General features: G+C 45.9%; 2 protein-coding genes across 2 annotated transcripts; one reads left to right on the forward strand and one right to left on the reverse strand.

The window, feature by feature from the left end:
• The first annotated feature begins 29,455 nt into the window (after positions 1-29,455).
• LOC147092683 (NACHT, LRR and PYD domains-containing protein 3-like) lies at positions 29,456-54,494 on the forward strand. Its single transcript, XM_085975664.1, has 3 exons — positions 29,456-29,519; positions 43,392-43,457; positions 52,625-54,494. Exons 1-3 carry the CDS (start codon positions 29,456-29,458, stop codon positions 54,046-54,048), a joined length of 1,554 nt encoding a protein of 517 aa, XP_085831790.1. The 3' UTR covers positions 54,049-54,494.
• Positions 54,495-61,796: 7,302 nt separating this feature from the next.
• On the reverse strand, positions 61,797-71,576 carry LOC147092684 (up-regulator of cell proliferation-like). Its single transcript, XM_085975985.1, has one exon. It carries the CDS (start codon positions 71,553-71,555, stop codon positions 66,609-66,611), a length of 4,947 nt encoding a protein of 1,648 aa, XP_085832111.1. The 5' UTR covers positions 71,556-71,576; the 3' UTR covers positions 61,797-66,608.
• Between the last annotated feature and the right edge of the window lie 513 nt (positions 71,577-72,089).

The following is a 72,089-nucleotide window of genomic DNA, read 5'->3' on the forward strand; positions in this document are numbered from 1 at the left end:
CTGAAGATTCATTTTTTTGATTAAAGTATCCCTGGGCAATGTGCTTTTAAATTTCCAGGGATAAAAATGGTAGTCGCACCACATGGCCGAATGATAAAAGAGGCTTGGGATGTAGCTTTCTGTGTCTGGAAGTAGGTTCAATGAAGACAAAGGACAATGCTTTGTTTACAAAGCAACTGAATGCTATTAGCATTTGTTTGTATATCGAGTGGATACAAAGGAAACTGCAGAAGAGACTTTTGCACCTTGAATGGGAATTGTTCAAGATTTGAAATGGGTTTTAAATCACCCAGCGCTGGACAATAGAGCAGCTGTATCTCCCTTTTGTTATTGGACCCTTTTTGGGTGGGGAATTTTGCACACAGCCCTTGCAAGGCAGAACGGCAGGGGAGCTCACCAGGTATAAAGATAGATGCTGAAGCCAGCTCGCTCTCTTGACTTCCTGGGACCATAGGTGAGCTCTCTCTCTCTATCTCTCTCTCTCTTCGCTGGAACACATGTGAGCAGAGTTTCTGACTCCTCAACAAGGCAACCTAGCAGGAGTTAAGGGGGGATGGTGATTTAAGGGAATTGCTAAGATTGTTTAAATAACATTGTAGCCATTGTATCCCTCGTTTTCGCTGTCTGCAACCCCCCCCGTTATATAGTTTTACAATTTCACTGTGTTCGTGTGGGATAGTTTGATATTGTGATTATAGTTTCTTTTAGTTAATAAAGCCTGAATTTTTTCTCTCATCCAAACCACTTGTTCCGTTTTAATATCATTAATTATAAGTTCCTCCACTCAGAACTAAAGGAGGGGTAGCGATTCGAAACCACTGTTTGCAAATTGGTTTAGAGTGCAGCAGCAAAAAGACTGCTGGCCAGGTAGATTACCTTAAACCAGTTTAAAAGAAGCCCCCGGAATCCTTACAGTGTGTCAGGTCCTTGGCAAGTTATCTGGGGTAGTGTGCACACTGGGAGAGGGACAGACTGTGAATGTACAGAAGTTCCACCGATAGTGTGTCAAGTCCTGGGCATGCATTATCTGCACATCTAATCAGCTAATCACAGCAAGAATGTTATTGCAATGAGGGAAACAGAGAGAAATAAGATGATCACATGTCAGGAATTAAGGCAGAGGAAAGGGTGCAGGCGTTGGATTTCTTTTGTTTGGAAGAAGAGACTTTAGAATACCAGACAGATCATCCGGCAGCGAACTCGGCCACAGTTTCTGACACGACAACGGACCTGGAAATAGATTGCCGTTCCTTCATCGTCGCTGGGTCAAATTCCTAGAACTCCCTACCAAACAGCACTATTGGAGTTCCTTCACCACACGGGCTGCTGCGGTTCAAGAAAGCTGCTCACCACCACCTTCTCAAGGACAATAAGTGATGGGCAATAAATGTTGGTCTTGCAGCAACGCTCACATCCCAGGAATGAAAAAAAAATCCTGCCAGGTGTGTATGGGGTTTCACAGTGTAGCAGGATCCTGCGAGGTGTGTATGCGAGTTCACAGTGTATCAGGGTCCTGCCAGGTGTCTATGGCGCTTCAGAGTGTATCGGGATCCTGCCAGGTGTGTATGGGGTTTCAGAGTGTATCGGGATCCTGCCAGGTGTGTATGGGGTTTCACAGTGTATCGGGACCTTGCCAGGTGTGTATGGGGTTTCACAGTGTATCGGGATCCTGCCAGGTGTGTATGGGGTTTCACAGTGTATCGTGATCCTGCCAGGTGTGTATGGGGTTTCACAATGTATCAGAATCCTGCCAGGTGTGTATGGGGTTTCACAGTGTATCAGGGTCCTGCCAGGTGTGTATGGGGTTTCACAGTGTATCAGGATCCTGCCAGGTGTATATGGGGTTTCACAGTTTATCAGGATCCTCCCAGTTGTCGATGGAGTTTCAGCACTGATAGCGAGCTGCACCTGGATTAACTGGAGTAACAAAAATCTGCAAATTTACAAATAATTCAGAAATCTGAGCAAATTGTAACTGCAATTTATGCAGAACATTTGAAGATTGACAAATCCAAATAAAATTTTATTCTGTTTTCCCAGCCTTTGAAATTCTGATTCCCAGATTCTGACAATCTCTAAACAAACGGCTACAGTCAAACATTCCGATTCTCAGGAGTGAAATAAATGGTTTGAAATCTCCATGTCATCACTTGCCTTTCAGGTGACTGGGTACATCGGATAAACCCCATGTGATGTTCATGTAATCAAATGGATCAGAACCTGTTTAAATCAATTAGCTTTCATTAAATCAGATCTGTGTAATATTATAATAAATTCTGAATTTGAATTCAGTGTGATTTTACCGTACCAAGTTCCTGCATTTCTTTCAGTCTTTTGTCCAGCTATGGCGCATTTTCACAAAGGATTCCCACATCACCCTTTGAGCCTTTCTCCATCACCACATTTAGGAGAATTTTGGAACTGACTGCCTGGTTTCCCTTCTCCGCGAGCTCAGTGACTTTCTGTAAAGAACAATAATGAATATATTGAGGAGCGGAGTGAAAGACAAGCAGTGCGAATGAGAAGGAAAGGATCTGCTCAGGGATGGGATCTCTCAGTTGTTTTGAGCACAGAAAGCAATCACTGGGCCGGGTAACGATCCTTTCTGAACAGGGGCTGAATATTCTGCAAAACATCTTGATTCACTATTAACGGCAAATAAATGACATGAAACTAAAATAGAAAATCAGAAATATTGTCTGGGAGAGCGAGGAATAACTAACAATCTGCAGTAGTTTTAATGAAATTTGTTTTCTCTGTCCTTCAGTGTCCAACATGACATCAGATTCCTGATTGACAATATGATACACTTGTTTCTCACACTTACTTCCTGCTGTCACACTTTGATTTGAAGAGAAATAAACACAGCTGCGAATCTGAACTGAAATGGCAGGTAAGGGATGATTCTTAAGTGAGGGAAAACTTCAACACGGCGATGAAAGTCAGCGACTTGAATTAACAGCAGCATTAATGGCATAAGAACATAAGAAATAGGAGCAGGAGTAGGCCAATCGGCCCCTCGAGCCTGCTCCACCATTTAATAAGATCATGGCTGATCTGATCCTAACCTCAAATCTTCTATCACTCACCATCCCACCCGAACCCATGTGATCTCCCGGGAGAGGCGAAAAACCAGATAAAAAACCCAATGGCCAATTTGGGAGAAAAAAATCTGGGAAATTCCTCTCCGACCCATCTAGGCGATCGAAACTCGTCCAGGAGATCACTCTGTCCCTATATTTTCTACAGTACTTACCTTCTGTAAAGGCGATCTCCACCCCAGCCAGGAACAGGAATAAAACCATCTCCTGAAATCTAACACAGAATTAGAACACAAGAAGTAGGAGCAGAACCAGGCTACACGGCCCCTGGGCCCGCTCCACTACCCACAGGGCCATGACCATTCCGAACCTAGATTCATGTCCAATTTCCTGCCCGCTCCCCATAACCCTTAATTCCCTTTACTTCTAGGAAACTATCTATTTCTGTTTTAAATTTATTTAATGATGTAGCTTCCACAGCTTTCTGGGGCAGCAAATTCCACAAACCTACCACCCTCTGAGTGAAGAAGTTTCTCCTCATCTCAGTTTTGAAAGAGCAGCCCCTTATTCTAAGATTATGCCCCCTAGTTCTAGTTTCACCCATCATTGGGAACATCCTCACCGCATCCACCCGATCAAGCCCCTTCACAATCTTATATGTTTCAATAAGATCGCCTCTCATTCTTCTGAACTCCAATGAGTAGAGTCCCAATCTACTCATCCTCTCCTCATATGACCACCCCCTCATCCCCAGGATTAACCGAGTGAACCTTCTTTGTACTGACTCGAGAGCAAGTATGTCTTTTCTTAAGTATGGACACCAAAACTGTCTGCAGTATTCCAGGTGCAGTCTCACCAATACCTTGTACAACTGAAGCAATACCTCCCTGTTTTTATATTCTATCCCCCTAGCAATAAAAGCCAACTTCCATTGGCCTTCTTGATCACTTGCTGCACCTGCATACTAACTTTTTGAGTTTTGTGCACCAAGACCCCCAGATCCCTTTGTACTACAGTACTTTCCAGTTTCTTGCCATTAAGATAATAACTTGCTCAATGATTTTTCCTGCCAAAGTGCATTACCTCACACTTTCCAGTATTGTATTCCATCTGCCAAATCTCTGCCCACTTACTTAGCCTGTCTATGTCACTTTGCAGGTTTTTTATGTCCTCCTCACTCACTACTTTCCCTCCCATCTTTGTATCATCTGCAAACATTGATATGTTACACTCGGTCCCCTCCTCCAAATCGTTAATATAGATTGTAAAGAGTTGGGGAACCAGCACTGACCCCTGCGGAACACCACTAGTTACTGACTGCCAGTCTGAGAATGAACCATTTATCCCAACTCTCTGCTTTCTGTTAGGGAGCCAATCCTCCACCCACGCCAGAATATTACCCCCAATCCCGTGATTTTTTATCTTGAGCAATAATCTTTTGTGTGGCACCTTGTCAAATGCCTTTTGAAAGTCTAAATACACTACGTCCACTGCTTCACCTTTATCCACCCTGTATGTTACTTCCTCAAAGAACACAAGCAAATTTGTCAAATGTGACTTCCCCTTCATGAAACCATGCTGAGTTTGTACTATTAAATTATGTTTATCCAAATGTCCTGTTACTGTCTCCTTAATAATGGACTCTAACATTTTACCAACCACAGATGTTAGGCTAACAGGTCTATAGTTTCCAGCCTTCTGCCTACTACCCTTTTTAAATAAGGGTGTTACATTAGCAGTTTTCCAATCTGCCAGGACCTTTGCTGAGTCCAGGGAGTTTTGGAAAATTATTACCAATGCATCCACAATCCCTACCGCCACTCCCCTCAAGACCCTTGGATGTAAGCCATCAGGTCCAGGGGATTTATCCGGCTTGAGTCCTATTATTTTACCAAGTACCACTTCCTTAGTGATTTTAATCGTATTTAGCTCCTCTCCCCCTAGAGCCCCCCGTTTTTCCAGTGTTGGGATATTCTTAGTGTCCTCTACCGTAAAGACTGATACAAAATATTTGTTCAGCGTTTTTGCCATCTCCATGTTTCCCACCATTAATTTCCCGGTCTCATCCTCTAAGGGACCAACATTTACTTTAGCCACCCTTTTGCTTTTTATATAACTATAGAAACTTTTGCTATCTGTTTTTATATTTTTTGCTAATTTACTTTCATAATCTATCTTCCCTTTCTTAATCAATATTTTAGTTATTTTTTGCTGTCTTTTAAAGACTTCCCAATCTTCTATCCTCCCACTAGATTTGGCTACCTTATATGCCCTTGTTTTTGGTCGGATACTATCCTTAATTACTTTACTTAGCCACGGATGGCTATCTTTTCTTTTGCACCCATTTTTCCTCAGTGGAATATAGATTTTTTGGAAGTTGTAAAATAACTCCTTAAATGTACACCACTGATCATGTACCGTCTTACCCTTTAATCTATTTTCCCAGTCCACTCTAATCAATTCCGCTCTCATACCTTCATAGTCTCCTTTATTCAAGCTCAGCACGCTTGTTTGAGATCCAAGCTTCTCACCCTCTAATTGAAAATGGAATTCAACCATGTTATGGTCACTCATTCCAAGGGGATCCTTTACTAGGACATTTTTAATTAATCCTGTCTCATTACACAGGACCAAATCTAAGGTTGCTTGCCCCCTGGTCGGTTCAGTTATATACTGCTCAAGAAACCCATCCCTAATACACTCAATGAACTCATCCTCAAGGCTGCTCTGCCCAATTCGATTTGTCCAGTTAATATGATAGTTAAAATCCCCCATAATTATAGCTGTTCCCTTATTACAAGCCTCAACTATTTCCTGATTAATACTCCGTCCAACAGAGTTGCAACTGTTCGGAGGCCTATAGACTACGCCCACTAGTGTTTTTTTCCCCTTATTATTCCTTATCTCCACCCAAATTGTTTCACTATCCTGCTCCTTTGACCCAATATCATTTCTCTATTATCGTGATTCCTTCCTTTATTAACATAGCCACCCCACTCCCCTCCCTTCCTGCCTGTCCTTCCTGATTGTTAAATAACCTGGTATGTTTAATTCCCAGTCATGGTCACCCTGCAGCCATGTTTCTGTAATGGTCACTAGATCATACCCATATGTAGTTAGTTGTGCCATTAACTCATTCATTTTGTTACGAATGCTACGTGCATTCAGATAAAGAACTTTCAAATATGTTTTGTGACACTTAGTTCCTGTTTTTCCCCCTTTTACTACTTTACCTTTTACTCCATATCTTCTGTCCCTTCCTGACACGTTCTGTTTTTTAATTTCCCCACTGCTACCTAAGTCTATGGCCTTCTCCGTTGTCATTTCTGTTATTTGCTCTCTAGAAACCTCCACCCACTAATTAGTTTAAAGCCCTCTCTACAGCCCTAGTTATATGATTCGCCAGGACTCTAGTCCCAGCACTGGCCAAGTGGAGTCTGTCCCAACGGAACAGCTCCCTCCTGTCCCAGTACTGGTGCCAGTGTCCCAAGAAGCAAAACCCATTTCTCCCACACCAGTCTTTGAGCCATGCATTTAACTCTCTAATTTTATTTGTCCTGGCCAAATTCGCTCGTGGCTCAGGTAATAATCCAGAGATTATTACCCTTGAGGTTCTGTTTTTTAATTTGACCCCTGGCTGCTCATACTCCTTTAACAGAACCTTCTTCCTTGTCCTATCTACGTCGTTTGTACCAACATGGACCACGACAACTGGATCCTCCCCCTCCCACTCCAAGTTTCTTTCCAGCCCAGAAGAGATGTCCTTAACCCTGGCACCGGGCAGGCAACACAGCCTTCGGGACTCCCGCTCTTGACTGCAGAGAACCCTATCTATCCCCCTAATGATACTATCCCCTACCACTACAACATTTCTATTTACTCCCTCCACTTGAATGGCCCCCTGTACCACGGTGCTGTGGCCAGGTTGCTCATCCTCCCTGCAGTCCCCGCTCCCGCCCTCACAGGGAGTAATAACCTCGATCCTGCTTGACAAGAGCAAGGGCTGCGGTTCCTTCAACACTACATCCTGGATCCCTGTACCTGCCTCACTCGTAGCCACACCGTCCTGTCCCTGACCACAGACTACATCTGCATTAATTAATTTCATAGGTGTGAACACCTCCTGAAACATAGAGTCCAGGAACTTCTCCCCCTCCCTGATGTGTCGCAGTGTCTGAAGCTCGGTTTCAAGCTCTTTAACATGGAGCTTGAGTTCCTCTAGCAGCAAACACTTATCGCAAATGTAATCACCATGAGCCTCAATGGAGCCCATCAGCTCCCACATTTCGCAACAGTGACACATCACCTGTTCACCCATATCTGTGTAATTAATTAAATTTCTTATTATTAGTTATGAAGACCCTCTGCCCCGATATAGATGATAATATTACACCACTATTTAATAGGACTTACCAACTTTAAAGGTATAGAAGAGAAGGAAGAGGACCTACCAACCAGCTGATCACCAACCTCCCTCGTGAATGCTGTCTGGGGACCTGACCGGTTGAATTGTCTCGCTGCTCCGCTTCCGCAGTGTTGGATTAGCCTGAAAGTGGGAAGCAAAACAGAGCAAAAAGCACCCCCTCACCTCCCACTTGCCCGAACTCTCCCACTTACCAAACTCTACTTACACTCAATGCGACCGCACTCAGCGCTACCGCACTAAGCCCGCCCCTTTTTATACCCGGATTCTACTGCCGGTTTAAACTCCCCAACAGCTTAATTTACTCTAAAAAATTAAACTTACTTCAAATAATTCACTTTTTTACTCACTAAAATTCAGTAAATGCACTTAAAAGACTTTTTCTGCCACTTACCAGTCTGCTTAAACTCAATGCGACTTGCGGATGAGAGAAATGGAGAAATAAACAGGGCCCTGAGCAACTTTACCCAACCGACCTCATCGCCATTAATCCTTTAGTGACAAAGCCAGCCCCCCTCGTTCCTCCTCGCCAACACTTTCACAAGTAGTCAGCGGTATCTCAAAGGATGTGGGTGCCCAGACTAGACCTATCTTTCAGTCAGAGAAGCACAGACCATGATTATAACGCTCCGAGTCTGATGTACGAGGAAAATGGTGATAACATCGCCAGCTGTTTTATTAATTCAGACTGAAGACATTGAAAGAGAGTGTCACACTGGGCCCGAATTATTACGGCCTTGCCACAGGCCCAGAGACTGGAAACTCTTTCTTCACCCTTCCTATTGCTGAAGTGTGTACAAATGGATTCTATCTTAACATAGCTCCCTGTAACATCATTGTGTTCTAAACCTTTCCACCTCTCTCCTCCTTAAAGACACACCTTAAAACCCACATCTTTGACTAAGCTTTTCGTCACCTTCCTGATATCGCCTTATACGGCTTTGTGTCAAATTTTGTTTGAGAACGGTCCTCTGAAGCATCTTGCGATGTTTTACTACTTTAAAGGCACTATATAAATGCAAGTTTATTGTGGTTCTAGCATTGTCATAGAACCCTTTAATTAATCCCACTCCCCTGCTCTTCCCCCATAGCCCTGTATTTCTTTCCATTAAGTATTTACCCAAGTACCTTTTGAATGTTATTATTGAATCTGTTTCCACCACTCTTTCAGGCAGTGCATTCCAGATTACATGTTCCCTCATGTTGCCTCTGGTAATTGTTCTACTTAAATAACACTCGATGCCAACTCCAATTTTTTGGAACATTGAACCGTTTTGTTTTTCTCTTAAACCAAGTGACCATCTCTCACTACTGCAATATCGCTTTCTTTTTTTCTGCTACAGGTAATAACGTTTCACTGTTTCATAAATCTTTTTAATTACGCTCTCATCTCAGATCCTGATATATTTCTCACCGTCCATTCATATCCGCTGATACATGTCAACTGCTCCATTCACCTTTTGTGTAAAACCATTGTTGTAGGTCGGTACAGATCGCAGCCGTCCCTTCCCTTCTCCCTGAACTCAAACCTACTGCCCCAAGAACGTGAACCCGTCCCTCCTGCTCCAGCCCTGCAGCCGCACATTGACCTGCCTCATAATTCCCTCTGTAGTGTATGTAACCGTCTACCTTTAAGAGACTATTGTATGTAACCGTTCACCTTTAAGAGAACTATTTTAGGTGTGGCACTACTTGTTTGGCTTCTGTATACGGTAATACCGACGGTGACCACACCGGTATATAAGTGCTGTGGCATGATTTATAGGGCAGATTCGCCCTGACCTTCGAATAGTAAAGTCCTGTTTGTTTGTTACTCCTGAAGTCTGTGTCGTTATTAACTGCACAACCCACAGACTTTACAGTGGCGACGAGTCCAATCGTACCCTGCGGCAAGACTACCAAAGCAACTAAAGAGCGTCGAAGAGAGGCAACCGCCCTCGTCGTTCTGCTGGGAGAAAACACGAGGCTGCAGCAATAGAAAGGAGGAAGACTTTAGCAACAAAAGCTTTGATCAGCAACAGGCACTGACTGTCCCTTCTGCCATGGTGCGGAGTGAGCCGATCAGCAGGAAGCAAGGCGGCCACGGAGACTGTGAGTAAGGGAAAGTGTAAAGAATATCCGGAGGATAAGGGCTGTGCACTCGACCACGGTCGAGGGGGAAAGGAGCCGGACGGAAAGTCGGGTCCAACGGCGTCGTGAGACAGCCAGACCGCGATCGGCGGGAAAGCCGGGCAGCGACCGAAGCCACGAAGCGCTGAGACCGGGAGCGTAGGCGCGGGAAGAGAGAAACTCAGCCGCAGCCGGGGAGGGAAGCACCGGACTGCGAGAGGGCTGGGAGGCGAATGGGAACCGAGCATGCGGGAGAAACAGAGCTGACCAAGGGAGACTGCGCGAGAGCCAGTCCAGCGGCTGAACTGTTCTCCGCCAACGGGAGTACACAGCGCCGGTAGAACCGAGCGGGCGGGAGAGAGAGAGACAGAGCTGAGCAAGGGGAGAGAGACTGCGCGAGAGCCAGTGCAGCGGCTGAACTGTTCTCCGTCAATGGGGTGTACCCAGAGCCGGTAGAGCCTTGCGAGTGGGAGAGAGAGACAGAGCCGAGTAAGGGGAACTGTGCGAGAGCCAGCCCAGCGGCTGAACCTGTCCGCTGTGGGGAAAGCGTACCCCTCCCACCAGGGAAGAAACGCGGGAAGCCGCCACTAGGCGGAGAAGATGACAGACGCGGGAAACCGCCAGTGAAGGGGCGGGGAGAGAAGGAAAGAGCGGGAAACCGCAATTTTAGCGGGAAAAGCCGCCATCTTAGGAAAAAAAAATAATAATAATTTAAAGAAATACTTGTGTTGTTCCCAAGGAAAGGAAGATGCCTGAGCATGGGGACATCAACGATTTTAATTCTGAGATAGAAGACTGGACCACGTACGTGGAACGTATTGAGATACATTGTAAGGCTAATAAAATAGCAAAGGATGAAAAAGCTTTAACCTTATTTAACATAATGGGTGCGAAAACATTCGGGTTGTTGAAGCATCTTCTCTCACCAGCTAAACCGGTGGATCAGACTTTTGATGATATTGTAGCAGTGCTGAAGGATCACTTGAACCCCGCACTGTTGATGTTGGCTGAACGATTCAAATTCTATGCAAGAACGCAATGGAAAGACGAAAGCAACGCGGAATACTTGGTCGAACTGCGTAGGCTAGCGAAACAGTGCCAGTTCGGAGGGAATCTGACAGAGGCACTGCGAGACAAGTTCGTATGCGGATTGTCCAAGGAAGGGACGCAAAAGCGACTACTCGAAGAGAACGATCTTCCACTGGATAAGGCTGTCCTTATCGCAGCATCAAACGAAGCCGCAGCGAAAGGAACTGCGGAAATGCAGCTAAAGGCAGCGGCACTCGGTGTGGACCAAATTACCTCGAGTATAACAAAATGCTATCTCTGTGGGAAGACAACACACGATCAGAACCAATGCTGGTTTAAGAACCAGGAATGTAGGAAATGTGGCAAACTGGGTCACATCGCTAAGGTATGCCGGTCAGGGAAGAAGACCAACAACCAAAGGAAGCCATCACAGGAAAAGTACAACAAGGTACACAAGGTGGCTGAGAAGAATTCAGACTCAGACCCAAACGGCCAGGAGCTGGGTAGTCTGAGAATTCATAATGTGAGTAAGGAAGCTGACCTACAACCTATCTGGGTCATGCTAAAAATAGCTGGAGTCCAAGTGAAAATGGAGTTGGACACTGGATCAGCTGTATCAGTCATAAATCGAAGGGATTACCACAGGCTATTCTCACATATACCCTTAAGAGATACCAAGTTCGTATTGCAGACATACACGGGGCATAAAGTATACCCCATGGGAAAGATAAGAGTCAAGGTGAGAGATAGGGGTAAAGAACACCCAAGAATGAACTTATACGTACTACCTGAGGGAGGTCCACCACTTCTAGGATGGGAGTGGATCAAGAAAATAGACATGGAATGGCACTACCTACAAGCAATGATGAGTGAGGACTCGGTGCAGACAAGCAGCTCAGACTCTGAACCGGAAGACGATAAGTCCAGCCCAAGTATGAAAAACAAGGTTAACATGAGCTCACTGACTAAGGTTGGAAAAACGATGGCGTGTATAAAGACAGAGAATTCTGAGTCTGTTCAAGTTACAGACGTATGCACTACGGAGGAACACCGGGCTCGAACTCAACGTTATCTCAAAGTACGACAACAATTAGAACAATTGAGTTACCGTCTCGTACAAGAGATGAAAACAATGAAAAAGTTCTATGACACCGAATGGGAGAGTCTGGAAAGACAACAGAACCTGCTGGCTCAAGCAGAGAGCGACCATAGAGCCATCATGACCAATTACCGATCACATCTCCCTTATGATGTTCAGGAGTTAGAATATTTGCATGATCTAGAGATACAGCATAAAGGCAAACCACGCTACACTGAGGATTTTGTCCTGCAATTGGAGACGGAGCTAGCGCAGGCAAGGTTAAGAGATGCTGAATCGCAATGTGCACTTAAAGAGATGCAGAAAAAAATCTTGGACATAGAAAAGAGAAACGCTTCTTTACCTGATGAGAATAATGTGGCCATGTTGCAAGAGGAGCTTATAGGGGCAAAACTGAAAGAAGCTAAGCAAAGGATGTTGGAACTTGAAACACAGAACCAAATCAGCAGTAACCAGCTATGTCGAGCAGAGAAGGAGTGCAATGGTCTACAGGAGAAGGTGCAATATCTCTCAGCCCAGAATAAGGGACTTCTCACTCAGTTAAATGAAAGTAAAGGGAAAATGGCTGAGATAGACTGCAAGAATAAAGAAGATTTGATGGCAGTGAGACTTCAAGAGGCAGATAGCATAGCAGCCTTGGCTGAACTCCAACAGAAAATTGCGAAAGAAGCAAATGAAGAGGAATCTTCAGGAAGCCAGGATTTGATTCCAGTTCTTCTCTACGACTCCTTACAAGCAGAGTGTGAGAAGTTGAAAGAACAGTATGAACAGGCCCAGGCTATAATTCTGGAGGGGGTTAACTCGGCAACCTCCAAAAAGCTAGTTTCAGTAGAAGCATATGAGCAACTAAAGGTTGAACATGAGCAAGAAGTCCAAAGGCTGCAGGAAATTCTTGATGAGCTCAAGGCCAAGACAGACTCATCGGTAGAAGTTCCATCCATAGATGAGAAATTAGAGGTGAAAGACATGGCAGAACATGAAAGACAAGATGTCCAAGAACTCAGAAAAATATTGAAGGAAACCCAAGACAAATATGAGGCGGCAATGACCGAGGTTCAACAACTTGAAGAACAGATTCAACTGGGAATCCTTTCAGTGGAAGAAAAGGAAACTGTAAGAAACACAGAGACTGTAAGAATGGCCCCTGAACATGAGTTAGAGAGCATCAAGGCGCAACTTCTCCGAGCGCTGAAAGCCAAAGTACAAGAGGAAAAGAAGGTGAAAGCATTGGAGGAAAAGGTGGATGAAATGGAGAAGACTCTGATCCACAGTGTTCCCGTGGAAGAGTTAATGGTCAGCCAACTCCTTCATATGCTGAGGGAAAAGACTCTGCAATGGGAACAATCTGAACACGAGCTTCAATCTTCAGAGGGAAGGAGTTCGGAGCTCTCAAAAGTTATGGAAATAGCTGAGTTTGCAACACAGATTTTACTGGGATGCCAAAAGTACGCTGAATCACGTCTATGTGAACAACAGAATGTTGAAACAGCTGCTCCAGTAGAAGGATTGAATAGCCCGATCAATCAATCCCCGATGGAAGGGGTAGTATTGGAATCACAAATGAGGTCCTTAGTGAAGGATTTGCAGGAAACCCAGGAAGAGCGGGATGACTATGAACGCATGAAGAAGTCCCTTCAGGAAAGATGTCTAGGGAGGGAACAACAGTCGGCTAACGTCCAGTTGGGTAAGGAAGAAGTAGCAGGCCCTCTCGCTAGACTAGCTCAGGATGACACCGAATATTACCATGACCTGTTGAGTGACACGGAATATTACGAGGACTTTGTCTGCCCAGCTTGTGATGAAAACTCCCCAAGTGCAGAAATCAGAATGAAGCACTTAAATCTAAGGAACATAGGGAGATGGTGGCGCTACAGCTGGCAGCTGAGAAGGGAGCCCCGAGAGTCTCCAAGAAGCAAAAAAAGGAAAAGACGAAGCCGAAGATGATAACCATCTAAATCATTATCACTTCTAATGGGAAAGTAGGGAAAAATTACTAAGGCAGTCCAGCTGTTTGTAAAAGTCAGCACTGCTGGTTCAGCAGGACGGAAATTCAAGCTGTTACGTCAAGGGAAAGGCTATTGGATGAGTCACGCTAGCAATGTGAACCGGCTACACCACAGAGATGTTGTTCGGACCGAGTCAAGACCAGAGACTGAATCTGTGAACTGTTCCCACAGAGACTGAACCTGTGAACTGTTTTCCGCAGAGACTATATCTGTAAATTGTTTTACATGAAGTTGAATATATGTTATGTTTAATGGGGAATACGTATGTTGTAAGCTAAAAAGGGAGGATTGTAGTGTATGTAACCGTCTACCTTTAAGAGACTATTGTATGTAACCGTTCACCTTTAAGAGAACTATTTTAGGTGTGGCACTACTTGTTTGGCTTCTGTATACGGTAATACCGACGGTGACCACACCTGTATATAAGTGCTGTGGCATGATTTATAGGGCAGATTCGCCCTGACCTTCGAATAGTAAAGTCCTGTTTGTTTGTTACTCCTGAAGTCTGTGTCGTTATTAACTGCACAACCCACAGACTTTACACCCTCCATAAGTGGGTCACTGCAAAGCAATCCAGAGATCACCACATTGAGGCCTTGTTTTTTGGTCTAGAGCCTTAGTCGTAATATTCCTTCTATAAACGTGTTTCAATCGCTGCTGCTGGTACAGACCCTGGCGATTTTCTGCTCTCCTTTCTTTACCATAGATGGTGCCACCTGTTCCTGGATGTTCTCTCTGGCACCAGGGATGCCTCTTACCATTCAGGACCTCCGCAGGGCTGCAGACGACTCTGTCCATTAAGCTGACTATAGAATCTCCCACGATTATCGGCCTCCTATTCCTGTGCCCCACCTGCTCTCACCCCCACCACACTCGGGTAGGCTATCTGGAGTCATACTGTTGCTCAGGAAGACCCTTCTCTGAGTCACTGTCTATCCACCTTTCAATAGTCTCCATCTATTGGACAGTTCCAGTACTCGGGGGCTCCCTCCACCTCTGACTGTGATGCCTCTCTAGGTAGTCACTCACTCCCCTCTTTCTACTCATTCCCTGTCCTGTCCCCTCGACCTCGACCTGTGAGAGCTGCAGGTTCTTGCACGAGATCTGGGCCCTTTGTCAGGACAAAAATTATATTTGAAAGTATTCTGTGAACCAACTTGTGTCCATTCTCATTCCTGTTGAAGATATTGTATCTTCTCCCGTTTGGACCTTCAGCCATGGTGGTGACAGGCGTTCCCAGATTCTGATGCTCTGTAGTAGATATAGGAGGGTTAGACAGAAATATTAAAATGAGTAAGAGAACGTTGCCTTGTTAAACATGATATCGAGTCCCTTCTCCCCCATCAGTACAACAGCTGTTAGCTCTGGGATCGAGCATTTCCCGAGTGTTACGATCAACTCTCCAATCAGGTGTGACACAGACAGCTGCCCAGTGAAATCCAGTGAGTCCCGCTGATCTCCACAACCCAGTTCCAGCAGCCATCCGTCACTCGGCCACTTTATTTTCTCTTCTATCGAATTTTACAGGATCATACGCGTCATCCGGGTGGCGGCAGCACCGAGCATGTGCACTGCGAAATAACAACAGAAAATGCTGGAAAAATTCAGCAGGTCAAGCAACATCCGTGGAGAGAAATTTGAGTTGACGTTTCGGGTTGGACCCTTCTTCAAAACGGCGGCTGGAGCGCGCGTTCGCTGCATAAATTAATGATTCTCCTGAGCACGCCCCTTCTATTGGCTGCACACACTAGATTGACATGTCTGCCGACCATTAGGAGTCCGAGGCGCCATAGAGCTCCGGCCACGGCGTTTGAACCGACCGGCAATTAAACCGGCACCGCGCGAGCCGGGCAGCGGTTCTGTGTGACGTCAGATCCCCGCCCACGTCGATTGTGACTGAAAACAGAAAATGCTGCAAATACTCAGCAGGTCAGAGAGCACCACTGGGGAGAGAGAGAGAGAGAGAGACACTCACTCTGTCTGTGAGTGAGTGAACCGTCCCCTCTCTCAGACTGAACCCTCCTCTCTCAGACCGATCCAACTCTCTCTCAGGCCGAACCAACCCTCTCTCAGACTGAACCCATCATCTCTCAGACTGAGCCACTCCCTCTCTCAGACTGAACCGCCCCTTCTCTCAGACTAAACCGCCCCCTCTCTCAGAATGAACCGCCCCCTCTCTCAGACTGAACTTATCCTTAGACTGTGAGCCCTGGTTCTGGACTCCCCGACCATCGGGAACATCCTTCCTGCATCTAGTCTGCCCAGTCCTGTCAGAATTTTATGTTTCAATGAGATCCCCTCTCATTCTTCTAAACTCCAGCGAGTATAAGCCCAATCGACCCAATCTCTCCTCATATGTCATTCCTGCCATCCCAGGTATCAGCCTGGTGAATCTTCGCTGAACTCCTTCCATGGCAAGAACATCCTTCCTCAGATAAGGCGACCAAAACTGCACACAACACTCAAGATGTGGTCTCACCAAGGCCCTGTACAACTGCAGCAAGACATCCTTGTTCCTGTACTCAAACCATCTCGCTACGAAGGCCAACATACCATTTGCCTTCTTAACTGCCTACTGCACTTGCATGCTTACCTTCAGCGACTGGTACACAAGGACACCCAGGTCTCATTACACTTCCCCTTCTCCCAATCTATTGCCATTCAGAAAATAATTTGCCTTCCTGTTTTTGCCACCAAAGTGGATAACCTCACATTTATCCACGTTATATTGCAACTGCCATGCTTCTGCTCAACCACCCAACCTGTCCAAATCATCCTGGGGATTCTCGGTATCCTCCTCACAGTCCACACACCCACCCAGCTTTGTGTCATCTGCAAATTTGGAGATATTACATCTAGTTCCCTTGTCTAGATCATTAATATATATTGTGAATAGCTGGGGTCCAAGGACCGATCCTGGCGGTATCCCACTAGTCACTGCCTGCCACTCAGAAAAAGACCTGTTTATTCCAACTCTTTGCTTTCTGTCTGCCAACCAGTTCTCTATCCAAGTCAATACCTTGCCCCCAATCCCATGTGCCTTAACTTTACACGCTAATCTCTTATGCGGGACCTTATTGAAAGCCTTCTGAAAGTCCAAATACACCACATCCACTGGTTCTCCCTTATCTATTTTACCAGTTACATCATCAAAAAATTCCAGTAGATTAGTCAAGCATGATTTACCTTTTGTAAATCCATGTTGACTTTGTCCGATCCTGTCACTGCTTTCCAAGTGCTCTGCTATTACATCTTTTATAATGGACTCTAGCATTTTCCCCACTACTGATGTCAGGCTTACCGGTCTGTAATTCTCCGTTTTCTCTCTACCACCTTTTTTGAATAGTGGGGTAACATTAGCTACCCTCCAATCCATGGGCACTGTTCCAGATTCCATCGAATGCTGGAAGATCATCAGCAATGCCTCCACTATTTCTAGGGCCACTTCCTTAAGTATCCTAGGATGTAGATTATAAGGCCCTGGGGATTTATCGGCCTTCAATCCCATCAATTTCCCTAACACCATTTCCCTACCAATACTGATTTCTTTCAGTTCCTCCCTTTCATCAGACCCTATGTTCCCCGACATCTCTGGGAGGTTATTTGTGTCCTCCTTTGTGAAGACAGAACCAAAAAATATATTTAATTGGTCTGCCATTTCTTTTTTCCCCATTATAAACTCCCCTGATTCTGACTGCAAGGGACCTATGCATGACTTCACCAATCTTTTTCTCTTCACACATCTATAAAAGCTTTTACAGTCAGTTTTTATGTTCTCAGCAAGCTTACTCTCATATTCTATTTTCCCCTTCTTAATTAATCCCTTTGTCCTCCTTTGTTGAATCCTAAACTGCCCCCAATCCTCAGGTTTACTGCTTTTTCTGGCCAATTTATATGTCCTCTCCTTGGATCTTATGCTGTCCCTAATTTCCCTTGTTAGCCACGGTTGAGCCACCTTTTTTGTTTTATTTTTATGCCAAACTGGGATGAACAAATTCTGTAGTTTGCCATTGCCTATCCACTGTCAACCCTTTGAGTGACATTCCCCAATCAATCCTACCCAACTCTCGCCTCATACCATCATAGTTTCCTTTATTTAAATTCTGGATGCTAGTCTCTGAGTCAAATACTTCGCTCTCCATCATAATGAAGAATTCTATCATATTATGATCGCTCCAATCCAAGGGGCCTCGTACAACAAGACTGATCCGCCCCCTCTCTCAGACTGAACCGTTGTCTCTCTCAGACTAAACCGGGCCCTCTCTCAGACTGAACCCCCTCTCTCAGACTGAACCCCCTCTCTCAGACTGAACCCCTCCTCAGACTGAACCTCCCCATCTCAGACTGAACCCCCCCTCTCTCAGACTGAACCCATCCTCTCTCAGACTGAACAGCCACTCTCTCAGACTGAACCACCCCTCTCTCAGACTGAACCACCCTCTGTCTGACTGAACCCCCCTCTCTCAGACTGAACCCCCATCTCTCAGACTGACATCCCGTCTCTCGGACTGAACCCCTCTCTCAGACTGAACCGCACCTCTCTCTGACTGAACCCACCCCCTCTCTCAGACTGGACCACTCTCTCTCAGTCTGAACTGCCCCCTCTCTCAGACTGAACTGCTCCTCTCTCAGTCTGAACTGCCCCCTCTCTCAGACTGAACACCCCTCTCTCAGACTGAACCGCCCCCTCACTGACTGAACCACCCCCTCTCTGACTGAACCGCTCCCTCTCTCAGACTGAACCTCCCCCTCGCTCAAACTGAAACTGCCCCCTCTCTCAGACTGAAGCATCCCCTCTCTCAGACTGAACCACCCTCTATCAGACTGAACCGCCCCCTCTCTCACACTGAACTGTCCACTCTCTCAGACTGAACCGCCCCCTCTCACAGACTGAACCGCCCCCTCCCTCAGACTGAACCGCCCCCTCTCTCAGACTGAACCGCCCCTCTCTCAGACTGAACCGCCCACTCTCACAGACTGAACCGCCCCCTCCCTCAGACTGAAACGCCCACTCTCTCAGACTGAACCACCTTCTCTCAGAATGAACCCCCCTCTCAGACTGAACCACCCTCCCTCAGACTGAACCGCCCGCTCTCTCAGACTGAACTGCTGCCTCTCTCAGACTAAATACCCCTCTCTCAGGCTGAACTGGCCCCTCTCTCAGACTGAGCCGCCCCCTCTAGGACTGAACCATTCTCTCTCTCAGACTGAACCGTCCCCTCTCTCAGATTGAGCCGCCCCTCTCGGACTGAACCGCCCCCTCAGACTGAACCGTCCCTTGTCTCGGACTGATCTGGCCCCTTTCTCTTCACTGACTCTGAACAACAAGACGATTTTCTGCAGCTCCTTTAACGAAGTAAAACTTCCGAGCTCCTTTACAGGAGCGTATTCTGAAAAATCATTGAGACCAAATCACCTATGGAGATATTAGGACAGGTGACATAAAGCTTGGTCAAATGTAAGAAATCACACAACACCAGGTTATAGTCCAACAGCTTTATTTGAAATCACAAGCTTTCGGAGCGCTGCTCCTTCTTCAGGTGAAGTGGAGAAATGCATAAAGACACAGCTTATATAGTCAGAGAATCATGTCGGATGTTTACAGGTAACCTTTCCAACTGCCATTTGTCACACCTCGGCAGAGAGATAATCACAGCAGTCAAAGGTGTGAATGGTGTCCAAACAGGTCAGTCAGGGAAACATTACATCAAAGAACAATGAGGTGGGGTCACAAGGGGTCAAATATTGCAGATGCTGGGGTCTGTATGAAAAACAAAAAAACAGACAAAAAACATTTTTTTTGGCTGGAAATCACAGCAGGTCCGGCCGCATCTGTGTAGAGAGAACAAGCCAATGTCGACTCGAGTCTGGATGACCCTGCATCAGGTGGGGTTACATGTAGCGTGACATGAATCCAAGATCTCGGTTAAGGCCGTCCTCATGGGTGCGGAACTTGGCTATCAGTTTCTGCTCGACGATTTTGCGTTGTCGTGTGTCTCGAAGGCCACCTTGGAGAATGCATACTCGAAGATCGGAGGCTGAATGTCCTTGACTGCTGAAGTGTTCCCCGACTGGGAGGGAACACTCCTGCCTGGTGATTGTTGCGCGGTGTCCTTTCATCCATTGTCGCAGTGTCTGCATGGTTTCGCCGATGTACCATGCTCCGGGGCATCCTTTCCTGCAACGTATGAGGTAGACAACGTTGGCCGAGTCACATGAGTATGTACCATGTACCTGGTGGGTGGTGTCCTCACGTGTGATGATGGTATCTGTGTTGATGATCTGGTATGTCTTGCAGAGGTTGCTGTGGCAGGGTTGTGTGGTGTCGTGGTCGCTGTTCTCCTGGAAGCTGGGTAATTTGCTGCGAACGATGGTCTGTTTGAGGTTAGGCGGCTGTTTGAAAGCGAGTAGTGGAGGCGTGGGGATGGCCTTAGCGAGGACACAGGATCTGCTCAGACGAGGAGGAACGCAATGGACACCTACAGACACTGAAAGACGCCCTTGTAAGAATGGGATATGACGCTCGACTCGTCGATCGACAGTTCGGACGGGCCACAGCGAAAAATCGCATAGACCTCCTCAGAAGACAAACACGGGACACAACCAACAGAGTACCCTTCATCGTCCAGTACTTCCCCGGAGCGGAGAAACTACGCCATGTTCTTCGCAGCCTTCAACATGTCATCGATGATGACGAACACCTCGCTAAGGCCATCCCCACGCCTCCACTACTCGCTTTCAAACAGCCGCCTAACCTCAAACAGACCATCGTTCGCAGCAAATTACCCAGCTTCCAGGAGAACAGCGACCACGACACCACACAACCCTGCCACAGCAACCTCTGCAAGACATGCCAGATCATCAACACAGATACCATCATCACACGTGAGGACACCACCCACCAGGTACATGGTACATACTCATGTGACTCGGCCAACGTTGTCTACCTCATACGTTGCAGGAAAGGATGCCCCGGAGCATGGTACATCGGCGAGACCATGCAGACACTGTGACAACGGATGAACGGACACCGCGCAACAATCACCAGGCAGGAGTGTTCCCTTCCAGTCGGGGAACACTTCAGCAGTCAAGGACATTCAGCCTCCGACCTTCGGGTAAGCATTCTCCAAGGTGGCCTTCGAGACACACGACAACGCAAAATCGTCGAGCAGAAACTGATAGCCAAGTTCCGCACCCATGAGGACGGCCTTAACCGAGATCTTGGGTTCATGTCACGCTACATGTAACCCCACCTGCTGCAGGGTCATCCAGACTCGAGTCGACATTGGCTTGTTCTCTCTACACAGATGCGGCCGGACCTGCTGTGATTTCCAGCCAAAAAAAATGTTTTTTGTCTTATTTTTTGTTTTTCATACAGACCCCAGCATCTGCAATATTTGACCCCTTGTGACCCCACCTCATTGTTCTTTAATGTAATGTTTCCCTGACTGACCTGTTTGGACACCATTCACACCTTTGACTGCTGTGATTATCTCTCTGCCGAGGTGTGACAAATGGCAGTTGGAAAGGTTACCTGTAAACATCCGACATGATTCTCTGACTATATAAGCTGTGTCTTTATGCATTTCTCCACTTCACCTGAAGAAGGAGCAGCGCTCCGAAAGCTTGTGATTTCAAATAAAGCTGTTGGACTATAACCTGGTGTTGTGTGATTTCTTACATTTGTCCACCCCAGTCCAACTCCGGCAACTCCACACCATAAAGCTTGGTTGCAGAGGTAGGTTTTAAAGAGAGTGTTAAAGGAGGAGAGACAGTGTATTCCTGAGCTTAGGGCCTCGGCAGCTGAAGGCCAATGGAGGGTTGAGGGAAATCGGGGATGTACAGGAGGACCGATTTGGAGGAGTGCAGAGATCTCGGAGGATTGTAGGGCTGGAGGAGGTTACAGAGATAGGGAGGAGTGAGGCTATGGATGAGAACTTTAAAATCGAGGCGTTGCTGGACCGGGAGTCAATGTCGGTCAGTGAGCACAGGGGTGATGGGTGAACAGGGAGCGGCACTGAACACCATCCTGTCACATGAGAGAAGTGACCATGGAGACATCATTTCCTCCCCATTCAAGGACACCTTCATTCAGCAGTTAAATGGTTAATGAGTTGGCCCTTCGAGCGGCTCGCCCTCCCCGCACTGAAACACCAGACACTGGCTCTGAGGTGTTGGTCTGAAAGTTCAAACATCAGGGAATCCGTGGAATGGTTCATAAAGTCCCAGATAGAGGCGTTACAACTAATTCCCAGAGCTGTGTCTCTTTTATTGGGATAATACTTCACAAATAATTGTTTCTAACTAACTTTGTTCATAATTAAACAAGTTGTCAAATTGGTTCGATTAGTATTTTGAAAGAGTAGCTTCCAGTCAGAGGGCGGAGATTGGCTCAAATCTCAAATAACAAGGATCAGCTCCAATTACCAAACTGTGATTGGCAGGAAGAAAACCAGGAACAGCCTCCTGATTGGTGGCAATGAGTTTACAAAGACAGAACTGGCAGGCTCCACACAGAAAGAGAGAATCTGCGGGTCCAGGTAAGGTTCATATAGTTTGCAGCCTGTGTCTAACTTTAATCTCCCTGTTTAAAGCCGGTGTCTCCTGGTAAGATGATGTTCCACGGGCCCTCTCCCCGTGGCTCTAGCCATTCTCTCAATGTGCGCTCGGACAGTGACCCAGGGCAGAGGCTCTGTTTAACAGCGAGGGTCCTAGGGACCAGCCCACTCCTGTTCTGCACTGCCCTTCTCAATCTTCAGAGTGAAGGAGTGAGATGAATCAGAGAGTTACCTCATCCTCGGCAGCTGAGCCTGCGGCGGGCCCTGGACCCCTCTTCCTCTCTGAGGATCTTCACCACCACACACTGTGTTCACACACTGCCTCTTTTGGGGATGCTCTCAGGTTTGAAGGTGAAGGGGACCAGGTTGAGGAACTCTGGCGCTCGCCACTCACACAGCGCCCATCCCCTCACTCGGTCCTCAGCACCTCAGCTCATGAAAGCGCTCTCAGGTGTTTGGCTCAATCTCCAAACATCAGGCGATCGGTGGGACTTTCCACAATGTCCCAGATAATGGAACAATTGGTGTCTAACGCTGGGTCTGTTTTGCTGCACTGACTGAACAGGAAGTGATAAAGAAATGTTTCTAACTCACTTTATCCACAGTTAAACGGAGTGAGGATTTGTCAAACCGGCTCGATTGGTTTTTACCAGAAACTCCGCTCCTCTTTCTAAAAATAGAAATTCTTCAGATGCGAAACAATCTCGGAGCAGAATCCACCTTTTCACCAGAGGGTGAAACTCGGGCACAAATCTCAACAACAAGGATCAGCTCAAATGATCAAACTGTGACTCGCTTCATGAAAACCAGCCATTGGCTGCAGTGAATTTCCACAGATGGAGTTTGCAGAGAGACGGAGAATCCCGGGGACCAAGGTAATGTGAATGGAGCTCTGAACCTGTATTCTTTCTTTCTAAAATTACCAACATGTCTAACATTGTTAATGTCCTCAGCAGATTTTATTAATCAATGTTTCACATTTCACCAACACCATGCTGTGACTGTACTGAGCCTATTTTTGCTGTAACCTCTCCTCAAAATTAGAGACCATTCAGTATCAGTTCATGAAGTGAACCGTCCACGATTATTTACAACTTCTATTCACAGCTCCAAATGCCACAATCATTGAGATGCTCCGAATGTGGGATGATGACCAGCTCTAGAAACTGGTGACATTCTCCCGGGATGAAGAAGGGCTGGACGGTGTCATGGTGGGGTTAATTTAAGAGGAAGAACTCAGTGGATTACAACATCGGGTAAGTGGCAGAAACACAGAGTGAGTTTGGTTGGTATCAGAATCACACAATCAGCAGGAAGCTGCAGCCCTGACATTGCTGATAATGATGTTGGAGGATAAACACATCACACATTACTGTGAGACCCCTCTAGGAGTTACTTTAGCTCAAGGTTTATCCCCTTCAAATAAGAAAATTCCAGAGCAAGGTGATCGGAATGTGTGAAATGCTCATCCGCGGATATCGCCAGTGGCAATTGCTGCCTCGTGGTTTGTCCCACCACCTGCCCTGAAAGACTTTAACTCTGATCAACTGTTCAACACATTGGGGTTCACGTTCGAGGGAAGATTTCCAAATTCTGATTCCGATGTGGGGCTGGGTCAGTGGGGGGGGGGCGGGGCTGGGTCAGTGGGGGGGGGCGGGGCTGGGTCAGTTGGGGGGGCTGGGTCAGTGGGGGGGGCGGGGCTGGGTCAGTGGGGGGGCGGGGCTGGGTCAAGGGGGGCGGGGCTGGGTCAGTGGGGGGGCGGGGCTGGGGGGGGCTGGGTCAGTGGGGGGGGTCCGGGGCCGGGTCAGTGGGGGGGGGCGGGGCCGGGTCAGTGGGGGGGGCTGGGTCGGTGTGGGGGGGGTGCTGGGTCGGTGTGGGAGGGGGGTGCGGGGCTGGGTCGGTGTGGGGGCTGGGTCGGTGTGGGAGGGGGGTGCGGTGCTGGGTCGGTGTGCGGGGCTGGGTCGGTGTGGGAGGGGGGTGCGGGGCTGGGCATCAAAGCCCTGCTCACCGATCATCCCTGTCCTTATATACGTACATTGGCTCTCGGTTCCCCCAGCATATCCAAATTATTATTCCTATCGTCGTTTAAATTCCTTCATGGCCATGTCCCTTCCTGTCTCTGTAAGCTCATCCAGCCCTACAATCCCCACCACCAAGATCTCTCTATTCCTGTGACTCTGGCCTCTTGTGTCATTTCACCCTCTCCTCCCCCCATCAATGGCGGCTGTGCCTTTGGCTCTCCTGGCTCAATGCTCATCAATTTCCCACCGATCCTCTCCAGCTCCCTCCTCCTTTAGAACCCTCCGAAACTCACTGCTGTGGCCAGCATTCTGACCACGCCTCCTTCTACCGCCTTTCGTCTGAGCCCATCTTTTGTCGCACTTGGCTTCTGTGAAGCACCTTGCGATGTGTTTCGATGGAAATGCAAGTTGTTGCTGTCTTGTTTTGCACACTTTGTACAAAGCTAATAAATTGCAGGACAACGGAGTATTACAGTTTAAACTCTTTAATGAAGCATCAGGTCTATAAGCTTTCTCACAGCAGCACCGTGTGGACAACATGGAGTCCTCCAAAACAATAGCAGTCCTTACAGATGCCTGCAGGCCAATGACAACTCAGCATGTGATCACATGTGAATATAATAGGTATTCCTTACAGATGCCTGCGGGCCAATGATAAATCAATATGCAAATGTTACAGCCCCTTTTAAAAGAAAAATGTTATGCATTTCTTTTGAACCTTTCTTCTACATAATGTTCTCAATAGCATTAACATATAAGTAAACTCAACATTTAACTAGCACTGAAAACATCTCAATGTTTCAATAACGATGTACAGGTTTATTTTAGGGCAGCGATCCGCCTATACCCTTTGTCAGTTCTCAAGTCAAGGATAACTCTAGGCTTGACCTCTCGTTGGAATGACGGTGTTGTTTCTTGGTGTTCAGGAGGTGCCTGCGATTGCGGCGGTACACCTGTCCTTCTGGGGTGCGGACGTGATACGATCGCTCAGTATCGGCTGGCTGGATGACGACTGCTGGCTTCCAGTAGTCATGCTCCTGGATTCTGACAGATTCTCCATTGTGCTGCGGTGGCAGTAGTCTAGCTGACCTGTCATAGTATCTCTTTTGGTATTGCTGTCTCTGTACACGTTTTGCATGCACTTGCTTGCAGCCGACGACCTCTGGCTGCAGCTGCTGGTTGGTGCTTGGAAGGATTGAGCGAAGTCTGCGGCTCATCAACAGCTGTGCTGGTGACTTGAAGTTGTCAACCGGAGTGTTGCGGTACTCAAGGAGACTGATGTAGGGGTCTATTTTGTCCGCTTTGGCTTTGTCCATGAGTGTCTTTGCAACTGGACAGTTTTTTCAGCAAGGCCATTACTTTGAGGGTAATGTGGGCTTGATGTGACATGTTTGAAATCCCATGCCTTGGCAAATGACTCAAACTCTTTCGATTTGTATTGGTGGCCATTGTCTGAGACTAAAGTCTCTACAATGCCATGCCTGGCAAAGGCTGCCTTTAGCTTGTGGATCACAGCTGCAGATGTGGTGCTGTGAAGCTTGTCCAATTCAAAAAATCTGCTGTAGTAATCAACAGTCACTATAGTCCTCATTGTTCCATGTGAACAGATCCGTTGCCGCGACCTGCCAGGGCCTGTCTGGGATACGGTGAGGTATCATGGGCTCTTTGACATTTGATGGGCGGCGTTCTAGACAAATGGAACATTTTCCGACAATGTCCTCAATGTGTTTGCACATTCCGGGCCAAAACATAATGTCACGTGTCCTTTGTTTGCACTTTTCCATGCCCATATGTCCAGCATGAATTTTTGTCAACATCTCTTCTCTGAGACTGGTAGGAATGATGATTTTCTCCCCTTTGAAGACGATTCTGTTGATTTGTGACAGTTTGTCTCTGTGGTTCCAGAATTCAGAAATGCTCTGAGGGCATTTCCTCCTTTCCTCAGGCCATCCTTCATGTATGACTTTGCTCAGCGGTGTGAATTGTGCATCTTTCTCTGTTGCTGCTTTGATCTCCTTCAGTTTTGAGTCGCTCACAGGTAAGCTGTTGTGCACCTGCACATCCATGCCTTCACTGAGGCTGTTGTCCTGGTAGCTAAGAGACTTTCTAGAGAGCGTGTCTGCGACAGGAATGTCTTTGCCTGGACGGTGAATGATTGTGAAGTCATACTTCTGTAGCTTGAAGGATCATTCTCTGTGGCCTTGGTGGGGCTGCGGCTAGTGGTTTCCTCATGATTGACTCAAGGGGCTTGTGGTCGGATTCCACAATGACCTGTCGGCCATAGACATACTGGTGGAAACGCTTACATCCGAACAGAATTGCATATAGCTCTTTCTCTATTTGAGCATAGTTGATTTCACTGTCTGGGAGAGATCTGGAAGCGTAGCTGATGGGCTTTCCTTCTTGCAGTAATACTGCGCCTAGTCCGTACTTTGACTCGTCCACTTGTAGTCTGTGCTTTGTTGGGGTCGAAGTAGGCAAGAACTGGTCCTGGTTCCCTGGTGATTAGGTCTTTCATTTTCTGAAATGCTGTGTCATGTTGTTTGTCCCACAGGAACTCATTGGATTGCTTGAGCAACTGACGCATGGGTGCGTTGATTTCGGAGAGGCTCGAGGCAAACTTGGCTAAGTAGTTAACCATGCCTAGTACTGTCTCTTCACTCGAGCTGCTCGTGGCGCCAGTTATGGTTTTCAACTGTGCTTGGGCTATCTCGTGCAATCTAGCTATGTCTATAGCTTTGTCCAGCGTTAGCCCGGACCCAACATTCAAAAGTTTCTCTCTCTCACTTTAGCTGAATGTATTCCAAACACGATGCGGTCTCTGACCATCTCGTCTTTATCTGCATACACAGTCTTTTACCAGCAGTTTTAACTCAGTCACGAACTTTCAAACGACTCACTAGCTCCTTGTACTTTCTCCTGAAATTTGTACCTAGCGAATATCGTATTTGTCTTGGGCATCACACATGCTTCAAAATGGTCAAAATAACTTTTCAGTACCTTTGCTTCATCTGAGAGACCATGTGTTAAAAATGTCTCTCCCTTTTTCTTCGATCCATAGGAGTAGGTAGCTGCATTTTTCTTCCTCTTCTTTTCAACGGACCCGAGAACATCAACTCCACGTGTTGCTTGAACTTGCTCCTTTCTCTATGTAAGTTCAAAGATTCCCAATTCATTCGAGGTAAGGGAGCTCCAACGATGTCCATTTGAAATCCCTGTTCTGACACCATGTCTTGTTTTGCACACTTTGTACAAAACTAATAAATTGCAGGACAACGGAGCATTACAGTTTAAACTCTTTAATGAAGCATCAGGTCTGTAAGCTTTCTCACAGCAGCACCGTGTGGACAAAATGGAGTCGGGACCCTGTGTCCTCCAAAACAATAGCAGTCCTTACAGATGCCTGCAGGCCAATGACAACTCAGCATGTGATCACATGTGAATATAATAGGTATTCCTTACAGATGCCTGCAGCCCAATGATAAATCAATATGCAAATGTTATAGTTGCTGTGTGTTTATTATTCTAGTGTCAGCGTGAGTGCCACAGCAGATAACTGAATTTACAAGGTCTCAAAATTGGTTATAATTTAATGCCGGAGAATAAGTTAAACGATAGTTTGGAGAAATTAATGAGCCAAGACTGAATCACTTTTACATTTCCCCATTGGGGAAAGGAAAGGACGCTGACTGACTGAGACTTTGATTGGACGTACATGTGTGGACACACACTGTGGCGGTACCACCGATTGTACCTTACATAAAGATATACATAATTCCCTTTAACTTGCCTTTTGGGGCCGTTGCCCCTTTAACTTACCTGCTGGGGCCATTGCCCCTTTAAGACGCGCGCTGACGTCACGTGCGTGCGGTGGCCGCCGGCACAGCCCGGCCTCGCGACTTCGGCCTCAACGGCCGGCCGACGGGAGCGACGCGATCTCCCACGGCAAGCACCGGCACAGCCTGGCCTCGCGACTTCGGCCTCAACGGGCAACGACGCGCATCACGTGACACCCTAAGCGCAGGAAACGCGAACAACGTGATGACGTCACAACACAAACGCGATGACATCATCACGCTCCCCACAGGACTGCGAACTCAGTCCTCGTGGAGTCCCCGCTGGGACAAGACCTATACCACGGTGCTCCTACAGTCAGCCATCTTACCTGATGTAATTAGTCTGTTCCTGTAAATAAACAACTTGTTAATAGTTCGTCGAAGTCAAACTCTCTTATTTAGTGGCGATCCACACGAACCGCTACAACACACACAGCGAGACACGTGGAGAATTGTGATTGTAAAACAGCAGGCAAATCTACCACTTATTTATTTATGGCCATTTCTGAGATTGCAAAGACCTGTGAAAATATTCCACAAATCAGTACTATGCCTCGACTCACTATTTAAAGTGACATGATTCACAACATTACACATTAGTGTTGCTATTAGTGGAACAGCGGTAAGTGTCCTCACCTCCCACAGTGCTCATTAGTCAGGTGCTGACACCATGAGAGATATGGTCAATATATTCAAATAGAAACACCAACCAGGACACGTCTCCATGAACACACGGACAATGTCACTGCACATAGAGACCAGAGCGATCACACACGGCTATATATTGTGTGTGTGGATAGAAATCATATTCATAAACTACCAGAATTTAATATGAAAGCTCAACAAATCAAAAATATTAAACACACATCTGTGAATAAAAATAATCTAATAGTGCCAGACTGTGCTAATCCGAGTGGTGGATCATTGAATTCATCAGTGACCACTCGCTCCACATTTCCCTGCAGAATATTCTCTATCTTGGGTGTAAGGCTGGTTTTGGCCTCCACTGTGGGAGTAAATCTCACCAATGGGCGCTCCCAGTGCTGAGTCTCGGCCGACGGGAGCCCGTCTGGAACTGGGTTGTGGAGATCAGCGGGACTCACTGGATTTCACTGGGCAGCTGTCTGTGTCACACCTGATGTGGAGAGTTGATCGTAACACTCGGGAAATACTCGATCCCAGAGCTAACAGCTGGTGTACTGATGGGGGAGGAGGGACTTGATATCACGTTTAACAAGGCAACGTTCTCCTTCTCATTTTATTATTTCCATCTAACATTTCTTTTAATATACTTATTACAGAGCATCAGAGCCTGGGAACGCCTGTCACCACCATGGCTGAAGGTCCAAACAAGGGAGAAGATCCAACATCTTCAACAAGAATGAGAATGGACACAGGTGGGTTCACAAAATTCTTTAAATGTAATTTCTATCCTGACAAATGCTCCTGATCTCGTGCAACAACCTGAGCTCACACAGGAAGAGGAAACTTATTATAAGAAATAGGAGTACGCCATTCGACCCTTCGAGCCTGCTCTGCAATTAGTATCCAACAATCTATCGATCTTTGTCTTCAATATATTCAATGACTGAGCATCCACAGCCTCTGTGGTAGAGAATTCCAAAGATTCACAACCCTTTGAGTGAAGATATTTTCCTCACTTTAGTCCTAAATGTCTGACCCCCTCATTCTAAGACTCTGACCCCTTGTACTAGACTCGCCAGGCAGTGGAAACATCCTCCCAGTAACTACCCTGTCAAGCTCCTTAAGAATTTTATGTTTCAATGAAATCACCTGGGCAGGGGCTGAGTACAAAGCAGGAAGTGAGTGACCATCTAGAGGGGCACTGCAGTCACAGGTGGAGGGAGCCCCTGAGCACTGGAACTGTCAAATTGATGCCTGGTATTGGGGTCTATAAGGTGGATAGAGACAGTGACTCAGAGGACGGTCTTCCTGAGCGACAGTGCGATATCAGGGAGTCACCTCGAGTGTTGGGGGGCAAGAGGTTGACAGCAGTTTACCCAAAGGAACAGGAGAGCGATAGAAGTGTCTGATTCGACAGTTTGGGGAATAGACAACTTCTGGTGCCAGAGGGAATAAAATGTTACAATGGGTGTGACCTTTTCTGGAAAGGCAAGGAGAGCAGAAAATACTTCTGGTCAAAGCCAATAACACAACTAGAAATCCATGTTTTAAAATAATGTTCAAGTTGCGAGTGTCACTGGCAAGCACAGCATTTATTGCCCATTCCTGGTTGCCCTTGAATAGGTGATGGTAGGCTGTCTTCTTGAATCTCTGCAGTCCACATGGTGAAGGTGCTCCTTCAGTGTTTTTAGGTAGGGAGTTCCGCGGTTGAGATCCAGCGACAATGAAGGAGCAGTGATACATATCCAAGTTAGGATGTTGTGTCATTTTATGGGGAACTTGGAGGTGATGGTGTTCCCTTGCACCTGCTTCCCTCGTCCTTCTAGTGGTAAATGTCGTGGGTTTGGGTGGTGCTGTCGACGATGGCTTGGCGAGTTACGTGAGTGCATCCTGTAGACAGCCCACTGTAGCCTCGGTACGCCAATGGTGGAGGGTGTGAATATTTGCCACAATAGATGGGGTGCTGATCGAGCAGAATGCTTTGTGTTGAATTGTGTCGAGCTTCATGACTGTTGTTGCAGCTGCACTCGTCCAGACAAATGGAGAGTATTCCATCACTTCCTGACGTGTCAAGTTGGCGGGGGAAAGAATTTTGGGGATGAGGAAGTGAGCCACTCACCACAGAATACCCAGCCTCTGACCTGCTACAGTAGATACGCTTTTTATGTGGCTGATCCAGTACAATTATTGGATGATGTGGGGGACTTGGCGATGGTAATGTCATTGACTCTCATGGGAATGTGGTTGAGGAGATGGAGATAACAAGGGAAAGGTAGCATAATGGTTATGTTACTGGACGAGTCATCTGCAGCTAATTAAATAAATCTGGACTAAAAAGCTACGATCAGTAATGGTGACCATGAAACTACCGGATTGTTGACTAACTACCTTTAGGGAAGGAACTCTGTCGCCCATACCTGGTCTGGCCTATACGTGACTCTTAACTGCCCTAACAAGCCACTCAGCTGTGCCAAGCTGCTACATAAAACAATAAAAAGAATAAAACCGGGCAGACCACCCGGCATCGACCTCGGCATCGGCTTTGGACACGAAAAAGGCACACCGAGCCCAGTCAGCCGTGCAAAGTCCACCTCATTAACATCTAGGGAAGTGTGTCAAAATTTGGAGAGCTGTCCCACAGACTAGGCAAGCAACAGCCTGATATAGTCATGCTCACAGAATCATACCTTTCAGCCAATGTCCCAGAATCCACCATCATCACCAGATGAGGCGGCAGAGTGGTATACAGTCAGGAGGTAGTGGTCCGGGGAGTTTTGAAGATTAACTCCAGACCACACGAAGTCTCATTGCACAGGTCAAGCATGGGCAAGGAAACCTCCTGCCAATTACCACATATCGCCCTCCCTCAGCTGATGAATCATTACTTATCCATGTTGAACAACACTTGGAAGAAGCACTGAGATTACCAAGGGCACAGAATGTACTCTGGGTGGGGCAGTTCAATATCCATCACCAAGAGTAGCTCGGTAGCACCATTGCTGGGCGAGTCCTGAAGGACATAATTTCCAGGCTGGGCCTGTGGACAGGTGGTGAGAGAACCAACATGAGGGAAAAACCTACTGGAATTCGGCCTCACCAATCTACCTGTCGCAGATGCAGCTGTCCATGACCACATTGGTAACAGTCATTGTGGAAACGACGTCCCGTCTTCACACTGAGGACACCCTCCATCGTGTCGTGTGGTACTTCCAATGTGCTAAATGGGATCGATTGAGAACGGATCTAGCAGCTAAAAATGGGTATCCATGAGGCTCTGTGGGCCATCAGCAGCAGCAGAATTGTATTCCACCACAATCTGTAACGTCATGGCCCGGCATATCCCTCACTCTACCGTTACCATCAAGCCAGGGGACCAAACCTGGTTCAATGAAGAGTGCAGAAGAGCATGCCAGGAGCAGCAGCATGAGTACCTAAACATGAGCTGTCAAACTGGGGATGCTGCAACACAGGACTACGTGCATTCTAAACAGCAGAAACAGCATGCTATAGACATAACTAATCGATTCCACAACCAACAGATCAGAACAAAGCTCGGCAGTCCCTCCACCATCAGCGCACCCTGGATGCAGTGTGTACCATCTACAAGATGCACTGCAGCAACTCGCCAATGCTTCTTCGGCAGCACCTCCCAAACTCACGACCTCTACCACCTAGAAGGAAAATGGCAGCCGGCGCACAGGAACACTTTCACCTACTTCCCCCCAATCAAACACCATCCTGACTTGAAAATTCCTTCATCGCTGGGTCAAAATCATGGAAGTCCGTCATTAACAGCACAGAGAGTACCTTCACCACAGGGTCTGCAGCGGTTCAAGAAGGTGGCTCACCACATCCAGGTCAATTAGGGATGGGCAATAACTGCTGGCCTTGCCAGCGACACCCACATCCCAGGAATGAAGAAAAAATGTACAGGTCCTGACACTTGTGTGGTTCGAATATTATTTGCCAGTTATCAGCCCAAACCTCAATGTTATCCGGGTTATGCTGCATGCGGGCATGGACTGTTTCATTATCTGAGGAATTGCCAACAGAGGCAAACACACTGCAATCATCAATGAGCAGCCCCACCTCTGACCTTATGATGGAGCGAAGATGAATCAGCTTGAGATAGTTGCGGCTAGTATGCTGCCCTGGTTTGAGGAATATATTGAGGTAATTGAAAGTCAGATAATAGATTGAAAAACAAGGCTGGTGATCTCTGGAATTTTTTGCACTGGGCTGCTTGAGGAGGCAGGTCAATGTGTGACTGCAGTGCTGGAACAGCAGGGAAGGGTTCACGTTGTTGGGACATTAGAGTGAGTTCGGGGAAAAGGGACGGGATGGCCGTGATCTGAAAAGACCATTAATAATGGTTTTCAGAAAAGGTGGCTGCAGCAGGCAGAAGAGAATCAGTTGATATGACCAGAGTTTGGGGAAATCCAGATCTGAGAATAGGGAGTATCATTAATATAACTTTTTTGGAGCAGGATCAGCAGATTTATGAAAGTGTAAAAATATTATCAGGAAAAAGGAGGGAGATTTTGAAGTAATGAGCGATAAAGTCATTGTTTCCCTTTTGAAAAAATAAATAAAAACGAGGATGAGCATTGAAAAGAACATTGACTGAATGTTACGTGTGTGAATGTAAAAATCGTTCCAAACATGTGAAAGCTAAAAGCAAGACTGATGGGGTCCAGTATCTATGCAACGTTTGTACAGGACTAGGAGAGAAATGCTTCTGGTTAGAACATTTTCAGCAGCGAGAGAACATTGTTGTGGGTGGCTGTATAAATAGCTGGTTTGTATCGGCCCAATATCAGACTAGAGCACTCAATACTGCAGGAAATCATGAGGAATGTAGAACATGTAGTAGCAAGGTGAAAAGGGAGATAGGGTGGGGCTGGGTAAAATGGTATATGGGATAAGACCAACGGATAATATAAAAAGTCAGGGTTTATATGAAGTGAAATAATAATTCAAGGCTTTAGGGCTCGGGACAAAGGGGGAATCTAGTTGTGGAGGATGAAGTTTTGAGGAGATACCATATATTTTCTTTACATTCTAAACATGATTTTGGTACTGTGAATGTAGATGTAATAGAGGATGATGTGGGACCATAGTTTGAGATAACTGTAGAGAAGGATTTGGATTTTAGAAAAATTGCAATGTGGATAATTCACTGATCCCCGAGAAAATGCACTCCAGGATGTTAAAGGAAGTCACACCGAGGAGATAGGAGAGAGACTCCACAATTTTTCAATCCTCTTTAGATATAAACAATATAATTGATTGCTGAAGGAGCCCAAGTAACGCCTCTGTTCAACTATGGAGGAGAGAGAGGAAAGATCGGGTATCTAGAACAGTTAGTCTATGGCAGTCGTGCGCCAACTCCTCGAATTTGTAATTTAATGCTGAATTAGTGAATGTTGAGATACAGGGGAGGCTGGAACTGATTAGCTGTAGACAAGTCGTGTTTGAGAAATGTAAGCACTTTTTTTAAAGAATTGACTGACTATGTAGATCGACAGGATGTAGCAATTGCGTTGAATGTGGTTTTTCCACAAGGTGTTCGATCTAGCTCACTGGAGGCTTCAGCCGTCTGGTGTAAGAGAAAATGTTGCAGCTTGTATGTAAAGTGGATAATGTGTTTAGTTTTCTCCATTTGTGTTCACAGACCCGAACTCTACAATCACTGAGGTCTTGACAAAGTGCGACGATTACCAGCTGTTCCAGTTGACGAAATTCTACCGGGACAGACTGGAACAGGCGATTGAAGGAGGGGTGGACGGTGTCGGCTCGTTGTTAACATACGAGAGGCATTTCAGTGGACAAGAACATCAGGTAAGTGGGAGGGACACAGAATGAGTTTGGATTATTAAAACATCACAAAACTAACAGGATGTCAGATCTTAGAATCACAGATTGTTACAGAAGAGGAACACGCCAAACAGGAAAGAAATGGATTAAAACTGTTGTAAATCTGAAACAACAACACAATTGTGAAAATACCCAGCAGATCCGTCCGTATCTGTACAAAGAAAGGACAGGGTACCAGGTCCGATATAACCCTTTGTGGGCTAAAATCAAAAGGAACCAAGAATGTTATTAGCACTAGGAAACAACTGACGGGATTTGGAAGGAAGTTCATGAGTTGAGTGACCTATAAACTACTTAAAGTAAATTGAGGAACTGTGAGATGATAACCATGTGCCTGCTAAAGGAAACTTATTTGTTAGAAAATGCTAAACCAGTGAACAAGTATTGGACACAAACAGAACAAACAATCCAAAAAAAATACCTGTGGGGAGTGTTGGATCAACCGAATAGAATGATCCCATTTATATTGATTCAGATCCAGAGCTAAATCAACTTGTTGGTTCTATGAAGATCCTCAGGATGTTCAAGCAAATTATACAGCTATAGTATAATCACAGAAACTTACAGCACAGAAGGAGGCCATTTGACGCGTCATCTCTCTGCAGACTCTTTGAAAGAACAGTCCTGCTTAGTGTCAAATTCCAACTGTTTGTCCAAAACCCTGTAAGTTCCTCATCCTCCAGTACCTGTCCAACTCCCTTTAAAATTATTTATGGAATCAGCTTTCACCATCTTTTCAGGTAGAACGTTCCTAATCCTGAGAACTCTGAGTGGAAGCAATTGTCCTCATCCTCTCTCTAGATCTTTTTCAATTATTTTAAATCCATGACCTCTGGTTATTGAACTACTCACCAGAGGGAATAGTTTTTTCTTTCTCAAATCTATCAAAACCTCTCATCATCTTTAAAAACCCCTATTAGGTCACCTTTGTTCCAAGGGGAAAGTTCCTGACTTTTCCAAGCTAGTAGTAGGAAACCTTGGAGTCTGAATACTAACCAATCCAGATAGTTCTCAGCACGGGATACCAAAGAATTACTGAAAGTGCCTCAATTTAAACATCTAGATCAGGGGTGTTAAACAGACAGTTCCATCCCATCCATGTAACTGAAGTCCCTCATTCCTGGTGCTGGCTGTAGCTGGAGTGCCCGGCAGTGCCGAGGGTTTTTTGAGGGCATGTTAATATGAAAAAAGTAGAAATAATTTTTATATATATAAATGAGTTTGTCTGTCTGTGTGGGAAGGAGAGAGGTGGGGAAGGAGAGAGAGAGAGACTCCTCCTCCTGATCCTCCCCCCGAACTCCAGAGGTTGGCCCCCCGAGACTCGCACCCCCACCCCCGAGGCTCGCCCCCCCCCCCCAGCAACTAAGCACTGAACTCCGGAGGCGCGATCTTCCGAGCACCAGCCTCCCGAGCTGGCTTCAACATTGCGGCTGTGCGAGACGGCCGGAGGGCCCGGTTGGCAGGGTAGCCGTGACGCTGACCAAGCCCCGCCCCCCGGCCGAGCCAGAGAGAGAGACGCCGCGTCTCAGCTGCTCCTGCTGCGCGCGCGGCCCCCCCCCCCGAGGTGAAGACCACCGACTGCGGCTGTGCGAGACGGCCGGCGGGCCCGGTTGCCAGGGTGACGCTCGGGCATGGGTGCGGAGGAGACGCCGAGGCTTCTAGGCCTACCTGGAAAAATGGGGAAAGGTAGGAAAATTAATGAGATTAGATAAGTTAATTACTTTCTAAATCATTTTTTTTAAAAACTATGTGTTTTAAAAGCAACGTTTTTTTTTAAGACGCGGGAAAAAGAAAAAGTTTGGAATCAAGATGGCGGCGACTCACCTCGGTTCAGAACGATAAGGCCCGGCCACACACGCACCAATTGGCCCGGCGGCACACGCCAGCAACCCGCTGTACGATTGGTCGGCCTCAAGGTCACTCTGTCGCTAATGAGCGGATAATGAGATGCTAATGAGCGGAACGTTGAAGGTTTTTCGGATACCGCGGGCGCGATTTTAGCCCGGCCGAAACGTAAATATGCTTTAAACCGTCTCGGAAGCGTAAGCTTTCTTTGGAGGTAACGCGCGCGTAGGTACGCCCTGTAACTTTCGAGCGCATAGCCCGACAGACGCACAGGCAAAGACAGACAGACAGACAGATGTATCAATTCATATATATAGATATACTAGCTGGGGGGAGCCTGGCGTTGCCAGGGCTGTTTTGGGGCGGGCGGTTTAAATCGAGTGCCAGGCTTTGGGGCCCTGTCTGTGTCCCTTTGTGAATCTGGTGCTGGGCAACATTTTAAATCGAGTCCCAGGCTTCAGGGCCCTCTCTGTGTCCCTTTGTGAATGTGCTGCCGGGCAACATTTCTACCTTTTTAATACCTTGAAAGATGAAAGTGAAAGTACTTATAAAACGTTTTTGGTAAATCTTATGTTATTTTTAAAAGAGAAACTAACTTTTTCAAAGCTGGATAAGGAGAGTAGCTTGAGCTGCAACCAGTGAAAGAATGGCTGGCACTTCCCTGAGATGAAAACAATTAGTCCCACCCACACACACACTTAATACCGTGAAAGTACTTATAAAACGTTTTTGGTAAATCTTGTTATTGAGATACTAACTTTCAAAGTAGTTTGAGCTGGAAGCTGCAAGCACTGAAACAATGGCTGCCAGATCCCCGAGATGAAAACGATTAGTCCGGCCCCCCCCCCCCCCACACACACACACACACACACACACCCCGATTGGCCAACCATCAGGGGACCGTACTGTAGGATTGGTCAATCGTGACGGCACAGGATTGGTCGAACCTTGACGTCAGTCAATCAATGCAAGCAGATAATGAGTTTAATTTTGAAGGTTTTTTGCATAAGGCGCGAACAATTTTCGTCCGACCGAAAAGTAAATAAGCTTACCAGCATCCCGGAAACGTAAGCTTTCTTTGGAGGTAACGCGCGCGTAGCTTTCGAGCGCATAGCCGGACAGACGCACACCCAAGGACAGAAGGACAGACAGACAGACAGACAGATCGACCGCTTTATATATATATAGATTATACTAGCTGGGGGGGCCGACTGGCCTGTAGGTGCTATACCTCTCCACTTTTTTGAACAGGGGTGTGACAGTGGCAACTCTCCAGTCCTCTGGCACCACTCACATGTCCAAGGAGGATTGGAAGATTGTAACTAGAACAGTGACAATTTCGGATGGATTTCATCCGGACAGGGTGGCTTTTATACTTTGAGTGCTGCCAATATTTTAAGTGCCTCCCCTTTACCTATTTGCATCTTGTCCAATTTCTCTATTATCTCTTCATTTACTGTGACATTGGCAGCACCCTCTTGCTTTTTGAAGACAGACGCAGAGTATTAATTTAGTACCTCAGCCATGCCCTCTGCCTACACAAAACAACCTCCTTTTTGGTCGTTAATAGGCCCCACCCTTCGTTTGATTATCCTTTTACTATTTATAATAATATTTATAAATGACAACAGTGTTCCCCTTTATGTTAACCAATGATATTTTCACATAAAAGTTTTAGGCCCTCGTATTTCTGTTTTTAGTTCGCCTCTGCACTTTCTGTATTTTTCTTAATTAACTCTATTGTATTATGAATATGACATTTATTATAAGCCAACCTTTTCTGTTTAATGTTAACCTCTATATATAGGGGGAGAAATTCGGTTGGTAGCACCACCAATTAGCGCCTAAAGAGGCCGAGAAATGGGGCGCTAACCAATTTCCGACTGGGCGAAGCGAAGCCAGCGCCTCTCCCCATATTGAGCTGACATTTAGCGGCGGCGCAAAATCTTAGTGCCCGCTCATGGGCGCAGGCAGATTATGATGTCATTTGAGTGAAACACCTTTTGGGCGCCCTGGACCAGAAATTCAGTGGCGCCCCCCTCCGCACCGCCTGGCGCTATTAAGGACAGCTTACCTGGAGCCTTCCCCAGTCGCTCTCGGGCTGGAGAGGCGCTATTTAAAGGGGTTTGAAAGCGCCAGCCTTTTTGGCTCACAACTTCCTCGAGAATTACAGAGAGTTGCTGAGCTGCACACTGCGAGCCATTTCACCACTGAGCCAGCGCTGACCATCATCTTGGTGTTGGTGAGCATTGACAACGGGAAAACTTCCTGTGCGCACTTATTATGGGGGCTGCATTGGAGGGGAACGTCCTGCTGCTGAATCATCGGGAAAGGGCACAGAGAAGCATGGAGAGAGGGGCAGGCATGGCCAGACGGAGGAGGGCCAACAGACGTCGCCACACCAGACCTTGCGCTGGCAGGGTTTTCTGACAGCAGTTTTCCTACATGAGCATGTCGGAGGAGCAGTGTATCAGAAGGCAGCGCTTTACAAAGGAGGTGGTGACTGAGCTGTGCCAGCTGCTTCAGCCAGATCTGCAGCCTCCGATAAGGTGCCGGTCATCTCTGTCGGTGGCTGAGAAGATGACTGCTGCCCTGAACTTCTACGCGAGCGGCTCTTTTCAGGCTGCGTGTCAGAGGCTGATCAGAAGTCGCTTCTAGGCCCCTCTCATGGAATGCTTGCTGCCATTCCAACAACAGGAATGGAACCGCTCTGATACCCCCAAGCCTGTGAAGGGCAAGATGCATGTAAATAGCAGACATGGCCATTGTAAATGAAAAGTGTTTTATTACACAAAATGTTGTTCCTTCCAACATGAATAAGCAATGGCAACAGAAAGCAAAACTAACACTCTGACACATAACTGGCTCTCACACCCGGGAGACTGTCCAAAACATAAATCACATTCCGACCATCTTCCTTGGCCTTGATTCCTACTCAACAGATGCTTCATCAGCACCCTCTACTGTTTCCCCCTTGATGGTGATCTGGGTCTCTTTCGAGACTGGCCCCTTCCCTCCCTGCAGCTCCTCCTTAATGTGACCCCAATGGCTGCAGCAAGGCTGGGGGAGGCCTGCTGACTGTCCGAAAGTGCAGATGCTCCTGAGGGGTGGCCTGGACGACCTCTGGGCCTAGAGGGCCCGGCTGCTGACTGCTCCACCTGTGCATAGGTGGAAGCAGTCTGTCCTGCAGGTGGTGGCAGCTGCAGTGGAGATGTGCCAGCAGTGGCATCAGGAATGCTGTCACCTTGAGAGCGGACAGCAGCTCACTGTTTGGCCAACATACTGGCACTCTGATGGCGCAGCACCGCAGCCTGCGCAGCAATCGGATGGTCCACAGATTGCTGGCCTGCTGTGGTGCTGTGAGGGCCCCGGGTAATCCTGTCTGATCCATCGAGGGTGGCAGCAGTCAGTGCTCGCGTGGCCTCAATCTGCGTCTGCATGAGACCAGCGAGTGACTGCGTGGCAGCACTCAGCACTTGCATGGCAGGTGCCAGTGCTTTGGCGAAGCCCTGGACAGTCCTTTCCATTGCTTCGCTGAAGCCCTGGACAGTCCTTTCCATTGCTTCGCTGAAGCCCTGGACATTCTTTTCTAATGCTGTCCTGAAGTCCTGCGCACTCCAAGCCTGTGCTGCTCCGAAGTCTTGGACACTCCTCGCCAGCATCTCGATGGATTCAGGCAACCTTGCCAATTCAGCCATAAGCTCAGTGTACCTCAGCCCAGCCTGGGTGCTCATTTCTGCGAGGGCACGCACCTCCTCTGCGCTCTGTGCAGCAGCACTGGCAGCCTGACTCGCCCTCCGGGGAGACGGTCCCCGAGCTTCCCTACCCCCCCTTGCGTTGCTGCAGCCCACTGGTGCCTGGAGTTGGTTCCTCCTCAGAGCTTGTCGTCCCCCCAGTCTGGCGTTGGGCTGGCTCGCCTGAGGGTGGTTGGGATGGTCCGGCTTCCTCCTGCTTGTCGCCTCCAGAGTCACTCACCGTGGCAGCTTGAGGGCCCGCCTCCTCACCTGGCAAATCAGCACCTGAAAGCAGGGAGGTACAGGAGTGGCTTTAGCATGAGGACAGGGTGGCAGTGAGTGCTGCAATGCACTGCGCTGGTTCGACAGTGAAAAATCATGCTGGTGGGGGGAACAAGTGGAAGGAGAGTGATCAAAAAGGTGATAACCTTACCATCGCTGTGCACACTGGGGTCGGCAGCTCCAGCGGCGACAGGACCACTCATCCTGCTTCCCAGATTCAGCTGGATTCCTTCCTCCAGCTCCGTCAGGGTGTGCAGGTCAGGCCGGCCTCCTCCGGTGCGAAGTTGTTCCCGCTGGTTCCACGCCAGCTTGGACTGCAGGAGAAAGGACAGGAAGTGATGAAACATGCACACTGAGCTGACATTACATGCCCCCCATGGTTGAATAGCCCTTACATCATGCATTGAGCTGACGTTACATGCCCCCCATGGTTGAATAGCCCTTACATCATGCACTGAGCTGACATTACATGACCCCCATGGTTGAATAGCCCTTCCATCATGCACTGAGCTGACATTACATGCCCCCCATGGTTGAATAGCCCTTACATCATACATTGAGCTGACATTACATGCCCCCCATGGTTGAATAGCCCTTACATCATGCATTGAGCTGACATTACATGCCCCCCATGGTTGAATAGCCCTTACATTATGCACTGAGCTGCATGTGCGTGTGTGTTTCCTGAAAGGGCCATGGGTGCTGGCTGACAGACGGCCATTGGGGACTCGCGCACCCTCTGGCCATAAAGTGAGGTGCAGATGGAGGGATGAAGATGATTGTGAAAAAGGCACTCACCCTAACGACCCGAGTGAGGTCGTTGAACTTCTTCCTGCATTGCACAGGAGTCCTGGGCACCACGCTGCTGGAGGACACTCTTGTGGCAACCTGCCTCCAAGCTCGGCGGTATTCGGCTTGAGGAGGCCTCCTCCCATCCTCAGGGTACAGAACAGCTCGCTGGTGCTCCACTGCGCCAACCAGAACATCCAATGCCTCATCAGTGAAGCGCTCTGCCCTCTGCCTCACCCTTTCCATGTCTTGCTAGGCTGGAGCGCCACAGGTAGGTTCGCACCGATTTTAAGGCCTACAAGGCAGTGAGTGTGTCTGGTGATGCTAATTGACCTGCCCCTTTAAGAGCTGGCCGGCGCCAGTGTGTCTCGGGGAAAGTGATTATTGACAGCACCTGCGCTGCGCCCCGCCGCGGTGAAATTGGGTTGCGCCGCCGGGTTAGCGCCTTAAGAGTATCGTGCAGCGCCTGATTTAGCACCGCAATCACCTTCAGGGGCGCTGCTACCCAATATTGCACGAGGTGGCGCTAAACTTTGTGCTTCGCTAGGACTAGCGCCCCAAACGGGGCGATACCGAATTTCTAGCCCTATATCTTTAGTCATCCAGGGAGCTCTAGCTTTGGATGCCCTTCCTTCACCCTCATAGGAACGCGTCTGGTCTGTACCTGTGATATCTCCTCTTCGAAGACCTCCCATTGCTCATTTACTGTTTACCTGCCAATCTTTGTTTCCAATTCAACTGATCCGTTTACAGCTCACTGAAGTAAACCCTATTTCGGTTGAGCATCTTCACGTTAGATTGATCATTGTCCCTTTCCATTACTACTCGAACCCTAATGATATTTTGGTCACTGTTCCCCAAATGCTGTCCCACTGAAAAGTGCTCCACTTTCCCACTTCACTGCCTATAACTAGATCGAGCTCTGCTTCGTTCCTTGTTGGGCTGGAACTGTATTCATCAAGAATGTTCTCATCTAAACATTTCAGGAATTCCATCCCTCCTTGGCATTTACTCTGTGTTTCCCCAGTCTACTGTCACTCTCCCCCACTGCACTGTTTTTTCTTTCTTATTCCCCCTGAACTCTTTGTATCCAGGAATGTTAAGTTCTGATTCCTCCCCTTGTTTGAGCCAGGTCTCCATATTGCTAGTATATCATAACCCATATCCTGCAGCTTACCAACATTATTTGTCACGCACCGTGAATTGATGTATACACATTCTAGACTCGCCTTAGTCTGTTTTGCATTTCCCCCCTGCCTGATTCCTCCTCTCTCTGGGCTCTTCCATATTCTCGCGCTATTTGTCTCTCGCAATGCTCCATACACCTTGTTTCTCCTCTCGAATTCTTCATCCTGGTTCCTGTCCCCCTACCTAATTAGGTTAAACACTCCCATTCATGGCCAATAGTTGCACAGAACATTGCTGAGGCCACAATGGACTCATCAGGATTGAGCCCCTAACATCAGAATGAACGAATAATGGGGAATGGGGTCAGAGCAGGGCAGAACGGATCATACTCGGACCGCGGACCTTCCATTATAAAACACAGTCTCAGAGCTGAATTTATCAACTTACAGGAAAAAAGAGATGAGGGGAACATGATCTGGGTCTTATGACTGCTTGAAATGGTGAAGAGGGAGAGTATTGAGAGTGTACGGGACCGAAAGCAGGGAGGCTTTGTTACCAACGGGAAACCAACGCCGCCCTGGTTTCCTCTTCCTGCTCTTGCCCGAGCGCAATAAGAGGAAAATCTCTTCCAGTTCATTATTGCTGCAGTCCCTTCACTCCACTCATCAATATATTCATTCTTGTTCTTTACAGAAAATCACTGAGCTCACGGAGAAGGGAAACCAGGCGGACAGTTCCAAACTTCTCCTAAATCTGGTGATGGAGAAAGGCTCTCGAGCCCGAAGGGTGATGTGGGAATCCTTTGTGAAAATGCGCCATGGGGTACCAAAGTTGGACAAAATACTGAAAGAAATACAGGAACTTGGTACGGTAAAATCACACACTGAATTCAACTTCACATCTAAATTTACATATTTTACTAAAGTAGTGCACAGATTTGCTTTCATGAAAACTAATTTATTTAAACAGGTTTCTTTCGATTTAATTACATGAAAGCCACAGAGTGTTTATCTGAAGTTCCCAGTCAGCTGAAAGGTAGGTGATGGGCTGAGGATTTCAAACAGATTATTTCGGTTCTGATTATCAGAGACATTAACTCTAACCATTGGTTTAGAGATGTCCAAAATCTGGGGGTGAAAAATTAAAGAGCTGGGCAAACAGAATTCAACTTCATTTTCACTTGTCACTGATACTGAAATGTGTCATTGAAATGTGTGGGATGAAGTTACAATTCACACCAGGCTTGGGATTATCTGTAAACTTGCACATGTTGTCATTACTCCAGTAGTTTATCCAGCTCCTCATGCGACTGGCTTTTGCTGCCAGTGCACGTCACTGACCGGGATAAAACATCAAACTCCCAGTGGTCAGTCAGTCTAATACAGCAATTGACCAGCAGTGAACATTAATTTATTGGGGCTTCCCTGGATGAGTCACTATGGATTTGGAGCCATGTCCTGGGAGCTAAGCCTCCAGCGCTGCTAAAATTATGAGGGGCCTAGATAGTGGATAGGAAGGACCTGTTTCCCCTAGCAGAGAGGTCAACAATCGGGGGCATAGATTAATGTAATTGGTAGAAGGATTAGAGGGGAGTTGAGGAGAACCTTTTTCACCCAGAGGGTGGTGGGGGTCTTTACAAACTGCCTGAAAGGGTGGTAGAGGCAGAGACCCTCTACTTGGATATTCACTTGAAGTGCTGTAAACTACAGGGCTATGGAACAAGAATTGGGAAGTGGGATTAGGCTGGATAGCTCTTTTTCAGCCAGCGTAGGCACAATGGGCCAAATGGCCTCCTTCTGTGCCTTAAAATTCGATGGTTTATTGAATTGCTCATCCACCTCTTCCCACTGTCGATGGAGTTGATGACTAGAGGGTTTCTTGCCCACTAGGGGACAGAGAATGTCCCTCGTCCTGCCCACTGCTTCTACCAGGGCCTCCAGGGCAGCGTTTGTGAATCTAGGGGCACGATCTGTAGCTCCAGCAGCCATTTGACCAATTCTCAATTGTCTCCCTATTGTCTGTACCCAGAGAGTACCTTTACAAGGGGCTGGTTGCCTTTTAATTGGCGTCAGGGAGGCCCGATATCTAACACCCATCCCCACCCAAAGGAAAACACAGGCTATGCATAGTCAGTGAATAGCACGGGCAGCGCTAACTGCACCACTGGCTCATTACAATCAGAACAAATAATACCTGCTGCCTGAGTCAACGGTAAGAGGCATTTACAGTGCACGTTCCGTTCACTGCACGCCCGATTCCAGGCCGGATCAAATTCTAGGCCATGCAGCCTGTATGTGCAACACCACTCAAACAGTGTTAGTATTTTCTGAAACAAAATTACAGCAGGAACATTATGAGAAGCAGAATAAATCCACTTGACCCAAACAAGTCTGTTCCTGTAACAGTGAAGATCTCACCTGTCCATCTGTTCAGTGTCTCCACAGAAACTTATCTAATTAACTCTCAGTCCCATTTATCTGCCCCAAATTCCCTTCCCTGGTAACTTGATCCCCTATTCTATTACACTTTGGGTGAAATAATTTATTATGTCCGTGTATAATTCAGACACGGACTGCAGGAGTTGGTTATAACAGGTCTTTACTGAATGGAGGCAACCTGGAACTACTATGCAAATGTTACTACACAGGCTTATATACAGGGGTGGTCACTACTGGTACTGCAGTATACAGGGGCTGCAGAATATAGTTCCTCCTGCAAAGTACATACACTACAATTCCTCCCCTTTTAGCTAAACAGTACATAACATTCGATTAACAATGAAATAACATATTTACAATTACAGTTGCTAGATACATTAGTTGAAGTTAAGCAATTATAAGTTCAGTCTTTGAGGAGGCTCCCTGATTCTGTCTGGATAACGCCTCTTTGGGGTATCAGGTTCTTCTGGCAACGTTGAGTCGGGATCAATGTCGTTGTTTGGTTCGTCTGCTTCCAATATCACCGATTCTGAGGTAGATGCAATTGGTACGTCGGTTTCATCGCCAGGTGTATCAGATCGTGGTGTGGAGTTGACTTCTCCCAGTGACTCTAGAATCTGGTCAGCATGGCGTCTTACAATGCTCTCTCCAACGTCCACGGTATACATTGAGGTCCTTGCCATGTACAGATCATTCCTGGCTGCCATTTCTCTGTGCGGAAGTCCCGGGCCAAAACTGGTTGACCTATCTTAAAACTCCTGGTCGGCCTTTCATTCATATTCTGAAACTGCCTGTTCTCCACATCTCTTCTGACGTTTGGCTTAACCAAATCCAAGCGGCATCGTAGTCTTCGATTGAAGAACATCATGGCTGGAGTTTGGTTGGTAACCGCATGTGTCGCATTCCGGTAGGCAAACAAGAAGTTATCCACCTTGTGCTGCAGGGGTATATCTTCATTACACATTGCCTTGATAGCCTTCTTGAATGTTTGAACGAACCTCTCGGCCAATCCATTAGTGGCTTCATGATATGAGGCGGATGTGTAATGCTTAACACCATTGTTCTTTAAGAACCTCCGGAACTCTTCAGACACAAACTGTGGTCCATTGTCGGAGCAAATCTGTTCAGGCAGCCCATTCCTGGCGAATATGGTTCGTAAGACTGTGATAGTTTTTTCTGTGGTGGTTGAGGACATTTTTATTACCTCTGGCCACTTTGAATGTGCATCCACCGCAATTAAAAACATCGAGTCCATAAATGGACCAGCAAAATCAGTGTGCACCCTTTGCCATGGAGATGAGGGCCACTCCCATGGATGTAGAGGGGCTAGTGGTGGGGCGTTTTGGACCTTCTGGCATCCTGTACAGCTCTTGGTCATCTCTTTGATTTCTCTATCGATTCCCAGCCACCACACAAACGCTCTGGCTAAGTTCTTCATTTTTACCCCTCCCAGATGACCCTCTGAAGCTCATTGAGCACTCTATCCTTCAATTTGGGTGGAATTACTACTCTGGATCCACACATCAAGGTTTCTCGGCACACTGACAGCTGTTCTCTTCTCGGCGAGAATGCTGGCAGCAGTGGTTCGCCATGTGCTGGCCATCCCTTCACCGTTAAATCATAGACGCAGGAGAGTGTCGGGTCATTTCGTGTTTCCTTTTCTATGTTTGCATTCGTCACAGGGAGACATTCGACTATGGTCGAGTGGAATATCTCCACTGGATCCACTGCAAGTTCTTCTTCCACCGTCGGCAACGGTAGGCGCGACAATCCATCAGCATTCCCATGCCGTTTAGTTCCTTTGTACTCGATGTCATATTGGTGTGCCCCTAGGAAAAGGGACCACCTCTGTAGCCGTTGTGCTGTCATTATCGGTACGCCCTTCTGAGGGTTGAAAATGGAGACAAGAGGTTGATGATCAGTAAGTAGAGTAAATTTCTGACCGTGCAGGTAGTGATTGAACTTCTTCACCCCCCCCCCCCCACACCAGGCTGAGGGCCTCTCTGTCAATCTGGGCGTAGTTACGCTCGGCTGAAGTTAACGAGCGTGACGCAAAAGCAATCGGCCTCTCTGAACCATCAACGAATTTATGTGACAGTACCGCCCCAATGCCGTAGGGAGACGCATCACACGCCAGTCTTATCGGTAGTGATGGGTTGTAGTGAGCCAATACTTCTCTTGAAGTGATTAGGTCCTTACTCTTCTGAAAGGCCCGCTTACATTCATCGCTCCATTTCCATGCTACTCCCGTTTGTAGTAGGGCGTTCAGTGGGTGCAGAATTGTGGACAAATTCGGCAAAAACTTATGGTAGTAATTCACCAATCCGAGGAATGACCTCAGTTGCGACACATTTTCAGGCACTGGAGCCTTAACTACCACTTCAATTTTGTCAGGGGGCTTATGTAACCCCTCTTCATCAATCACGTGGCCACAATACGATATCTGTTTCTTAAAAAATTCGCACTTGGGGCGATTGGCCTGTAGCCCCTGTTCACGTAGTCTAGTGAACACCTGCTCTAGGTTCGCAAGGTGTTAACTGTCATCGTCACCTGTCACTAGGATGTTGTCCAAGTAACACTGAGTCCCCGGAATTCCTTGCAGGACTTGTTCCATCGCTCTTTGCCATATCGCCGGAGCTGATGCTACTCCGAATACCAGTCGATTATACGGGTAAAGACCTTTGTGAGTGTTTATCGTGAGACACTTCCTAGAGGATTCTTCAACCTCCATCTGCAAATATGCTTGTGCTAGGCCAATTTTTGTAAAACGCTTCCCTCCAGATAGTGAGGCGAAGATATCTTCTATCCTTGGAAGAGGATATTGTACTGTGTGAAGGACTGGGTTCACCGTCACCTTGAAGTCCCCATAGATGCGAACCTTCCTTGGCTCCTCAGACTTATTGTTTAACGTTTTCTTCATGACAGGAACGATGGGTGTCGTCCACTCGCTCCAGTCTACCTTAGATAACACGCCTGCATTCTCTAGATTCTCCAGCTCTGCCTCGACAGCTGGGCGAATTGCATATGGTACCGGTCTTGCTTTGAAGAACTTGGGAATTGCATTCTCTCCTATTTTTATTGAGGCGGTTACGCCTTTAAGAGTTCCCAGTTCTTGTTGAAATACCTCTTTGGCGTTAGCTAAGATTGTTGACAATCATCCAGGAGTGATGTCGTCATCCTTTTTACCAGCCACCGTCAGTGCCTGAATGGAGTGCCAGTCTAAACTTATCTTTCTGATCCATTCATATCCCAATAACGGTGGTCCACCATCTTGCAGTATGTACAGATACAATTTCTGTCTTTCCTTGCCGTTGTATTCGACAGGCACCCTTATTTTTCCTCTGGGGTATACTTTTTGCCCCGTATACGTCTTCAAGACAATGGATGTCTCTTTCAAGGGTATGTGTGAGAATAGCTGCTCGTAGTCTCGTCGATTCATGACGGTTAGAGCTGATCCTTGTGATGAAATATGCCATTCATCAGGCACTGTATTCCCTGTGTTTAGTTTAGTTTCAGTTTCATTTCCTTACCTGTATTGTATTGTGTGTAGGGCTCCGCCCATACCTGGCCCCTACTTAAGCAAGCCCCAGCGTGTCTCACAGCAGTACAGCAGATCTCTGGATGAGAGACACTTCTCCAATGTGTGTTACTTTCTGAGTTAATAAAAGCCTTGCTTTGCTCCGTTAACGTCGAGTCTCAGATTCATTGAGGCACATCAATCCTGTATCCAATTCCATTTTGACTTGGGACCCTGCTATCGTGAGGGTGACCCAAATGGTTTGGTGATCCTCTTTTGCGATTACGTTGTGAAGTTTGAGACAGCTTAGTCTCTTGTTTCCGGATTCACGATCGCTTATCTGGTCTTCGGAACTACTGTCCGTCATCTCTTGTACTTTCCTGTACGGTTCCTTAGTAGCCTTTTTGTTGTCGTTGGTCTTCTTCCCAGACCTGCAAACTCGTGCAATGTGTCCCATCTTTCCGCATTGCCTGCATATTTTGTCCTTGGACCAGCAGTCCTTCTGGTCATGGGTTGTTCTGCCGCAGCGATAACATTTTGCAAATCCCCGTGTCATTTCGTGGGTGCCGTATTCCTGTGGCTTTTGCTGTATTTCCGCAGCTCCCCTTGCTGCTGCTTCGTACGATACTGCCACGCTGAAAGCCTTATCTAGCGTCAGCTCTTTCTCTGAGAGTAACCTCTTCTGGGTTCCTTCACTCAGGAGTCCACAGACAAATTTGTCCCGTAAGGTATCTGCCAGTCCTGCTCCGAACTGGCAGTGCTTTGATAGCTTGCGTAGTTCCGTAAGGTAATCAGCATTGCTCTCATCTTTATGCTGATTTCTCCTGTGGAATTTAAATCTTTCTGCTATCAGCAGCGGTGTAGGATTTAGGTGTTCCTGTAGGATAGCAACAATTTCGTTAAAACTCTTCGCCTTCGGTTTGGCTGGAGTAATCAGGTCCTGCAATAGGCCGTACGTTCTTGCGCCCATTAAGTTTAGCAGTACCGATGCCTTTTTCTCATCGGCTACTTCGTTTGCCTCGCAATATACCTCGAGTCTTTCCACATACGTGGTCCAGTCTTCTATTGCATTATCGAAGGCAGTGATATTGCCGGTCTTTGGCATCTTGGAAATCTAAGATGGCGCCTCCCACGCTTTGCCTTCTTCCCCGCTGGATTAAGATGGCGCCTCCCGCGCTTTCTGTCTTCTCCGCTGTTGCTAGCACTGTTGCTGGCGACGCCCTATGGTCTTCGCGCACTTCCCCCCGCGCTGCTGCTAACGCCGCTCTCCGCGGTTCCCGTGGCAAACTGCAGCTCCTCGCGGCTTTCTGCGTGTTTAATTTTTATTATTTCCCCGTCGTCTGAACAACCCTGCGGGACTCTTTCCTCCCTCTTCTCGGGTCTGTACGCTGCCTGGCTTCGTAGCACCGGCCGCGCCCTGTGTGCTCCACCCTCTCTCTCTCTCTCTCCTCCTCCCGACAATGCTGCTCGGCCCCGTTGCAAAGCCACCCGCTCGAGCTCTAGACCGCCGCAGCCCAGGGAGGATCAGTGTACTACCTGCCACCAGCCTGATTAGCTGAAGCACCATCGACAGGATAACCAAGCCCCGCTCTCGACAGCCTCTCCTGCAAATCTTCAACTCCGCTGACTCAGAGGCGGATGCCCACGGTCGACGCCTGTTTCTTCTGTTTCTTTCTTCCTTCTGGCCTCGACCTCTGATAACTTCGCTTCAGGGATGGATCCCCATGAGGTGGTGCAGACTGTAGGTAAGTTCGTATCTGCTCGTCGCCAGTATTATGTCCGTGTATAATTGAGACACGGACTGCAGGAGTTGGTTATAACAGGTCTTTACTGAATGGAGGCAACCTGGAACTACTATGCAAATGTTACTACACAGGCTTATATACAGGGGTGGACACTACTGGTACTGCAGTATACAGGGGCTGCAGAATAAAGTTCCTTCTGCAAAGTACATACACTACATAATTGAAACTCAATTCCATCTGAATCCTTACCTCCTAATTGGAACTTTCTGTTAGCACCTGATTCCCTTCTCCGTGAGCCTAGTTCCTGCAGCAATGCTGTTAATTACATTAAAAATCAGAATCACTTCAATTTCAGGACTCTGAAGTTTCTTCAGTAAAGGAAACTAATCAAATTTCCTTGACCTTTCCTCATAATTTCCCGATGCCCTTAATCATCTTTCTTAATTCCATTCCATTCCTATTCATCCAATCGTAGCAAGAGAATCGAATCTCCTGCACTGGCTTCTCTATCCGCTCCCGCTCTGTTACCTCTGGTATCCCCCAAGGATGTATCCTTGTCCCCTCCTATTTATCATCTACATGCTGCCCCTAGGCGACATCATCCGAAAACACAATGTTCCACTGACGAGACCAGCTCTACCTCACCACCATCTCTCAGGCTCTGCACTGTCTCTGATGCGTCACGCAGCTTGTCCGACATCCAGTATTGGCTGAGCAAACACTTCCTCCTGTTAAATATTGGGCAGAACAAAGCCTTTCCTTTGGTCGTGGCCACAAACTCTGTTCCCTAGTCACGGACTCCATCCCTCTCCCTGGCAACTGTGTGAGTCTGAACCAGACTGTTTGCAACCAATGCTTCCTATTAGATCCTGAGCTGACCTTTCACTCCCATACCCTCTCCATCAACAAGAAAACCTGCTTCCAACTCCATAACATTCGCTATCTGTGCCCCTGCCTCAGCCTATCTAATGCTGAAATCCTCATCTATGCCTTTGTTATCTCCAGTCTCAGTTATTCCAACACTCTGTGGCTTGCCAACCACCAACGTTCCTTCCTCTGTAAATTTGAGCTTATCCAAAACTCTGCTGTGCCTATCGGAACTCGCACCGAGTCCCGTTCACCCATCACCCCTGTGCTCGCTGATCTACTTTGGCTCCCGGTCTGGCAAAGTCTTGATTTTGAAATTATGATCCTTGCTTTCAAATCCCTCCATGACCTTACCCATCCCTATCTCTGGAATCTCCTCCAGACCTACAACACTCCGAGATCTCTGCACTCCTCAATTTTGGACTTTGCGTATCCCTAATTGTCACCTCTCCACTATTGCCGGCTGTGTTCTCAGCAGCCTCAACCCTGAACTCTGGAATTCTCCCTCTAAACCTATCCGCCTCTACTTATCGCCTGTTCACTCTTAAAATTATACCTCTTCGACTAAACTTTTGGTTACCCGTTCTAATATCTCTTTATTTGGCTCAGCGTTTCATTTTATCTGATTACACTCCAATTAAAGCGTCTTGGGACGCTATTACTACGTTAAAGGGGCTATATCAACTCAAGTTATTGTTGTAAATCCCCTTTTCACCTTCACAATAACATTAACATTTCCCTTTGACATGTTAACCGGAAATATATAGAATTTCCCACGAGCTCACCCAAGAGCTGATCAAATAATTGGGGAACATCAGGGCATTGTGAGCCTGTCCCTCTCTCAGTGCTGCCCAATCAGTACATTGTGAGTCTGTCCCCCTCTCAGTGCTGCCCAATCAGTACATTGTGAGCCTGTCCCTCTCTCAGTGCTGCCCAATCAGTACATTGTGAGCCTGTCCCCCTCTCAGTGCTGCCCAATCAGTACATTGTGAGCCTGTCCCTCTCTCAGTGCTGCCCAATCAGTACATTGTGAGTCTGTCCCTCTCTCAGGTGTGCCCAATAAGTACATTGTGAGCCTGTCCCTCTCTCAGTGCTGCCCAATCAGTACATTGTGAGTCTGTCCCTCTCTCAGTGCTGCCCAATCAGTACATTGTGAGTCTGTCCCTCTCTCAGCGCTGCCCAATCAGTACATTGTGAGCCTGTCCCTCTCCCTGCTGCCTAATTCCGGATTTGCTATTTGTACAAAAGCTCAGCTCTGCTGGGTGTGAGGTTCAATCATTTATCCATTATAACCACTACAGCCATGTAACCAGAATCACCTGTGGATTTGTAATGAGATGTCTGCAGTACATTGTGCAACAGATAGTATTCACCATCAGAGGGTACATTTCACCTTCACCCAGCTCGCCATGTTAAGTATATACTGTATTAGTGTCCCATTAGATTTGAAACTTCTCTCAGAAGTGTTCAGTCAACCAAGGTTCTGTTTTGAACTGTTTTGGTGTTCTAACTGTCAACGATTAAGATTTCGAAATAGTTCGTGTTACATATTACTGAAAAGCAGAGCAGTATATCGGAGCTTTCTTTGTCAATATAACTAACATTGAAACCACTTTCTGTCTGTTCTAATTGAAGACGTTCAACAGAAACACAAGGAAACACTCCGGGTACAAACTGAAACACTGAGAGTGAACACTATCCTAATAAAGGAGAAGGTTAAGATTTTCCAGCTGGTTGATCGATACACTGAGCGAACGGTCATTTCTACTGTTCGAGATCGGACACTTGTAGAACATGAACTGCTGGCAAGAGGCCGAGACCATGAAGAGTGGAGAGAGAAACATCTCCGGAGAGAGCTGGAAAAAATCCGAACTGATCAATTGTTGCAGAGCAGTTTTTCCCGGAGAAAATCCAAATCTGGGAGTTCAGGAGCAGTGAGCGGAGTCCCGGGGATTGGAAAAACAACAATGGTACAAAAGATTGTTCATGACTGGGCCACTGGGAAAATATACCCACACTTTCAATTTGTTTTCAGCTTCAAATTCCGGGATTTGAATGCTATTAACTGTAGAATAAACCTGAGGAATCTGATACTGGATCTGTATCCTTACTTTGGGAATATTCTGGGAGAGCTCTGGAAGAACCCAGAGGTATTGCTGTTTATATTCGATGGTTTTGACGAATTCAATGACACGATAGATTTTGCTGACAATCGGAAAAATACAGAACCTCAGCACATGTGCACAGATCCCGAAGACTGGTGTGAAGTGTCTGACATTGTGTACAGTTTAATACAGCACAAGCTGCTCCCAGGATGTTCAGTGCTAGTGACCAGCCGCCACACTGCATTACATTTATTGGAAAAGGCTGAGATCAGTGTCTGGGCTGAAATCCTGGGATTTGTTGGTGAAGAACAGAAGGAATATTTCAACAAGTTTTTTGAAGATCAGACGGTGGCAGCAGCTGTTTTCAAACATGTGGAGGAGAACGAGATCGTGTACACCATGTGCTACAACCCTTCCTACTGCTGGATCCTCGGTCTGTCACTGGGTCCCTTCTTTACACAAAGAGACAGGATTCAGCAGCGAGTTCCCAAGACCATCACCCAACTATATTCCTACTATATTTACAACATTCTGAAAATCCATGGCCGAGAGATTGAAAGCCCCCGTGATGTGTTACTGAAGCTTGGTGAGATGGCCTTCACAGGAGTCTCCGAGAAGAAGATTGTGTTTGGAAATGGAGATTTGATCAAGTACAATCTACAACCTTCCCAGTTCCTATCTGGGTTCATGATGGAACTTTTGGAGAGAGATAATTCTGCCCAGAGCGTGGTGCACACATTCCCGCACCTCACCATCCAAGAGTTTGTAGCCGCACTCGCACAATTCCTGACTCCAGATCCCGGGGACATCCTGAAACTCCTCAATGAAGCCCACAGCAAGGAAGATGGGCGATTTGAGAGATTTCTCTGTTTTGTTGCTGGTCTCTCCTCTCCACAGGCAGCTTGGCCCCTGGAGGAGTTTCTGGGTCCATTTCTTCATCAAACCACCTGCTGAGTGATTGACTGGGTGAAGGAGAAGGTTGAAGGACAGATTGGAAACGCAGAGAGTGAAACTGGTAAAAGGGACCTCCTGAAAACATTACACTACCTGTTTGAGTCTCAGAATAAAGCACTGGCTCAGAAAACAGTGGGATCCGTGAAAACACTTACATTTTGTGGATTGACATTGACCCCGATTGACTGTGCGGTCCTGTCTCATGTCATTGGATTCTGCGATACAATAAAATAACTCAATCTGGAGTACTGTTCCATTCAGTGTGAATGACTCCAGTGGCTGGGACCCATACTGCACAAATGCCAGAGTCTGAGGTAACTGTTTATTTGTCTCTAACTGTTGGGCGAATTGTAGAACAGTCACGGATTGTGTTCTTGCTCCGTAATGAAGAGAAACAAACAGTTCAGTTAAACCAGAGAGAAGCAGATTCAACACAAATATGACCAATAATAAGAGGATCGGTCAGTAATTCCCTAAGGACTTGAGAATCTAAAATGGATCCTTGTGAACAAGTGGGGATTTTACAGATCAGCAAATACAGGTCACAGAGTCTGATAATTTAATTACAATAAATCATATTTAATAAGGCTGGACAGCAGAATGTAAACATAAAATATAATCCAGCAATAAAGATAAAATTAATTTAAAATGTTTTCCACATCCACCATTTCAACTAGAAACAGGAGAGAAACCCGAGTTTAAATCACTAACAGTTCGATATTTACTCCAATACCGTGCAGGGTGTGTCTTGTCGAGGAGAAAGTTTCCTGGATTGGGAATATTGCGGAATCGGGAATTCTTTCAGCTGTAAATGTTTACAATTATTCACAGTCCTGAACATTGTGTAAAGATTGTTATTCAGGATCTTAAATCTGCCGGTAAAAAGGTTCCAATCTAACCTGCTGTGGGGTATTAGCCCTGGAGTACAGACACACACCGGCCAGCGGTGGGGCCTCGCACACAGCGGGCGGCTCCTGGGTAAACTGGGGGTAGTGAACCTGGGAATTTCCCATAATCTGCCCCCTGTGTGTGAGGCCCCGCTCGAGGAGGGAACTTCCGAAAATTCCCCCAAAACTGTCGGGCCAGTTACACCTGATATAAATGTAGTGCCAGTTTAATGGGGAATAAAGAGAGAGACTCCCCTCCCCTATAAACTAGGAGCACAGGGACACTTAAAACTTGTAACGGGACAGAATAAACTCTATTGTTGCTATTGACACAATCACTACAACTCTCTGACTCCCACAGCTACCTGGAATACAATTCCTCCCACCTCGCTTCCTGTAAGGACGCTGGTCCATTCTCCCAGTTTTTCCATCTCTGCTGCATCTGCTCTGACGATGCAACCTTCCATACTAGTGCTTCCGACATGTCTTCTTTGTTCCTCAACCGAGGATTCCCCTCTATCGTGGTTGACATGGCTCTTGACCATGTCCGTTCTATTTCCCGCACTTCTGCTCTCGCCCCTTCACCTCCCTCCCCGAACCACGATAGGGTTCCCCTTGTCCTCACCTTACAGCCCACCAGCCTCCACGTTCATCGGATCATCCTCCGCCATGTCCAGCCTGTGAAGGAAGAGTCCAAAGTTAACTCAACCGGAGATCTGACACCCTCCTCCTTCAACTTTGGAGATTCATTCGTTCCTAAAGAATGGAAGGACCGATTAGTCAGGAAGATGATGGAGCGGAGAGGTGTTTTCTCTACTCATGAGTTTGATGTTGGTTGTAGTAAGAGTACTCGCCATTCTATCAGAATTACCGAGGATAAACCCTTTCGGGAGAGGTCTCGACGGCTGGCACCAGCTGACATCGAAGCAGTGAGACAGCACCTGCCGCAGTTAAAAGAAGCTGAGATCATTACCGAGTCCATGAGTCCTTATGCATCTCCTATAGTGGTGGTGAGGAAAAAGAACGGAAAGATTCGGATGTGTGTGGACTTTAGGACGCTTAACAGACGTACTATTCCCGACCAATACACCGTTCCAAGAATTGAGGATGCACTTCAGTGTGTTGGATCTCAGAAGTGGATACTACCAAATACCGATGAGTGAATCGGACAAAGAAAAGACAGCCTTTATATGTCCAGTTGGGTTCTACCAATTTGAAAGGATGCCACAGGGAGTTTCAGGCGCTCCAGCAACTTTTCAAAGAATAATGGAACAAACAGTTGGGGACATGAACTTGCTCGAAGTATTGGTATACTTGGGTGATATCATTGTGTTTGGTGCAACCCTTGAGGAACACGAAGCTCGGTTGCTGAAAGTGCTTGGTCGCCTGGAGGGTGAAGGTCTCAAGCTATCATTGGACAAGTGTCAGTTTTGCCAAACATCCGTGTCCTATGTGGGGCATATTGTATCACAGGATGGAGTAGCCACAGATCCATCCAAGGTCGAAGCTGTTACCACATGGCCCAAACCAAACACAGTGACTGCCTTGCGGTCATTTCTTGGGTTCTGCGGATATTACAGGCGCTTTGTGCATGATTACTCCAAAGTGGCCCATCCTCTGAATCAGATGCTGGCTGGTTACCTCCCACCAGCCGAGAGGAAGAAAAAGGCTAAAGGTAAAGAGAACAAGGACTACTTCAAACCCTCTGAGCCTTTTGGTGTTAGATGGGATGAGAAATGCGAAGAGGCCTTCCACACCTTAAAGCAAAGTCTTACTCAAGCCCCCGTGTTGGCTTTTGCAAACCCACAGCTGCCATATGTGCTACACGTGGCTGCCAGTCAAGAAGGGTTGGGTGGTGTGTTGTATCAGGACCAAGGAGCAGGACTGAGACCTGTAGCATTCATCAGTCGCAGTCTTACACCATCAGAGCGTAACTACCCAGCTCATAAGCTAGAATTCTTGGCGTTGAAGTGGGGGGTGGTGGATAAGCTGCAGGATTATCTGTATGGAGCGAAGTTTGAAGTGAGGACAGACAATAATCCATTAACCTATGTGTTGACTTCGGCAAAACTTGATGCCACCGGCCACCGCTGGCTTGCTGCACTATCTGCTTATGACTTTAGTCTCTGGTACAGACCTGGGAACCAGAACATTGACGCAGATGCTCTGTCTCGTCGCCCACACTACCAGAAACCAGAGTGGAAAGATGTTGCTTCAGCAGATGTGAAAGTAATGTGTCAGAGGTCCGTGGTATCTGGACCAAAGAATTCATTTCATGCCCGAGAGATTGACCACTTGTGAGCGTCAATGCATGCTGTTCCCCAGGCATTTTGCAACCTTTCCAGTTTGGATGTACAAAACTTACCCATGTTGTGTTCATCTGAAATATCCAAAGCACAACAGGAGGATCCCTGTATTCATGAGGTGTTTTCAGCTCTCCGTCTGGGTGATATTACACAGATCGACAAATCAAAACATCCTGACTGTCGTCTGCTCCTAAGAGAATGGGACCACTTGGAAATTAAAGAGGGAGTGTTGTGTAGAATCACTCACCCACCCACTAAACCATGTCACTCAGAGTTGGTCCTGCCTGAAAAGTACAGGGAAATAGTGATGAAGTCTTTGCATGATGATGCAGGTCATCTGGGAGTAGATAAGACCTATGGGTTGGTCAAGGACAGATTCTATTGGCCGCGTATGAAGTCTGCGGTTGAGGAGTTCTGCAAGTCCTGTGCACGTTGTTGCCAGAGAAAGACTTTACCTAAAAGAATTGCTCCTCTGTTTCACATGCAAAGTGATGGACCTCTAGACCTTTTCTGTATGGATTTTCTGTCCATCGAACCCGATTCCAGCAATACCGCAAATGTCTTGGTCATTACAGATCATTATACTCGCTATGCCCCAGCTTTTCCCACAAAGGATCAGAAAGCATCCACCGTTGCCAAAGTGTTGTGGGAGAAATGCTTCATCCACTATGGACTGCCAAAGCGAATACACAGTGATCAAGGTAGAGACTTTGAAAGTAGAATTATACATGAGTTGTTGTCCATGCTCGGGATTGAGAAGTCAAGAACAACTCCATACCATCCTCAGGGAGATCCTCAACCTGAGCGGTTTAACCGTACTTTGTTAGACATGCTTGGAACGCTGGATTCAAAGCGAAAGAACAAGTGGAGTCGGCACATTGGACATCTTGTTCATTCTTATAATTGTACCCGAAATGACGCTACTGGTTTTTCACCGTACTACCTCATGTTTGGACGTGAAGCAAGGATGCCGGTGGATTTGTGTTTCGGAGTATCCAGTGATGGCACATCACAGAAAACTTACCTCAAGTATGTATCTGACATGAGAAAGGAATTGTAAGCTGCTTATGAACTTGCCGAGTCTGTTTCTGCCAAACAGAATAAAGGAAATAAGCAGAGGTATGACCAGAAGATCCGTTTTTCCCAACTCATGCCTGGTGACCGAGTTCTCATACGGAACCTAGGACTTCAAGGGAAACATAAGTTAGCAGACCGCTGGGCTTCTACACCTTACATTGTTGAAAGTCAAATGTCACAACTACCTGTGTTTCGTCTAAAACCTGCAGGTGGGAATGGACCCATAAAAATACTGCAAAAAATATCATATCTTGCCATTGGGACAGCAAGTGCATCTGGATCCGCCAGCGGATAATGAGCCGACACCTAGTAGGAGAACCCTGCAGAGAAGAAGAAGGAAAAAAACGAGAAACCAGGAAAACTTTGTTCCAGAAGACAGAAAACCCATGACACAGTGTGTGGATCATGAGGAACCTGATGAGTCGGAAGATGAAGAATGGGATCTATGGTATGATCTCCCAGAAAGACGCATAAGACAGAATCTGGATGAATTGTCTGAACCATTTAGCTCAGACTTGGACATGGTCTGGGAAGAAGCAGATGCTTCCGAGAAGGAGATAAAAGAGACTGAAAGGCATGATAACAAAGGAACCAACGCCTCCAACGTAGCTGAAGGAACTGAAGACCGGGTATCCGAAATAAGGAGCTCACAGCGAGTTAAGAAGGTTCCTGAAAGATTGACATACAGTACACTAGGAGTGCCAAGTGTAATGATAGCCCCTACGGTTTGATATGTTACCTCCCTTTATACATGGTTGGGAAGCATGCAACCCCTTATGTGTAAAGTTCATTAGTCATGGGGACATGCCTATATTTGGTAGGGGGGGGGAGTGTAATACCCACTGGAAATGTTATGTACGCTAAGTATGGTTATCAATCTTTAACTTAGACACTGTATTATCATTGTTATAAATCCCTGGGTTAAAGTTGCCCATGTGAAGGTAATGTGTACCAATGTGTAATATCACCAAATTTGCAGATGACACAAAGCTGGGTGGGCGTGTGTGCTCTGAGGAGGATGCTGAGAAACTCCAGGATGATTTGGACAGGTTGGGTGATTGGGCAGAAGCATGGCAGATGCAATATTACTTGAATAAATGTGAGGTTATCCACTTTGGTGGCACAAACAGGAAGGCAGATTATTATCTGAATTGCAATAGATTGGGAGAAGGAGAAGTGCAACGAGATCCGGGTGTCCTTGTGCACCAGTCACTGAAGCTAAGCATGCAGGTGCAGCAGGTGGTTAAGAAGGCAAATGGCATGTTGGACTTCATAGCGAGAGGGTTTTAGTACAGGAACAAGGATGTCTTGCTGCAGTTATACAGTGCCTTGTTGAGACCACATCTTGAGTATTGTGTGCAGTTTTGGTCGCCTTATCTGAGAAAGTATGTCCTTGCCATGGAAGGAGTTCAGCGCAGATTCACCAGGCTGATACCTGGGATGGCAGGAATGACATATGAGGAGAAATTGGGTCGACTCCCAAGTAAGACTCTTTAAACACAAAGTATCGTCAAAGGACGACTTTATTAGTCCTTGTATACAAGGGAAGCGGACATGTAGACAATGGCTACGCTGACCACTTCTAAGATCATAGGCAAAGGGTAACATATTTATAGTTAAAGCAAGCCTTCAGAATCACATGATCGAAGTCTGAGATCATAATTAGTTACAAGAAAAATATAGTGTTAGCAAAAATGTAATCAAGGACAAAAAGGGCTGGAACAAAAAGGAATGCCTATAGATAGGGTTATCTAATCTATAAGTCCTGTTCTTCTTTGACTCCCTATCCTGGTTTATTCATGACTCAAGGACTCTCTTCATCTAGCTATGTGAAAGAGATAGGGAGGCTTACAGTATGTACATCTAAAGGTCTTTGTTCTAATTAACAGATGAGGTCATCTGTTAATTTGGAGAGTTCTGCTTTTTCAGCAGAACTGGTAATTACTAATCTATGGAAGCCATTTTGTGTTTTCTATTCTGTACCTTGTGAAGCCATTTTGTAATATAAAAGCACACTTCATGAGGAAGTGTACTTTATTACAATATATTATAAAATGGCTTCACAAGGTACAGAATAGAAAACACAAAATGGCTTCCATAGATTAGTAATTACCAGTTCTGCTGAAAAAGTAGAACTCTCCAAATTAACAGATGACCTCATCTGTTGATTAGAACAAAGACCTTCAGAGCTACATACTGTAAGCCTCCCTATCTCTTTCACATAGCTAGATGAAGAGAGTCCTTGAGTCATGAATAAACCAGGAATGGGAGTCAAAGAAGAACAGGACTTATAGATTAGATAACCCTATCTATAGGCATTCCTTTTTGTTCCAGCCCTTTTTGTCCTGGATTACATTTTTACCAACACTTTATTTTTCTTGTAACTAATTATGATCTCAGACTTCGATCATGTGATTCTGAAGCCTTGCTTTAACTATAAATATGTTACCTTTTGCCTATGATCTTAGAAGTGGTCAGCGTAGCCATTGTCTACATGTCTGTTTCCCTTGTATACAAGAACTAATAAAGTTTTCCTTTGACGATACTTTGTGTTTAAAGAGTCTTACTCGGGAGTCGAGACTTTGACAGTAGCGAAAGGGTTTGAGTACAGGAACAAGGATGTATTGCTGCAGTTATACAGTGCCTTGGTGAGACCACATCTTGAGTAATCTGTGCAGTTTTGGTCGCCTTATCTGAGAAAGGATGTCCTTGCCATGGAAGGAGTTCAACGCAGATTCACCAGGCTGATACCTGGGATGGCAGGAATGACGTATGAGGAGAGATTGGGTCGATTGGGTTTGTACTCGCTGGAGTTTAGAAGAATGAGAGGGGATCTCATTGAAACTTATAACATTCTGACAGGACTGGACAGTCTAGATGCAGGAAGGATGTTCCCGATGGTCGGTGATTCCAGAACCAGGGGTCACAGTCTAATGATAAGGGGTAGGCCATTTAGGACAGAAATGAGGAGGAATTTCTTCACCCAGAGAGTGGTGAACCAGTGGAATTCTCCACCACAGAAGGCAGTAGAGGCCAATACATTAAATATATTCAAGAAGGAGTTGGATATATTTCTTAAGGCTAAAGGGATCAAGGTGTATGGGGAGAAAGCAGGGACCGGGTACTGAATTTGGATGATCAGCCATGATTGCATTGAATGGCAGAGCAGGCTCAAGGGGCGGAATGGCCTACTCCTGCTCCTATCTTCTTCTATGTTTCTATGTGACCATTGATCTGCTGGCAGAGTGGCAGGGGTCAGTGGTAAACTGGGTGAGCAAGAGGGGAAGGAAGTTGGGAGCTTAGTCCCCAGAGCATGCGGTGGGTGGGAAGTTCAGCAAGACAGGAAAATGGGAAAGCTGACTTATCTGCTCTATAATATATGCAAATATTTACAAAGTCCCAATTGTAAGTTTTGTGATGTTTAGAAAATCCGTAATGTATATTTCAATTGTCCATGACTATAACAGCCTACTCCTGGTACAGGTATATTGTGTATAAGTATAACAGATTTATTAAGCACATTACATCCCGTACAAATAAGTAATAATTAACAAGATGATAGTTGCAATCTGTTCCTTGAAACCCCAATAGCGTTCGCACTGAGTGATTGTGGTGCGGTCTCTCTTTTCTCAGTCTTGCTGTGTTCTGTTGACTGAAGTTTCTCTTCCTCCGGTTTTGCGCTGCCCCCAGTGTTCAATAACTGTTCATTTATACCGTTTTCTCCCCTCAGAATACATGGCAACTTGCAGCTGCTTGGGATATCTCACCACTCTGACCTTCAATAGTACGGTCTATGATTTTCTGCCTTTTTCTGCTATGAGCTTTTTATGAGAACTTTTGCATAAACAAACTTCCCACAAATTACGACAGATGCCTTTTGCCTTTCACATAGCCCATTTTCTAGACTGGTTTGAAACTTCAGCGATAAAGGATGTTGGGTATTGGAAACCCTCTATCATACTTTGAGACTTAATTAATGTATTGTCCTTCACTGGCTTCTGGTTTTCAATATAACAGAACTTCTAACTATTTTAGCACTATCCTCGCAGTTAACATAATTTTGGCTTAATTTTTCCATCATACTTTGCCACTCAGCCTTGTGTCTTTTTAACTAATGTTATACATATTGTAACAAAGATTTTTGCTTCTAACATGCATTATTATATATCATTGTAATATTAAGAAAAGCATTACAGTAAAAACATTATCAAATCTTACAGATAAGCTCTATTCTACAATTACCCTAACTTGAGGGCGAGGCATTTTTGCCGACCCGTCAATTTTATAAGCTCTATTATATGGGTTTGCTCTTCCACGTTTGCTTAGTTCCAACAGGACCTGTGGTGTGATTATGTCCAATTGTGATCTTGTCTTGTGCATTACTTGCCTTAAATAGCAGGTGTGGAATAGTAAGCACAACAATACATAAGTTGGGTGATGAAAAGTACGTGTGAAATTATTCTAATCCAAGGGGGAATTTCTTTTCGCCAATCCTATATGTTCTACTCTAAACAGAGGGTTAGATCTGGTTCGATTCTTTAGACTTGGAATTTGTATTATTACTAACAATTTATGACACCCTACCTTGTGGCATTCATGTTTGACTGTGTAGATCATAATCAAACTTCTGATCTTACATAGACCAAAGTCTTACTACATGGGTTACATATATCAAATACACAGCCATTACAAGTTGGTGAACTACCAGAGCGTGTGAAGTAATACAAACCTAAGGGTGTGCTGATGTATTAAGCCCAATTTCCCACCAGTGTGAGTTTTCCCCTATGCTGTCAATTTCAATATCTATTCTTGAGTTGTCTTACACCAAAACATAAATGCTTTAGGGAGAAGTTCAGTTGCTTCACGAGCTCACTGAGGCCCTCAGGCAACATGGGAATGTAGTATCTGAATTTTGCCACATAATTCCGCAGCTCATACTTAAGTATCTCATTTACTGTCAGTTTTACTGGAGCATAGGTTGTGATACTGAGTAAAACGTGCTGGATGATGGGACAGGTCCTGTTAGACCCATAATTCATGGTAGTTGCAGTAGTAGTGACACAGGAGGCACCCCAAAATCACCTCATACTGGATTTGTACTGGTTTTTCCCATGCTCTTTTATCTACAAAACACAATTATTACAGCTACAAGTTATAATTCAGTCTTACAATCATTTCACATGACATTCCAGTTTAACATCGAATCAGCAAATCATGGACTTAAAAGATTCTCCAGATTTCTCTTACTCGTATCCATCTTGTGGATAATTCTTACTAAACATGATTTCTCCTTAGCCTCAATTGTCCCAATCCAAATTCCGTGTAATTCTCCACGTCAACTTCAATTTCAATTCCTCTAACAAGTACCAGTGTGTTTAAATCTATTCTGATTGTTTCATTAATTAGATAGTTTCGCGATGGACTATGTGTCAATGCAATAAATGTTGTTTCAATCTCCTGAGCCACAATAACCATTTCATGACTTGCTGTTGTCAAGTAACTGAGCATGTCTGAGACCCATTCTTCAGTAAAAATTCTCCATGCATTTCCAGATGGTAATTGCTTCATACGTAACAAAACACATTTGCACACTCATACGGGTATCTCCATATCATGCCACACATGACATCCGATACAGGCCATTCTTGAGCTTTCAGGTGATCCTGTCAAAAGATTTTAGTCATCCAGTGAACTTTCCTCATCTACCTCTGCAGGAAAATTATGTCTTAGGTAGTGGCCCGACTGTCAAATTCAGTTTCCTTAAAAAGGTCCGTTATAGGCAGGGACACAAATGTCCCCCAGAGAAAGCTATCAATTTAATATTTGTAGCTACACTTTCCTGACTTTCACTAGAAAGTTTGGAAAATTCCCATTTGGTGGTGTAATTTTCCTGTTTCCATCTCACACCCTCAGTTACTTCCTCTCTCCATTTTACACATCCTATGAATTACCAGTCATATCTCATTCATGAGCCCTGGAGGAACTTTACTGTCCAGTACAATAATTAAGATTGAAAACATATATCAAATGTTCTCACTTGGTCCAAGTTATTAACACATTTTATTTATTATTTTAGAGGATCTTTTATTTCCCCAAATGTAACCCAATATATGGTGCCTGAGTCCCTTTTGTCATTTCAAAACTATCCCAAATCCAACCAGCAGTATTGTTCAACTGAGAGGTCTTGTCAATGTTCAATTTCATTTCTATCAATTTACCTTATCAATTACAATGTCAGAAACAAGTGATTCCCAGGCTAGGTGGTTTCCACGGTGTTTTAACATTAGAGACAGAGGTGCTACAATTAATTTACAAGATAACTTCCATATAACAATAAAAGAAGAGAATCCATTGCGACTCTGTCTGAGAATACTAACAATCCACCTGAATTCACCGTTGGCCAGACGATAACCTAAGTGTTTGCTTCCTTAACCACAATAATACCTGGTTTTAGTTAATAGTCAACATTCTTTCGTGGTCGCCAAGTCCCAATTGAAAGTTTAGTGATAAGTACAAAATCCATAATATATATTTGAATTGGCCATGACTATAACACAGGTATATTGTGTATAAGTACAACAGATTTATTAAGCACTTACATCCAGTACAAAGAAGTAATATTTAACAAGATGATAGTCACAATCTGTTCCTTGAAACCCCAGTAGTGTGCCCACCGGGTAACTACTGCATCGTCTCTTTTCTCAGTCTTGCTGCGTTCTGTTGACTGAAGTTTCTCTTTCTCTGGCTCCGCGCTGCCTCCAGTGTTCATTTATATTTATTTCTTCCCTCAAAATACTTGACAACTTGCAGCTGCTTGGGCTATCTCACCATTCTGCTCTTCACTAGTATAGCCGATGATTTCCTCCCTTTTTTTGCTATGAGATTTTTATGAGAACTTTTAGATAAACAGACGTCCCAATAATCTCAAAAGATGTATTTTGCCTATCACATAGCCTATTATCTATACTGGCCTGAAACTTCAGCGATAAGGGAGGTTAGGTGTTGAACACCCTCTATCTTATTTTGAGACTTAATTAATGTTTTACCCTTCACTGGTTTGTTGTTTTTAATATAACAGAACTTCTATCTACTTTAGCATTATTCTCGCAGTTAACATAATTTTGACTTAATTTTACCATCATGCTTTGCTTCTCAGCCTTGTGACTTTTTAACTAAGTTTATACATATTGCAACAAAGGTTTTACGCTTCCAGCTTGCATTGTAATCTTAAGAAAAGCCTTACATTTAAAATATTATAAAATCATACAGATAAGCTCTATTCTACAGCTCACAATTAAGGAGCGACAAGCGCTTCGATGGAGCCCTCGGAAAATGCTGAGAGGCCCAGAGGGAAGCTGTGGGCTTATCCAAGGGAGATTCAAGCCATGAACAGTGGCAGGGTATTAGGATTGGCAGGGGACCAGTGATGGGTTGGGTATGGATGGACGGGGCAATGTACCCGAGAGGAAGAAATGAAAGTGGGATGACTGGCACACAGGAAGAAAGGACACGAGAGAGAGACTGAGAGCAAACAATTGTGATTAAACTATTGGGCTAAGGTCGGGAGCAGCAGCGAAAAGATGCACGTCAGTGGACACAGTGGGAATTTGGGTTACACCGGCGTGGCAGACTAAAGGGAGATATGTTCTGGTTATAAACAGAGGACACAAGAACATAAGAAATAGGAGAAGGAATAGGCTATTTCGCCCTTCGAGCCTGCTCTGCCATTCAATAAGATCATGTCTGATTTTCTACCTCATCTGCACTTTCCTCCACTGTCCCCATATCCCTTGATTGCCTTAATATTCACAAATCTATCGATCTCGGTCTTGAATATGCTCAACGACTGAGCCTCCACAGTCCTCTGGGGCAGAGAATTCCAAAGATTCACCACCCTCAGTGAAGAAATTTCTCCTCATCTCAGTCCTAAATGGCCGAGCCCATATTCTGATACTGTAACCCCTGGTTCTAGACTCCCCATTAAGGACAGGGAGGAGTTGATATGAGCAGTTCGAATGTTAAGGTCTCAACCTTTGTGGTAGGATGAAGTCAGCTTCGGGAATCATTGGAAACAATGACCAGACTCTGGGGAGAGGGAATGAGTCCAGGAACTTTGAGGGGTAGAGTATCGTGGGCTGCTCGTAGTTGTCTGATGGGAAACAGAGGGCCGAGGAGGAGCAACAAGTCTCAGCCAATCTGTACTGATGTGGCCTAAGTGGAATTGTGTGAATAATTGTACTTTCATCAGCAGTTTATCAGAGAGGATTATATACACCAAAATAACTTTAGTCTAAGGTTGAGGAGACAAAGTGAATTCATCAATCTTCACATCATATTCCGTTTCTAGATCGCTCTTTATCTCCTTCCATGGGATGTTCCAATCGAATATATTTGCTGCAGGTTCCAGGTTGTATTTCTTTGCGAACTCCGTGTTGTAGGTGTAGAACACCCATTTCCAATAAGATGGTATCTCAGCCTCCGGAACTGTGGGGATTTTCCAGGAATAACATCGTTTGTTCTGGGTTTCTATATAGGCCATGCGACTAATTAGTTCCCAAAAGTTATGCACAATTCTTTGCCAGAAATTTTCACCTTCTGTCCGATACCAATACAATTCGGTAGCTGTAGCTGTGCAGCTTTCCGTCACTAGTGCCTTACTCCGTCTCCAGTGACAGCCTCCAATCCCCTGCGGCCAGTGATATGTAGCTGAGTGCTTCTCATGCTTATTGCTTGTGAGGTCACAGGGTACTCGGCAGAATGGGCAATGCTTTCCGCACCCAGACAGCATCTGGTAGAGCTCCTTGGAAGGATCTGTAGGAAGACCTAACACTTTCTGTTCAACATCCCATTGCCCAATTCTTTGCAGGAGAAGCTTTTCCAAATTGGGGATGGAATTGGTCAATTTAGTCACGAAGCTCGGGGCATTTTTGAAAGCGCTTTTTTCCAGCTTGTTCTTTGGAAATGCAATGTGATCTCCAATTCTCCGTTTGAATTCATCCAAAAAGGTTTCAACATCATCAGCAGAACCCTTTATAATGTCCTCAATAGTTTGTTGCAGTCGTTTGATTTTTCCTCGCAGAATTTCCACAGCTATCCAGTAAAGGACAGGCTGTTTGCTTTTTAAGATTTTGCAATGATTCAATACTTGTTTTTTCACCCAATCTTGTTCGAAGGTTCCGGTCAGTTCAATGTATCGAGTATACTCAGCGAAGCTGTTCTGCTTTTTCAGATCTAGCATAATTCCCACTTGAAGGTTTCTGCGCGATTTAAGTTCTGCTTTGCTTTCTCTCCTGATGTGATCTACAATCGCCCAACCCAGTCGCTGGTCAAGATCACCCATCAAGGCGGGTGTTAGGCAGGATTCACAGAAGAGTTTGGCACAGGCCTCACTCTGGTCCTTTTCAGAGTATAGACATTTAAACATCGCAAAGTAATATCGTCTTTCATCTTCGAGCTTCTTCCGTGGATTATGTTCATTACAGAAGCGTTCGTGCATCTCCTGAAATCTCTGAACAGCAAAGCCACAGATGTGGATTTTCACATCTGTCCTGAACAGCTCATTGACCTTGAATATTTCGCCATCGAGTTTCTGTAATTTTTCATCCAGTTCTCTCAGAAGTTCTGTGCAAAGGAGCGGATTATACTCTTTCGCTTTCCACACCATCTCTTGCACATATTCCTTGCATTGTGATATCAATGTCCCAGCGTTCCTCTCTGCTTCCGCTAAACATTCGGTTTCCGCCCATGCTTCAGTTTCATATTTATCCATGTGTCCATTCTTTTGCCACAACATATGACTTACCCCATCCTTAACATGACTAGAAACTGTACATGTTTTTTCTGCAATTCTTCTCAGCAAAGATGTTTTGCTTACATAAATATGCTGCTTAATAATTTTCCATTCCATTTTGCTCATCTCAAGGAGGCTTTTCCCAGACGCGAGTTTCTCGGTAAGTATGCTTCCATGTGTTCTCATATTTTCTCTCAAGCTAATTTCCATATCTCTGTCGATATTGATTACCATGGGCTCGTAACCTACTGAGGACATTGTTTCTGTCCACATCTTTCCAAACGCTTCGCTCAGTTCGCTGTCAGTTTGTTCCATTGATTTCAGTTTCAAGACATGTAAAAGTTGATCGACTTGCTCTTGTATCTTATTCATGTAGCCACATAATATATGGTTTAATTGATTTAGACCTTCTTGTCTGGTCACTGCTTCCCCACATTTCCTCTTTGTGTGTGCTTCAAGATTCAGACAAACTGATGCAAAACTCACCTTCATCTCCCCCGTAAAATTCTCAATCAGATGCGCCTGGTCAGTGTCACTGTTGAAGTATTCTTCCATTTCTTTGAGCATTTGGCTTTTCTTTTCATTGATCACTTTTAAAAGTTCGTTGTTCAAAGTTTCTCTTAGTTCTTGAAGGTTTCCTTTATAGTTTGTGATTCGGTTTTGCGCTGTCTCCAACCAGGAAATTACCTCACTCCGCATTTTCCATTCCAAGTCCGAGTACATCATGGAGAGTTGGTTATACGCGTTGGCAATTAGAGAGTTCCTGAAACTGAAAATGAAATTTTCATGTTTCACAGCATTCCACGTGCTTTTCATCCAACTGATGAACTCGGTGATGGTTGAAGGTCTCCTGCTGAGAAAACACTTTACAATGCTCTGCTTCAGTTCTCTCACCTTCTGGCTATACCCAGTATTAATTGCCGCCATCGGTGGGGTCCCACACCACAGCCCAGGGATGTACCAGTTGTTTCTCTCAGGATCATAATCTAATACATCTGAGAACTTTGAAAAATGACAATCTTCTTTCTCAGCTTCAGCCGCGATCCTGGCAATCTGGTCTAGCTCCTCTTGCATGAGTTTCCGATTTATCGCGTTTTGCTGATGTGCAGACACATCTCCGATATTGTGGTGGATAAATTGACAATTGGGTCTTTTCCCGACTGTACTCATGCGAATAAAGGCATGGACCACAATTTGTAGCACCTCCTTCATTTCTGAAGCACCCTCTGTTGACATGTTTATCAATGTTAAGTCGCTTAAGCCAGTCACCAGTGTCGCCAATTCATTGTCATGTTCGTGTGCGCCACCAACACGGGCTAGTTCCTGTGCTTCTAAACCCTCTGTGTCGAGGATCAGGATGAAATCGCAGCCACACTTCTGTATCGCTCCGGTTGTTTTAATGAGCTGCATGTAGACCCCGCGAGTGCACCGTCCGCATCCTACTGCAAACTGCAAGCCAAACATTGTGTTCAGAAGAGTGGACTTACCTGAACTCTGTACTCCCAGCACCGATAGAACAAAAATACGGCAAGGTCCAACTTTCTTTTCAAGTTCGTTGAACACGGCGGTGACCCACTCCACGGGTATGTTTGAAACATCTCCATCCATGAGCTCCAGTGGGAAACCGTCCAACATCAGATCAGCCGCTATGGAAGGAAACGTTTTGATATCTGGGGTAATTGTCACCGATGTCTGGAACACTTCATAAATGAGCCCCATTTCACGGAGGAAATGCTCCAAACCCAATGAGCTGTTGATAAGCTTCTTATTGAGCTCGATTTTTTGATCCTGAACATCTGGATTTTTGATTTGATTCTGAGACTCTTGATTTAATTCCCTGTACTGTTCATGTAGATCATGGAGTACTGTGCGTGACCTGGAATCCAATTCATATTTCAGACAGTTTAGGAAATGTTTCCTTTTGTTGCTCGTGATCTGGAGTACTCCGATCATTTTCGTCATCACATCTGACATTCCCCTATTTACCAGCTGTTTACAAAGGTCATGCCTCTGCTTTTTCAGATCAACGACATAATCTGCCACAATTTGCCCTCTGAGGCGCCTCAGCCGACACAGCTCCTTCTCTATATCCGAAATCTCTTTCCAAACAACCCCCTGGAAATACAAATGTGTTTCTTTAAACTGTTCAATATTTTCACTCAGAATCGAATGAAGAATTTCTTCTGATATTTTCCTAGCTTCCGAAAACTCAATCTCGTCTTCATCCACCAGAAAGTTTAGTTCTCTGGCCACTGAAGCCATCACTTGCAAGCTCGCTGCTTTCTCCTGTAATCCTGACCTCACTCTTAGGATATCTACTACTTTAGTTCTAAACAGTTTTGCCAAAGCTGCTTCATTCTTTTGGCATGCTGATAAAATATGATCTACTTCTATAAATTTTGATTTGCATAACTTATTTAAATGGAGGTTTGTTATTTCCATTTGACGAGAATTGGGATTGACTAAAAGAAACAGTTTTTGTGGAACCTGGAAATAGGATGATAGAAATGTTTCTGTATCTTTGTTTAAATGATCAGTAAAAATGAACACAGCTGTAGCAACTTTTGTCAGGAACTGGATTTGTTCAGGGAACAATTTGGCATCACCCCGGAGATTCATTATGCCCAGCGCTTCTTGAATGACATCAACATCTTCACTGCCATAAGGCAAGTACCAGCACATTTCGATCAGTCCGTCTGAAACCATTCTAGGTGTATCACCAGATGTCATATCTGAATGGACAAAATAATTCTGCTGCTGTTGGGAGTTGCTAAAAATGTAATTTAACATTTTTGATTTTGACAACGAGCAGCAACCAAGTCGAACGAAAGCAAAGGTTGGAATATCTGACGTTGCCATGCATTCCTCTAGGAATCCATGCTTCTTTCTCATTGACTGAGGCCGGTAGCTCCTCACAATGGAACGCATCGGCCGCAGCAAGAAAGTTGGCCTCCATTCAAGATGGGGCAATAATACTGGCACCGCAAACTGACACAAGGACATTTTCAAAACCAGCTCCTGTTGCAGGAAGGTATCTGCACAAACGTAGACAGCAGAAATAATGTCTAACGGGTTGAAAGATGCTGCCGTGGTCTTTGTACTTTGTGAGAAAAAGTTAATAGCATTTTCATCCATGGTATCTTCTGTTAGTTCCACTGTTGGCAGAAGATCGATGGTCCTCGCGGTGGAATTCACCCCCATCAACATCCTGAGGAAATGCCAGGGAATATCTGTAGGACCAGCTGGTACTTTATCTTCCAGTTTATCCGTATTAATCTCCAAAACTTTGTTAAGGGACAGTCTGTTGGGATAAAATTCCTGCAGCCCCAGGTCTGTCAGTAGCTGTGAAAATTTACACCGACGACAGGTACATGTTTCGTCATCTGTGTTTTCCACAGAGCTGCACGCACGTTGATCCGAATTCCGACAATGAACGGAGCAAATCATTTCACTGTGAATTGATTCTTCCATTTCCTGAAATATTAAGAAAAACCTTTCATTTACATACCGCCTTTCATCACATTTTGTCATCAAGATACACTTTACAATCAATTAAGTACTCCGGATGTTTAGGCACTGCTGTAATGTAGAACACAAATAAAAGTCTATTACAGTACATGCAACAAATATATGAATTTGAATATCTATATTATATGAAAGTCTTATATAATAGCAACTTACTTCCTGCTGTCAAATTTTGGTGGTCATTTTTGTGTCAACATTTTCCTATTATACATTGCTATCTTCGGATTTATAATATGCTTTGCCAGGTAAAACTACCACTCTGATTTGATGACGTGGTTCCTAAATCGTGCAGTCTGGCCACCGAGCTCCCGCAATAACCTCAAAATGCTTCCTGAAAATCCATCAGTAACAAAATTCTAATGTCCAAATTAAGGATATAAACAACATTTTTTAAAAATCTGAAATTTAAATATTTCTCAGTAACATGATTATATTTTTCAATTAATGTTTGTGATT

The sequence above is a fragment of the Somniosus microcephalus genome, unplaced genomic scaffold (genome assembly GCF_052327205.1).
Source record: "Somniosus microcephalus isolate GS21.2 unplaced genomic scaffold, FLI_Smic_1.0 unresolved_chr2, whole genome shotgun sequence".
In the NCBI taxonomy this organism is placed as follows: Eukaryota; Metazoa; Chordata; class Chondrichthyes; order Squaliformes; family Somniosidae; genus Somniosus; species Somniosus microcephalus.

What these genes read in the sequence shown, in the direction of transcription:
- LOC147092683 (XM_085975664.1), top strand. Translation starts at nt 29,456, where the DNA reads ATGGCTGAAGGTCCAAACAAGGGAGAAGATCCAACATCTTCAACAAGA. An exon ending in AAGAATGAGAATGGACACAG is followed by an intron (nt 29,520 to 43,391) that starts GTGGGTTCACAA and finishes TTATTTAAACAG; the next exon opens with GTTTCTTTCGATTTAATTAC. An exon ending in AGTTCCCAGTCAGCTGAAAG is followed by an intron (nt 43,458 to 52,624) that starts GTAGGTGATGGG and finishes TTCTAATTGAAG; the next exon opens with ACGTTCAACAGAAACACAAG.
- LOC147092684 (XM_085975985.1), bottom strand. Translation starts at nt 71,555, where the DNA reads ATGATTTGCTCCGTTCATTGTCGGAATTCGGATCAACGTGCGTGCAGC.